The following is a 72,089-nucleotide window of genomic DNA, read 5'->3' as shown; positions in this document are numbered from 1 at the left end:
TATAAATGTTTATTATCCGAATTAAGGGCCTTATTTCGATGTCGGTCTGAAAGCCTCTGACCGCTGGCATATCGCTTTCCGCCTGACATTGTAGGCTTGAGCTCCAACCGCATTACAATGACAGCTGTCGGAGTCCAGAATACCGTCAACAAGTCGAAAGGCCCTCATAATCCTTAACAGGCTGTGTTTCCGCTGTCAAGATTATGATGACACTTTCTGACATCAGTTCCACGTCAATCAATCAATCAATCAATCAAACTTGTAAAGCGTGCTACTAACCCGCTAGGTTCTCAAGGCACTCGGAGGGGGGGGCGATGCTACTGCTCGAACAGCGAGGTCTTGAGTTGTTTCCTGAAGGAGAGATGGTCCTGGGTCAGCTATAGGTGGGTGGGGAGGGAGTTCCATGTCTTGGCCACCAGGTAGGAGAAGGATCTTCCTCCGATGGTGTATTTGCGAATTCGTGGGATGGTGGCGAGGGCGAGGCTGGCGGATCGGGGCTGGCGGGTGGGTGCGTAGAATGAGAGGCGGCTGTTGAGGTATTTGGGGCCCATGTCGTGGAGTGCCTTGTGTGCGTGGGTGAGGAGTCTGAATGTGATCCTCTTGCTGACGGGGAGCCAGTGCAGGTCTTTCAGATGGGCAGAGATGTGGCTGTGGCTGGGGATGTCCAGGATGAGTCGTGCCGAAGCGCTCTGGATGCGCTGGAGTCTTTTCTGGAGTTTGGCTGTGGTTCCAGCGTAGAGGGTGTTCCCGTAGTCCAGCCGGCTGGTGACTAGGGCCTGGGTGACTGTTTTCCTGGTTTTGGTGGGGATCCACCGGAAGATCTTTCGGAGCATGCGCAGGGTGTTGAAACAGGAAGACGAGACGGCGTTGACTTGCTTGGTCATAGTGAGGACAGAGTCCAGGATGAAGCCCAGGTTGGCCTTTCCGACATGGAACTGCTGTTGGAAAGTGTCTTTGGGGACCCCTAGCAGTCACCCTTCCCCCTGACCTTCCAGTTGTGACCCCTGAGTAGCCCCCTTGATAAGGAATTTACTTGCTCCCAGAGCTGTGACAAAGACTTCGGGTGTCGCAAGGGGTTTTGTTTTTCTGACAGGGTGACCATCTGGACTTGGCACAGGAACGTCTTTAACTGCAAGAGTCTCACCCTTTCACAGGAAAGTGTTAGCTGACACCTCTTTCCGTCCCCAGTTAAAAATGCTATCATCCCAATGGGAGAGCATCTGCCACCAAAACTGGTTTGAAGACACCACAGAGGAGTGGTTACCTATTTCTCAGGCCACACCTCTGGGGTGGGCACTCAGGCTCTGCGCAGATTGAGAAGGGGTTTGCCATGTTGGACTTAGATAGAAATGGAGACTCTGGGATTGTCTGCATAAAAGCAGACAAAAGGTGCTGCAAAATTGTGTAGGGTTGCCCCTGGGAACCTTTTCCCTATTGGTTAGGGAGGGGTCAGGAGTCATTCTCACACACAGGCTAGTGCCAGGCATAAAAGTGCCATTTCTGGGCACCTTCTTCCAAAACACAGCTGGATCCGTCCCGTGGAAGACAGATAAAGGACTGTACCGGCTTTTGAGACCTGTGAGTAGACCTGAAAAGCTGGGCCTGCTCCCCTTTGTACCCAGGATAAAGAAGTTGACTCCAAGGAATAGTTGGCTGACCGTCTGTTAAGCTGCAGGGACACAACTTGCTGCGAGAAGCCCTTTTCCTGAAAAGCCCAGTGCTGTTTTTGAGGTCTTGGAACCCTTGGCCGTGTCAAAGAATACTTCTCCTAACATCTTGAAAATCCTGAGAAATAAACCTTTTTGGGCTCCCCAGACCTCTGTAGGATCGGACTGTCAAATCAATGGGATGAAGGTGAATTGTCTTTGGGCCAAGGATTTATGTTGCTCCTGGTCGGAGCTCATCTGCTGCAGCAAATCTGTTTCAACGGGATGTCTCAGAGAGGTTATCCAGCCTCGTGGAGCCCAGTTCAGCTATACCTTGCAGACTTACCCTGCTATAGGAATCTGAGACCCAAAAAGTGAATAAGTCTGTATTTACAAATCTTCACTCGACAAAAATGCCAAAATATCCAGCTGGTGAAGGATCTTCCTTGTACACTAATTCTGAATTTTCCAGCTTTCCAACTCAACAACTTCTTCAAGGAGAAGATTGACAACATAAAAAACAGCATCCAAACCAACCACCCTGCAAACAAGTCAGACATCTGCAGAAATCCCAACACCCTACAAGACTTCCCCCCCATTGACCCACCCAAACTATTGGAACTTATGAACCGAGTAAAATCGGGCTCACCCAACGATTCCTGCCCTCCGCACATCCTGAAAGAGGTCTACACCATACTCCCTCAAAGTATACTCCCCATCCTGAACACCTCCCTATCACAAGGTACGGTACCCGACTCCTTTAAAAACGCCACCCTGGTCCCTCTCATAAAAAAAACAGGTGCCGACCCCTCCAACCTCGCTAACTATCGCCCCATCTCCCTCCTCCCCTACTGCGCAAGACTACTGGAAGCTTATGTAACCAGCCATTTATCCAACTTCATCGAGATATCTGACTATTTCGAACCCAACCAAGCTGGATTCCGCCAGGCACATTCCACCGAGGCGGTGATCCTTGCCGTGCAGAACACCCTAAGGACCAATGCCGACAACGGAATCCACCAGGCCCTCGTACTTCTCGACCTATCGGCCGCGTTCGACACGGAGGACCACACCATTCTATTACACCGTGTCGAACAAGCTGGCCTCAGTGGCACGGCCCTCTCTTGGGTTAAATCCTTTCTGACCGACAGATATCAGGCGGTAAAGCTGGAGAACTTCACAGCCCCCACTCTACCAACCACTTGCGGTGTCCCACAGGGCTCCTCACTGTCCCCCCTACTTTTTAATCTTTATCTTAAACCCCTCCTGCACTCCTTGAAAAACAGAAAAGTAATCATTTTTAACTTTGCTGACGATTTGCAGCTGATATTCCCCCTCAACTCCCCGGATTCCGTCGAGGAATTCCAAAAGACCATGCTGCATATCCAGAGCTGGATGGATCGGAACCACCTTAAGCTAAACCCAGGAAAGACTGAGTTAATACTCCCCTGTGACAGCACACTCAGCTGTGGACCCCACTTCTGGCCACCTTCCATGGGCACTCCCCCTTCACCATCCCAGACAGCGAAAAGACTTGGTGTCACTCTTAGCGCCGATCTCTCTCTGAAAACCCAGATCGGAACAGTGATCTCCTCCTGCTTCTTTCAACTGAGAAAAATAAAAAAAATCGCTCATCTGTTGTCTCACTCCGCCCTCATCCAGGCAGTACTCACGCTAGTCCTCTCGCGATTAGATTTCTCTAACTCGACCTACCTCGGCCTCCCCCTCACCATCTCTAAACGCCTGCAGATTGTGCAAAATCAAGCGGCCAGATTAATCTTCAGGAGCAACCGCAGGCAGTCAGCCAAACCTCTGTTAGCCTCCCTCCACTGGCTCCCCATCACCCATCGGATCATCTTTAAGACAGGCTGCATCATTTTCAAGGCTCTTCACGGAAAAAGCCCTAGATTCATCAACCAACTTATTATCAAACATATCCCGACCCGTGAGCTTCGGTCCGCCCACCTATCCCTTCTCAAGGCGCCGACCTTTAAAAAGAAAAGACTCGGCGGATCCAGCTTCGCACACCTCGCCCCAAAGACTTGGAACTCTCTGCCCTTGTCCATCAGGAGCTGCTCCAAGCTGATTGAGTTCAGACGTGCATTAAAGACCTGGCTATTTCAACAAGCGTACTGCTAGAACTCTACATCCTCCGAATCCTCTTCTCTGTTTCTCTAGCGCCATGAAACCCCTGGGTGTCCGCGCGCTTAACAAATTCCGCATAGAAAAAATAGAAATGGGGCTTTCCTGTCAAAATTCAATGGCTTCACTGGGATCTCATCCAATGGCTATTCGGTCTCATGGAGCCCTTCTCATCAAGGGCCTTTTGCCTTGCCCTGTTGAGGATATTTTACTTCACTTTCAGAGACTGAGTCAGAAGGTAAAACTTTTGTCTGGGACGAACCTGGTTTCTGTATCTTACCCGGGCTCTATTGTGGTTGGACTTAAATTAATTGCACCTTGGTACTGTGTTACATCCTGTCTTTCCCTTCACTATTAATTATTTATTTGTGCTTGTATGACATCACTCGGTTCTACTGATGTCTTCCCTGCATGTTATGTTATGATTCCAACCTCACCTGTATTCTAGAAGGTTTAAGTGCAATGAAGCAGTTGTACTTTGGATTTTGATCTGTGTACTTGCTGATGCTGTGCTGGACATTAAAACTACTAATTTTCTACAAATGCTTCCTGATTGATTTCAACATATTTTGGCGACGAGGGAAAAAACCATTCTACACTCCTGTCATCTCACCAGCACAGGTACGGAGTGTCAATTTAAAAAAAAAAAAAACTTTCTTCTAAATGTGCTCTGATTGCACCAGCGGCAGCTTCTAATTTACAAAATTTGTTTATATGTGCTTTAATAGCACCTGCGGCTGATTCTTTTATTATATATTTGGATTACCCTGGATTGTACCTATTTCTACTGTTCCTGTGTTTATCGTTTCTTCTTGAAGATAAAAAGGAAACAGCGTTTTTACTGCATCGTGCCTGTGTTAAACTGTACTCTTCGCTCTCCTTCAAACCGTATGTTCCTGTGACTCTTCCACCTCAAAATACTTAATTTCGTACCTTTTGTCCATTTTTCAAACGGACACCATCTTCTGCATCTTTTAATCGGCACACGAGATCGGCACACGAGCAACTCCTGCCATCGCTCGCTAGCAGCTCCTCTCCTCGAGCGTTGTTATTATTTTTTGCCAAGGATACGGCACGTCATTGCCTTGTATCCAGTTACCAAGACGCCTGCCTACGCGAGTGCTCTCATCGTTACGCATCTGCACAACAGCGCGTCATCACGCATTTGCGCACCACGTCATAACGTCGGCGGCCATTTTGAGTTGCCAAGACTACAAAAATCAACTTTTCACGGAGCTCCGACAACGGAACACATTTACTGCCTTTTCGATTTTTTGGACACAAATTTTCACACGGCAAGATGACTATTTGTTATTTCATTCATATTTAACGTATTTTGTTTATTATATAGGAACAGGATATTTTTTTTTATATATCGTTTTCTTACAGTATTTCTCCAATTGTTCATTTTAACTGATATTTTAACTTATATTATTTATTGAAGTTCTTAAGATTAGCTTTTATATAGTATTGTAGTATCTATTGTTACTATTAGTATGCAGTTCGACCCCCCAGCGAAATTTTTACAAACTAAGGGTGACCCTCCTATGCCATGGGTAAGATGGAAGGAGGAGTTCATTACATATATGAAGGCAATTGACGGGGAACGCATGGGAGCAGAAAGGAAGAAAAGTATTTTCCTTCACTGTTTGGGATCAGAGGGTCAAGTTATCTTTAGGTCCTTACCTCAAGTTACAGTACAAAATGATGGTAGTGGTGACAATCTAAATGTGTATAACGAAGCCTTATTACGTATAGAGAAAAGATTTAAACCTGTCACCAGTATCGCTCTTAATCGTTTTAAATTTTATACAAGAGAACAAAAGTCTGATGAAAATTTTGATGATTTCCTTACAGGCTTGAGATCATTATCAATACATTGCAATTTTGGAATGTTAACAGATGAAATGATCAGAGATCAAATCATAGTGCATGTTAAGAATACAAAAATACAGGAGAGATTGTGGGTGTTGGGTAATCCCACGTTAACTGAGGCCATTTCAGAAGCTAAAGCTTTAGAACAATCTGAAAAATGGATGGAGGTTGTTAAAGATAATGCTAATAAGAAGGCCACTGAAGAAGAAATATGTAATGTTAAACTCAAGAATGATAGTCATATGCAACAAACCTATCAACGTCCTCAATCTTCACGTTTTCAACAAAATTACAGAGGAGGTTTTAATAGAAATTTTCAGGGAACTTTTGGTAGTATGTCTGTGTGTTATAGATGTGGAAATAGATCACATTTGGCTTCCTTCCCTGGTTGCCCTGCTCTCAATAAGGTATGTAGAAATTGTGGTAGAATGGGACATTTTACCAGTGTTTGCAAAGATGTCAAACGAAACACCACATCCTCTAAAGGATCAGTTTCTGTTCTCACTTGTAATGAAACCACTCATGATAGCAATTCACAAGATTCATTACAAGTGACAGACATGATAGACAAGGGTTTTGTTGTCTCAATAATTGATATGGTTCCAGCGCACATAAAAAAATCACCAAATGCTGATTTCATTATATGTCAGGTTAAGTTATCCTTAATGGTAGACTCAGGTTCACCATGGACTATTATGACAGAACAGTATTTGTTTGAAAAGTTAAGTGACCATCTTAGTATTAGTAAGTTGGAACAACCAGACATCATGGCTGTTAGTTTTGAAGGACACCATATCGAAGTTGAAGGTTATTTTGAAGTATCCATACATTTTAAGCACAGATCTGCTGACATAAAACTTTACATTGCAAAAAAAGGTGTTAATGTCCTGGGTTGGCGTGACCAATATAAGCTAGGTATTATACTTAATCCGAGAGCTAAGGAACCAGTTATGTTATGTGATGATGCACTTTATAACGAAGTAGCCACACTGGAAGATAATTTTAAGGTTGATAGTGAAGAACAAAAACTTGTCAACTCTTTTAAAAATGTTTTTTGTGACAAATTGGGGAGGTTAAAGAGTTTCTCACACAAGATCGTCTTAAAAGACAATGCTATACCGGTGAAACAAAAAATAAGGGGTGTACCTATCAGTGTGAGACAAGAACTAAAAGACATGTTAAAAGAATTGTCAGATGAGGGAATAATTGAAACTATTGAGTCAGCGGAGTGGGTTTCCCCCATAGTTTTGGTCCGCAAGCCTGATCAAAAATTAAGAGTGTGTGTAGACCTCAGGGCTCTAAATGCTAATATTGTCATAGACTGTCACCCTTTACCCAATATCAACGAAGTTGTATCAATGTTTGAAGGTGCAAAAATATTTTCAACGTTGGATTTGCGTTCAGCGTACCATCAGATTGAACTTAAAGAGGAATCTAAGAAACTGACAGCATTTATTACACCATTTGGGTTATATCAGTACACTAGAATGCCTTTTGGGTTGGCGTCAGCTGCGTCAGTTTTCCAAAGAGTCATGTTTATGATTTTCAGAGATTTAGATGAATATGTTAAGTGCTTTCAGGACGATATTCTGATTTTTTCAAGGAATGAAAATGACCATGTAGGACATCTTTATGAAGTTTGCAAAAGGTTAGAAGATCATGGCCTTACCTTAAAAGCCCACAAATGTAAACTGTTCCAACGTTCAGTTGAATATTTAGGACATACTTTATCTGGAGATGGTATTATTCCCAAGAAAAATAATGTTGATGCTATACTCAAAGCACCTTCACCGGTCAATAGAGATCAATTATTGTCATTCACAGGAATGTGTGAATACTATAGCAAATTCGTGCAAGGTTTTGCTACCAAAATGGAACCGTTGCGAAGTTTGTTGAGACAAAATGTGACGTATGTCTGGTCTAAGGAACAACAGGAGGCTTTTGAGTCAATAAAAAGGGATATTGTCAATGCTCCCACATTGAAACCCTTCAGGATGAAGAAAGAATGTATTATAACTGTATATGCGAGTCTATATGGTCTTGGGGGTGTTCTGTCACAGAGAGAAGGAAAAGAGGAGTGGAACGTAGCCTTTGCTTCTCGGACACTAAATGACTATGAAAGGAGGTATGCAGTGATCGAGAGGGAACTTCTTGCATGTGTGTGGGCTGTTGAACATTTCCGTTTGTATGTCTGGGGCTGTAGATTTATTCTGCGAGCCGATCATAAGCCGTTAGTGAATATTCTATCTACTGGTGGTGGATGGAATTCCACTGCCAGAATTGCAAGATTGTCATCCAAGTTACAGGAGTATAATTTTAGTACAGAATATGTCCCAGGAAAAAGAAATGTCACAGCGGATTTTCTTTCTCGACTTCCATGTAAACAAAATGGTGTTGAGGTTATTAGAGAGTTTGATTTTTCTGTATCTATTACTGATGTGTTGGGTGATCAGTTTCAAGAAATTACTGAGGAGATGTGGAATAAGTGCATTAGTGAAGACGATAAATGGAGCACCCTCAAAAAATTTGTGATGGAGGGTTGGCCCAGGAAAAATATGATTATGGAGGAGTTATTGCCTTTCGCTAAGGTGGCAGATGAGTTGGAAATGGAGAATGATTTTTTGTTTAAAGCTGGCAAATGTGTTCCACCGCAGGGTATACATGACATGATTCTCAAATTGGCTCACAAGACACACCCAGGTATATCGTCCATGAAGAGATTGATAAGGACTTTTTTTTGGTGGCCAGGAATGGATGCGTTCATTGACAGAACTGTGAGGGAATGTAGTGAGTGTATATCTAGTGAAAAGATGCGTAGAACTAATGTTCCTCCTTTAAAGGTGACCAAATGGCCAGAGGTGCCTTGGAAAAAATTGGCCTTTGACATTGCGGGACCTTTCAAGAACTTACCAGAGAATTCACGTTTTGCATTGGTGTTAATTGATTTCCATTCTAAGTGGCCAGAGGTGAAGTTTGTTCCCTCTGCCACCACTAATGCTGTTATTTTGTTTTTCAAGGAGATTTTTGCTCGAGAAGGCTGCCCCTCTGTTCTTGTAACGGACAATGGTGTCCAGTTGAAATCATTAGAGATGGAAAACTTTCTGAAGGGACATGGTATTGTGCACAAATGTACATCTTTGTATGAACCACATGAAAATGGTCAAGTAGAAAGGTTCAATAGGGTGTTGAAATCTTATGTCACTGATGTCATTAACACACGTGGAGAATGGTTGAGTGAGTTGAGAGAGAGGTTGTGGGTTTATCGGATAACGCCCCATTCTACGACTGGAATTAGTCCTTTCAAATTATTGAAGGGTAGAGATCCAGCTTCCAAAATTTGTCCATGGTGGCTTATGGACAAATGTCAAGACAAATTATCAACTAGGGAATGTGTACATGATACGGCTAAAAGGGTCGAAGAGAAACAGAACAAGACCATGTGTTGGTACAACAAAAAATGGAATGTCAAAATGCATGATTTTGTTGTAGGGGATTGGGTGCGAATTAAGAAACCTGGTTTAATGACTAAGGGTTCCTCTAAGTTTGGTCGACCTATACAAGTAAAGAAAGTGTTCTCTAATTCTGTTATTACTCAGGATGGTAAGTTATGGAACACTAAAAGAATTGCAAAATGTAACCATCCTGCTCATGGTGACTATGCTAAGAATTTACCGTGTTCTGATTCTTCAGGGCAGGGTAATCAAGACACCATCGCCTCAAGGATCAAACGTGATGTGCGGGTTACCAACAGACCTTTGAGATATAGGGACTATGTTTAGTGTATCTTTGTTATGGAAAAGGGGGATGTGTTACATCCTGTCTTTCCCTTCACTATTAATTATTTATTTGTGCTTGTATGACATCACTTGGTTCTACTGATGTCTTCCCTGCATGTTATGTTATGATTCCAACCTCACCTGTATTCTAGAAGGTTTAAGTGCAATGAAGCAGTTGTACTTTGGATTTTGATCTGTGTACTTGCTGATGCTGTGCTGGACATTAAAACTACTCATTTTCTACAAATGCTTCCTGATTGATTTCAACATATTGCTCAAGCACAACCAGATTACCGCAGTTGGTGCTTAATGCTTTTTGTTGGTATTTTTATTCAAAACTTTATATCTTCTGTTCCCCATTTTTGGCATTTAGGTGTCATTCTGTTAATTGAACTATTCTCTATTTTTATAAATTAGAGTTGGATTTTATTGTGTTGTATTTTCAACTTTTCAACTGTTTTGCTACTTCTAAATGCTTCACACATTTTCTAAAGTTAAGTCTGTCTGCTCTGTGCCATAGCTACCAGGGGTTGAACTCAGGTTTAGACTACTGAATCCTTTACTGGACTTAACTAGAATAGTGACGTTATTACTTGTGGTGGACTAACATCCTCCTGAACTAATAATTCACTTTCTCACACTTTTGCAATGCTTGCACTGGCATACTATTGGTAACTGTTGATGTCTTGTAAGCATATTACTACTATTGTCTGAGGCTTCAATCTATACGATTAGTGTATAACCTGTCTGCATCTTTCATCCATTGAAACATTTTATCCTTACACTCTCTCATCCATCCTTCCATAGGTGGAGTTTCTAAACACTTCATCAATGCACACATCTCCATCTATCCATCCATGCACTTCCTCACCAGTTAATTATGCATTTGCTCAGACACTTGTCCATGTGTCCATCCAACCGTTCAGTAATTATCCTTTTCTCCCACTCGTCTACTATACAACAGATACAAGTTCGCCAGTCAGTTTGGGTTCTATTTCACTTACAAAATACCCAGACCTATTTGTTTTGTAAATGCTTATTTCTTTTCTTTTACGAGGCCACAGTGTCTGAACTCATGTCTGCTCAATTTAGAGGTACCTCAGTTATCCAGCAGATAACTTGCAGGCTTGATGAACGCTTAGATTGTACACTAGTTAACGCCTGTTTGTATCCATGTCTTTAGTCCACTGTGATGTTTTGTCCCATCCCAGAGGTGGTAGCTCAGGCTACCAGCAGTGGCATGTAAATATTTCGAACATAACTCACCAAATGATGCTTCACTCAGGCAGAGACAGCGTCTCGTTCCTAGCCAATCATACCTGGTTTGATTTGAGCTCATTGAGTGCAGGGGGGGGAGTTGCCAGAAACGTTTACAGCATCTGCTGCGGTGAGAGTCTGTAACACCTGGTTACCGACTGCTTTCCCGAAAATTCCAGAAGACAGAAAATATGATAGCTTTTAGGGCTGCCTGGGCACACCCAGCTGCCTCACAGCTGTTCCCAATAAAAACTAAATTAAACAACTGGTTTTCAAAGTGATCAGAGAACACCTTTCCGCCCATGAATCATACCTGATGCTTGCTCGGCGTTGGTTCATGTGGGTGCAGCCATCGCCCTTTCCCCAGCTGTTTATTTACACCTGTCCCCAGAGGCCATGCAATGGAAGGAGTACCTTACCTGGCTGTCAGTGCGCTTTAATTCTGCTTCAACCAGGCCTTCTCTGCTACCTCAATTTGTCATTCATCTTTTACATTTTATTGTCTGTGGTTGACAAACCAAACTTCTGTTTTGATTGTCGATTAGACTCATCTGCAATTTAGAACATGTATTGTGTCACAAAATACTTCCTTAAAGAAAGTGAATCTAGCCTTGTCAGCGCCTAGAGCAGGACATGGGGGCGCCTCAGAAGCACGGGCGTGGTAGCACATAAACCTGTAGAGTGTAAGATTTACGTGAGAACGCCAGTGCTTCTCCTCGCTTTAAAGTCTTGTCAAATTGAACTTCGTAGTTAATTACAAAATGAAAAGGCCATATATATTCATTTTCAGGCGCATTTTTTCTAGAAGCTTTTGCACTGTAACACTGGTATCGAAAAGGTGAAGCGGTAAAACACAAATGTTTACACATTGCTGGAATTTTGGAGGTTTATCAAACGTATCTCCAATGCTTTGAAAATGGTTGGATATATTTTTATTGTGAGAAGTCAAGAGCGGTGTTTTAAAGAAATCATTCACCTATATACGAATGAGTCTTTGGGGCATATTATCAAGGGGGGTTATCTCCGCTTTTTTGGCTTTAAAAGCCAAGAAAGCGGAGATAAAATTATCTCCCTATTACCTAGCTGTCGCTAACACCAGTTCTATTATTGATTTAATTATTTTATCAAATGCTTTGTTCTTATCAAATTAAAATGTACTTTATATGCTAAAACAGTTGTTAACTTTTTATTATTTCTGGTTGTTTTTGCCAATTAATGTGTGCCAATATTTCGTTTATCTGCCTGGGTGCGTTACTTTACAGACAATGTCCATTGTCATACAGTCTGCATGTAAACAAAAACAATGCGCCAACATACGTCAACACAATGTCAACATGCATCTCCCCTTCACATTGCAGAGTGACAAAATCACCTCTAGCAGAGCAGACCAGACAACTCATCAGTGATGCTGGAGAGGACCACCACACCTTCGACACCGACGCCCTACAAAAGCTCATGGACATCTAGGGGCATCCCACCCCCAGGAGCAGGGCAGCCAAGCTACATAGAGGAAACCCCAGCCCCTGAACATACCACACAGCAGGAAGCACCCGCCACCATGGCTGTCTCCCAAAACTTCACTGAGGCACACATCGCATTCCAATGCCAGGTGTCAGAATGCCAAAAGGAGGTGGCTGAACGGGTGGGGTCAGAGCTCATGGAAGCCAAACTACATCACATACGTGGGTGTCTACAGTCCCATCAGTGACCACCTACCCCCCACAAAGGAGATCCACACTGCAACAGAGACACATGCATTTGCACATTTCCTGTACTGAACCACGCCCAGAGCCCTGCAATTATCATTCACACACCCATGCTGGACCTGCATACGACAGCCCAGTCTACACCTCTTACGCATTGAGTGGGTGACGACAAAGCTACATATCCTTACCCGCTGAATGCAGTGACATGTTTGAGTCAGCTGTACACAGCACAATGTAATATTGTAGGGCCCGGGCCCTCAGGCATATATTATGACCACACGGACACATGCAGATAGTCTATTCAACTGGCAACGGGCACATGCAATCAGCCCTTTTATAGTCAGGGTCACATGTACAGTGACGCCTGTGCTTGATGTGTGTGGGGTGAGTGTAAGCCAGCCCTCACGGAGTGGTTGGTTCTGGCAACAACTTAAACAGTGAACACTATTGAAACAGAAACAGAAAACACAAGCATTACAGAGACAACTGAGAAGCATCATGGTGGTAGCCGGAGCAAGTACAGAGGTTACCCAACATGCAAGCCGAAGTGTACGTGAGTTGCAGTGCACTTAGGTTGGGGCACTAGAGCTGAACGTGCTCACGTGAACAAATTGTCTAGGATTGTGTTCCTTTGGGATATTCCTGATGCAGCTGCAGTGGGGTGTGTCACACCTGCATCATCTCCCTCATCATCGTCCCAGGTCTCCCGCACTGCTGGAGGTGACATTGCTGCGTGAGCGCACCACAGCACAAAACTCAATCAGACTTTGTCCATGAGTTGTGGTGCACTGAGTAAGTGGCACTTGGAGTACTGAGCAGGGGATCTGGCAGATGATGGCATCCACGACAGGTGTGAGCAACTCTGATAGTCTGCCAATACGACTGTTCTGACTCTGGCAGTTGGCGTTAGGAGGTGATCCTGGCAGTGGTGACGTGTGCCTCCTGCGGTGGTGCGACGACCGGGCTAGTCAGGACTCGATTTGATGTGTGAACCCTGGTGGACCGCAGTTGAGGCCGGTGGCAGCGGACAGCGCAGGGCCACAGAGACATGGTATTGAAGGGCACAAGGCCATCGTCTCAGAGGCCATCCAATATCTCAGCAGACTGAGTCTGTGACTTGAGCTGCACAGAGTTAGCGACCCAGGATGCACAGCGGCTGGTACACGCACACCGCCACGGGATGGTGACTTGCTTTGCACTTAGGTAGGGCCACGCAGACTGAGCGGGTCCTCTTCGATGTTGAAGGTGAATGTGGCAGAGGGTTGCAGGGGTCTGTGGAAGGTGTCCTACAGGGCATGATACAGAGGGCAGAAGCCGTCCGGAAGCAGCAAATGGAGGAGTGCAATTCTACAGCCTTGTTTTCACCACCAATTCGGTATCAGCCACATGGGGATGAAGACAACCCCCAGGCCATAGACTCAGACACCACCAAAGTTCAACCAGGGAGTATCCATGAATGTAGGGGAACAGACTTAGTGGCACCGGAGCTGAGAGGGGATGCAGTCTGTGATGAGGCCGGTACAATGATATGAACTCTGCCACGGTCCTGGGGGTGGGGCGGTGGGAGTTGTGGACCTGTTGGGGCTCTGAGATGCATGACCAGTGGTTCCATGGCATCTGTTGCCCTTCAGGTGTGGCTCTGGCCTGGGCTCCATTTTCTGGTGCAGGCTGTCATCTGACTTTACACCAGGTCAGAGCAGGTGTTAATTTCCTGCTGCTAATGCGCCTTTTAGCCTGTTATCGCAGAACGGGCTGGTCGTTGAGAATGTTGTGACATGGTGTTGTCACAACTTTTTGCACAGGAACGGCTACTCTGCATATCATTAGAGTTAGTTGCCGGGGTCATCTGTGGTGATGTTTTTTGCGGCTGCTATCGCAGGTAAACTGGTGCTATGGGCCTTTAGCACCAGCTTGTGAATGGGGCGTTAAATTTATCGCAACTTTGGCTGTGATAAAGTGCCATTACCTCAGCGAAACATCCTTGAGAATATGCCCCACTGTGTTATGTTTGTTAAGTTCTAATTTATGGGAAGCTTGGAGTGTGCCTAGAATGGAAGAAAGGCAGAATCAACACCATTCAGTGAAAAACTATCAATAGGGTTGCACCAAGATTGCAAATGGCTATTGTTGGCTAAGCCCGATCGACAATGTAGGATCCTGTAACAAAGATCACCTAACAAAATGGTTACTTTGTAGTGATTTGTCAATGAGAAGATTACGACCATAAAGATTGAAAAGCATTACCAAACACACAGACAACAGGAGCAATTTGCATCTTGCCCCACATCTAAGGGCCAGATGTATGACCATTTTTGCCTGTGCAAACGGGTTTGCGAACTCGTTTATGCATGCAAAAACAGCATGGGGAGCGTACAAACCCTATTTTGCGACTCGCAACATAGGGTTTTGCAACTCACTATTAGGAAGGGGCATTTCCTTCTTAATAGTGAGCGCAACCCTTTGTAAGAATGTTTTGTGTCCGCAATTGCAGCACAAAACACTTGCAAATTACCCTCCTCTTCAATAGAGCGGTAATGAGCTCACAAAAGGGTCCCCTTTGCAACTTCAGGGGAAATTATTTTATAAGGGCAGGCACTGGTATCAGGGACCACTGCCTAACCTTAAAAAATGAAACGAAAACGCTTAATTTGTTTCTTTTTTAAATGCATCCCGTTTTCCCTTAAGGAAAACGGGCTGCATTAAAAAAAAAATCTGCTTTATTTAAAAGCAGTCCCATACATGGTGGTCTGCTGAGCCCAGCATGCCGTCTTACCTGGGAGGGCCTACCACTCCCAATGAGGTCGCAAAGTGCAAGAGGCTCATTAATATTCATGAGCCTCTCCATTTGTGATCCCATTGGGAATCGCTAACAGTGTGTTACATACTGTGTACATCCTGAATAGTGCCTCGCATAATTCGAGTCGCAAAAAACTTGTAATTTGCAAGACGCTAGTCGTACATCTGGCCCATTGTTTGCAAGTTTGCAAGCAAATATGGATTAACAACAATCTCAAGCGGTCTATGGATATGACTACCTGGTTAGCCAATAGGGTATTGAATTATCACATTCGAACCAGGACAGTTTAGCAAACAAACATAACAAAAGTTGGCACAGTAGGGCGTGTGCTTTCAAGGTAGTCACCAATCATCTCAACTGCACATGTGCCACTCGAACTCTCAGGCAGTCGGCATCCCTCGACGGTAAGAGTTTGATGGGCATCAGTTGTGGTGAAAGACATTTCTTCAGCAGCCAATCTCTGGTCTCAAGGTGAGCGATAAAGTGGGCATGAAGACTCTGGCCCCCTGGTCTGGTCTTCTTGAGAAGGCTGAGGCAAGTGCCAGCATGGCAGGCAAGCCGAGTTTCAGCAGGATCTCAGGGTTTAGGGCCTGAAATGGCCTTAGGTGAATGGGATAGTCTGTTACAAACGTGATGGATATCCTGTCCGATGTATTACAAGGCCATTATATCCTAATGCACTTGCAATACTTCAGATGGGATACCTGTCATATATGTGATGAAAGATCAATCAATCAATCAATCAATCAATCAATCAGGGGGTTTATAGAGTGCGCTACTCACCCGTGAGAGTCTCAAGGCGCTGGGGGGGGGGGGGGGGGGGGGGGGGGGCAGCTCCTACTTCCATCCCATCCACCAAAATCTAAATCAGGCCCTAAGTCTTTGCCAACAAGATGTGGGGAGTCTGCAGGCCCATGCTATGGATACACCCACAGCAACAAGTTGAGACGATGACCAGTGATCTGCTAGGCACCTCCAGTACATTTTCCTCAAGCAAGGCAGCCCGACATGGGTGAGTCTTTCCTTCCCCAGAGAGCAGTCTAGCAAGGTTATCTTCTCAGAATGCAATATAAGGTCCTCTTTCCAGCTGCAAAGGCCAGAAACAACTTCAGGGCTGCTCTCGCAAAAAACTAAATGGATTCTCCACAGAGGGGCTAAAACAAAACGAAACAGAGAAGATGAAGGAGGGGGTTGGATTCTCTTTCGTCCGCAGCCCTCATCCTCTACCTTGCAAATGTCATCTTTACACAATCATAAATGTCTGTGATCCGTGTAATGCTAATGACAGGTGCACTAAGCATTTACTTGACACATTCTTTCTACATTTTATGAAGGGCACCTGTTTCAGTCTCATGTAAGGAAACAGTATTGTTGTCATCTTCTCTGAAACATTTCAATTGAGCAAATGTGCTATAGACTAGCGTAATTTTTGAGGTGCTAGGTGTGCATGTGTGTTGAGCCGCGCAGGACTAAACAGGTCTTGTTTGGATCTATTCTTTAGGCAGTGCACAGTGGTGGCTGCTACGGACCAGAGGTGTGGGGAGGCTAAAACACTTACCTGATTATGGCCGCAGCAGCTGCTCCGTCTTCTTCTCTTCCTGGCTCCCGGCAACACGCAGGCTCTTCTAAGCCAATCACGATGCTGCCATCACCAGCACGAAAGCAGCAATGTGATTGGTCCGAGCGGCCTTCTTGGCTGCTCAGACAGAGCCTGGGAGCCTTGAGACTATTCTCCACCCGGCTGTGAAACACAACCAGGTGGAGGAATTCAAAGTGCACATGACTGTTTAGGCGGCTGGCCAAACTGTCATGCTCACTTATGGTGCACAAACCACTCCTCCTCCCCATGACCCAGCCCTGACCGACTGTAAATAATGTGCCATGGATTTACAAGTCTGTGGTATGTCTAGGTGTGGAAGTGGCACCTTGTTTTCTGCTGGAAATGTAAGGTATATTGTATTTTGGAAGCTGTTGCTAAACTGCTAACACATGGTTAGAAAAAGATTCATGGGAGTAATATGAAGGCAGACAATGTATGATTTTGGGAAATCAGTTCACCTCATTGTGCCTAAATCTGTAAGTACGGGCAATGTAAATAATTATAAATGATATCTCTTCAGTGCACTGTCTAGTAATGAGTGCTGTTATAAAGTTAATGTAAAGCTGTCCCATAGTTATTCTGTAAAGTTAAATGTAATACCTACAGATATCTGGGTAGGAAGATATATGATGGATACACATAAATTCTGACCTGCTCTTCGGAGCTGACCATTTTGCTCCATTGGTTAAACTCAAAGGTAAGCAGAACTTCCAATGGGACAAAAATTGAGGTAATGGGTCAATTAGAGAAGTAGGAACCCCCAAAGAAAAGAACACTGTTTTGCATGTAGAGTCTATGGATTAAAGTTTCTGGACAATTTTAAAACTAGGTTTAGAAGAGAACTCTGAGGGACCATTAAACGCTCCACTCAAAGGACACTGTGGCTGCAGTAAACCTAAGTAGTGAATTGCAGGGGCAGTTATAGTTAGCTTAGGTAACTATAACTGATGAATTTCTATGGTTTTGTGTGTGTAAAATCTGAACATAATCATACCATCCTTATAGTTTTTTCAGTGAAATTTGAAGTTTTTTTAATGCTATTTCTTAACTATAATGTCCCTGTAAACGTTGTTTTTTCCAGTAAATTTTTAACTTTTTAATGTTATTTCCTAACTATAATGTCCCTGGTTCCTTTGCTTTTTTTAGTGAATTTCTAATGTTTTTTACATTTTATTTCCTAACTGTATACTTTGAGAGTGGGTGTGTGAGTTGCTGTATAGGTTGGTGAGTGGGTTTGTGAGTGGTTGTGTGGGTGGCTGTAGAATTATGAATTGGTATGTGAGTGGCTTTGTGGTTGTGTAAGTGACTGTATGGCTCGGTGAGTGGGTGTGAGTGGTTGTATGTGAGTTGCTGTGTAAGTGGCTGTGTGGGTCTGTGAGTGGGTGTGTCACTAGCTTTATGGGTCTGTAAGTGGGTTTGTGAGTGCCTGTATGGGTGTATAAGTGGGTGTGTGAGTAGTATTGAGGGTGTGTGAGTGGTTGTGTGAGTGGCTGTATAGGTCTGGGATTGGGTGTGTAAGTACCAGTGTAGGTGTGTGAATAGGTTTGTAAGTAGGCTGTGTGGGTCTGTGAGTGGGTGTGTGAGTGGTTATGCAGGTGTATGAGTGGATGTGTGAGTAACTGTGTGGGTGTGGGTATGGGTGCGAGAGTTTGTATGTGAGTGGATGCATGGGTCCATGAGTGGGTGTGTGAGTGGCTGTATGGGGCTGTGAATGGATGTCTAAGTGGCTGTATGGGTCTGTAAGTAAGTGTGTGAATGAATGGATGGGTCAGCGAGTGGGCGTTTGTATAGTTTGGAGGATATGTGTCAGTCAGTCAAAGAAATGTTTATTTAGACCGCTGGTCTTTAAATAACACAATTACATGTATAATCACCTTATATTAACATTTGTCAATTTACATAAAATTATAACATCATTAATAATTTCATCAACAATTTGTAGCTCAAACCAATACAGTTTAACAATACCAGGTTATAGAAATACCACTTCATTGCTCATTATTGTTAAAAATATAAAAATGTGTATAAAAATCTTATACTATCAAAAAGTCTTTGGCTAAAATCATACTAAGACCAAGACCAAGACCAATTAAAAAATATAAATCCTGGTTATCTTTATACCACTTTATTTCTCACTATTGCTTCTATTTATAGATTACCTGAGTACATAGTTCATCTTATTTCTCAAAGCAAAGCTTTTTTTACTACAATCATGAAAACTTCCAATAGCTAGTGCAATATCCAGGTACTGTATGCCTAGATGAAGTTCTACAGCTTGCGCACGATTCCTAATTCCATATTTAAAAAAAGTTGGACATAAGATGAGTTTCCACAAGGGCAACACTTTTAGGCAGTACACTAATATGTGCAAAATGTTGCATTTTGTGCTCAGCTCACATGTACAATTCCCACCAGGTTAGATAATTTCCATTCTCGTTATCTCATTTGTAAACCAGGGGTTAACGCCAATTCTTATTATTCGTAATTCACACCTAAACCAGCAATTTGATAGCATAACCAAATATGTAAATGTAAATGTGTGTGTCTTGTAAAGCGCACTGCTACCCGGAGGCGTCCTGGCGCTATAGACCGCTGGGGAACCCGTCCTGGCTCTCCCTGTGAGATGTTCCCTCCTGTGTATCTCCAAGGTGAAACCAGGCATCCCCGGCGTTTGTAGGGGGGCCGTTGTGGAGATGAGGCAAGCTAATGCCCAGAGTTGCCGAGTGTGATCCCTGATTAGAGTAGGCACTGAGGCGAGAATTATCGAGTCCGCTGACCCTGGTTCATGACCCTGCCGCGTCGGGAATTGAACCCTGGTCCCGGGCCGTCCTCTGCTTCCGGGTCTGCCGCCTCTAAACAGTGAGCCACACCACTCCAGAAACTAGACTTCCTTCTGCCAGGAATTTAACATAAATGGCACTGATTTTTTCCCACTCAGATACTGCCAGTGCTTTTCCCAAGACAAATTCTTCCCAAAAGTCCACAGCTTGCCCTTTTAGACTTCTACTTGAAATGTTTGTTGGCATAATCTCACCTACATAACCTCACATACAGATTCCAAATTCTTTCTGACTCCTGTGGCCCATTTTAGTTCACTTTGTTGGATCTCGTTTTTACACCATTGGGAGACTTTCTGTTCTTCTCCCGAACATAGTATTTTCCAAAATCTTATTAGTGCCACTTAGGCCAGTATTATTCAATGAGGTCATGCCCGTCTCCAATCTTATAGCCTGTGTCATGGATGAGCCTGGTGGGGACATTAAGGTCTCCATACATTTTCCTTCCTCTGTATCTCACTCGCTTTTACTGCTGATACAAAGTAACTCTGCTCTGTATTGTAGTTACAGGGGTATCCTGGCCATAAAGGCTTTCAAAACCGATCTATGCGACATCTCACCATAGTCATGGTAAAAAAAAGAAAAACACTCACAGATGTAAGGGCCTTAGCCTTTGGGGCCTCCATATGGGTATGCCAGATCAGGGACCTTTCAAACCAAACACCTAGATATTTATATTCAATTACTATTTCCAGTTTGTGGGTCCCAGGTACAAACTAAACGTATCTACTTTTTTTTACCAAAACACAACACGTTGGTTTTATCCATATTTACAATTAGATATTTGAGACTGCTATAATCTCTGAATGCATCAACATTCTCTGCAGTCCCATCTCTGTCTGATCTAGAATTACAAGATTGTCTGCATAAAAAAGACATGATATATGTTTGTTGTTCATTCTAGGGCTAGCACCCCTGGCCACCGCAAGGGCAGACTGTAGGTCAGCTACAAATATGGAACAGAGTAGTGGGGTCAAAAACCACCCCTGTATTAATCCATTATTCATTGCTATTTTCTGCGTCAATGTCCCCTCAGTACTTGTAATGACCTGGGCCTAAATATGCCTATTCAGCTCCTGTATTAGAGACAATAACCCCCTTGAGATGTTGTATTTTATCAGGGTTTCCCAAAGACAATTCCGGTCCACCAGATCGAAGGCTGCATGAAAAACTATGAAACAGCAAAACAACCTCTCTCTCTGCTTGACTGATTTCCGTACAAAGGACCAAAGGGCTAAACAGTGATAGATTGTGGAGTGGCCCTCCTTGAAACCACTTTGCTCTGCTGGCACAATTGATCTCTGTTCAACCCATTCCTTCAGCATTTCCAAGACTATTTTTGCGGATATTTTTTCTCCCACATCAGTTAGCCTATAATTTTTGGGGGCCTTTATATCTCCTCTCTTATGTATAGGTCATGTTATGGCATCTCTCACGGATGTGACCTGTATCTAATATCAGAGAGAACACTTGAGATAAAACATCTGTGGAACACTCAGACCGTGTCTTTATTATAATAGTATGGAGGTTATCGAGAACAGCTGCGCAAGTCAAGTTTAGATTCACTATAATACGTTTTATAATGCCTACTGTAAAGGGTTCTTTGATGTAATGATCCACCCCTTCCCAGGGGGTTATACCGCTATTTGAGGGCTCTATCCTCTTACCATATATTTCCTACAAATACTCCTCCCATGCGGCTTCCTCCACCACGCAATTCATTACCCCTCGCACCGTGCCTGAACCTTCCTGAATTAACTTTCAAACTTTCTTACATTTTTTTGTTTCTATTGCTTCCAGCAAATTTCCCCAACATTTCTGTTTAAATTCCCTTTTCTGATTTCGGATTAGCGTTTGATACACTTTCCACATTTTTACAAGATTAGTATAGCTTTCAGAATCACACCTCACTCTGAAGCTTCTCTCCCCTTTCCTTATCAGCCCCATTAGTTTCCTGCATTCCACACGGAACTAATCCATTCTCGTTCCATGTTTACCTCAGGTCTACATACCCCTGGATTCTTTATCTTTTAAATTAACCCTTGTATTTTCATACCATTCTAGATTTGGTATTCTGGCATTTTCCAGAGTTACGTTCTGCTGATAATTAGCAAGTTTTTTCAAGCATTCCTCTGCTAATCTGGTAAAAAGGCTCTTAGGGCAGTCAATCTTTAGGGGGATTATTGTATCTCACGAGCTCCTTTCACATCTAGTTAATTCTACTTTTAATTGTGGGTATGTGAGTGACGGTGTGAGTGGTTGTTTGGGTCTGTGAGTTGTCCGCGTGTGGGTGTGAGTGGTTATGTGGGTGTGTGAGTGACTGTATGGGTGTGTGAGTGGGTCCGTGAATGGATATGAGAGTGGCTGTATGGATATGTGAGTGGGTGTATTGAGTGGCTGCGTGGCTGTGTCAGTAGCTTTGTGAGTGACTGGACCAGAACAGAACCTCACCTACCCATTCACCCAACAACAGTCCATAGTCCAATATCTACCCAACTGGAGTACTTTCTACTGGTTAACTAATTAGTGGTATCTTTTTGGGTAAATGTCTAGTGCATATTCTATGCAATGGCTGCGTAATGACCATGAAGAAATGTCTCCTGTGACCTGGTGTGTGTTTAATTTTGGCAATGTGATAGTTCCCGGAGTGTCTTCTTTCAGTTCATGTGATAACATGAATTCCATATAGAGAAGACAACAAAACAACAAAGTCGTGACTATCCACCAAACAAGGTTACTTCCTCTTAACTGTATGAAGACAATGCTTCTTTGTTTGGTGAAGATGTCCTCATATTCCTCTGCATCGAGAATGCGTCACCAAAATCAGGGGGAAACGCACTCAGGGGGCCTTCAGGTAAACTGTCCATGTCACAAACCTGTACCTTCTAGTTCCCAGTCTTTACAGGAGGAGAATAATGCTAAATACCAAATGCCCCTCTCAAAATCCCTCCAATCTCAGTGAAGCACTAAATAGAGATTAAAAGGGTCTCAGGGGAGGAAAGGGGATGGTGAGATACAAGTAGACTGTCTCGTCTTTTTCTTGGGACTTCTATAAACCACCTTGCCTGGCTCCTTTCATGGCACTGTCTTTTGGTGTTGTATAAGATGTACAACAAGCAGGCTATCAATATACTTCTCAACCCTGTTATCTGAATCACAGTTAACTTTTTAAATAATGACATTTAGTTCTAATTTAAAGACTTGCATACCCCTTAGACCGAGATCTTTGCTTCTCTTCTATTCATTTGAAGGATAATTGGACATTTATGCATTTATATATATATATATTGCATTCAGACATTATGTTTAGCATAGACCTGTACAATTGCTTTATATCCGTATCCTTTGAAATAATGAGGTAGTTATATGAACTTATTATAACTAATATTTTATCTTTTCAGTTATTAGACATAAAAATTAGGCATATTAATGAGTCTCTTTATCTTTTTTTCTCCTCTAGGAATACTTGCATGACCGGTGCTGTGGTAAGAAGACTGGACGATCACAGCGAATTACTGGATTCGGATAAGTGTCTCTCTGCTTCCTTTTTTTGTCCTTGCTGTAGGTTTTCTCATAAAGACTTTCCTCTTGTATGATGAGGAGATTGTAGGAGGGAAGAGCTGAATTCTCACAAGAATGCTGGAGATAGATTTTATATAACCAACATATTTATTTTTTCTTTTAACTAAAAAAACAATGAACCGATGCCCTGAACTAGGTATGCCTAAACTAAACCACCGAACATGTGCAAAAGAAACTTGCCCTGAAATGCTACTCTAAAAACCTGAGTACGCATTGAGAAAAGCCACAACATTAGGAGAAATCTTCACTGAAGTGCGCTGCTAGAGAGGCTGCGTGTGCTCTTCATACTACACTGCAATCCTGGCGAAGCCTAAGCAGTACTAAACCGCTAGAGCGGTAACTTCTTAATTATTGCAGACCGCCATCTTGTGAGACCATTTTTGCCACAGTATCTCCAAGATAGTGTTTTTTCTCTTTTGAAAAGCTGATGAGCTTGTTCGATCTGTTTCTTTTGTACTTAACCCACAACATGGGGAGCGTAACCCGGATGTATGACGTTACAACGCAAACTTTTACAACGCAGACCGTTACAACGCAATTTTTACAACGCAGATACATTTACAACGCATACCTTTACAACGCAAGACATTACATAGCAGATGCTATTACAACGCATGCCATTACAACGTAAGTATAGGTAAGTATAATATTTTATTTAAAAATGTAATTTAATAAAATTTAATTAATTAAATCAAATAAATTATTTAAAAATAATTAATTTGTACTTATATATATATTTTTTAAAAAGTTTATTTTAAAAAGAACTATTATTATTAAAGAACTATAATTAATAAATACAATTAATCAAAATAATTTTTTTAATAATTTTAAAATATGTATTTAAAAACTGAACCCTAAAAATACCCCTGTACCCCAAAACCCAAACCCAACCCTGAACCCTAAAAATACCTCTGTACCCCAAAACCCAGCCCTGAACCCTAAAAATACCCCTGTACCCCAAAACCCAACCCCAACCCTGAACCCTAATTCCCCTATACCCCAAAATTCAAACATAGCCCTAAAACCTAAAAGTACCCCTGTACCCCAAAACCCAAACCCAGCCCTAAAACCTAAAAAAAACCCTGTACCCCTAAACCCAAACCCAGCCCTAAAACCTAAAAATACCCCTGTACCTCTAAACCCAAACCCATCCCTAAAACCTAAAAATACCCCTGTACCCCAAAACCCAAACCCAGCCCAAAAACCTAAAAATACCCCTGTACCCCAAAACCCAAACCCAGCCCTAAAACCTAAAAATACCCCTGTACCCCAAAACCCAAACCCAGCCCTAAAACCTAAAAAAACCCTGTACCCCAAAACCCAAACCCAGCCCTAAAACCTAAAAATACCCCTGTACCCCAAAACCCAAACCCAGCCCTAAAACCTAAAAAAACCCTGTACCCCAAAACCCAAACCCAGCCCTAAAACCTAAAAATACCCCTGTACCCCAAAACCCAAACCCAGCCCTAAAACCTAAAAAAAACCCTGTACCCCAAAACCCAAACCCAGCCCTAAAACCTAAAAATACCCCTGTACCCCAAAACCCAAGCCCAGTCCTAAAATCTAAAAATAGCTCTGTACCCCAAAACCCAAACCCAGCCCTAAAATCTAAAAATACCCCTGTACCCCAAAACCCAAACCCAGCCCTAAAATCTTAAAATACCCCTGTACCCCAAAACCCAAACCCAGCCCTGAACCCTAAAAATAATCCGTACCCCAAAAACCAAACTATATATATAAAATTACTTTAATTAAATTCTTTTATTAATTTTAAATATTTTAGTAATTAAAAAAAGGTAAAATAAAATAAATTACTTACCTATACTTATGTTGTAATGGCATGCGTTGTAATAGCATCTGCTATGTAATGTCATGCGTTGTAAAGCCATGCATTGTAAAGGAACCTGCGTTGTAATGGTGTGTGTTGTAACGTCGTGCGTTGTAAAAGTTGCGTTGTAACGGTGGTTTCCCGCGGAACCCTGATCAGCACTGCAATTCCTGACATTCCATCAACATGAGAAAGGGCAGGAAGATCTCTGCCTACTACTAATGTGGGCAGGGCCAAATGGGGGGAGTTTGCAAGTGATTTTGCGCATTTGCATACTCTTAGTAATTTAAAGGGAGAAACATGCACTCTGCTCGCACCAACAGATGACAAGAAAGAACCCACGCATCACAGTCACTACAGAAGAGATTGCGCTCCAACAGAACAATTATGCATTCACCTGCATCAAGGATTTCAGATAGTTTTTCAAGGTGGAATTGCAAAGAAAGCACACTTGTTTTGCCTTCACCAAGCAAAAGAAGTTACAGTAATTTGTTCTTTACAGAAGTGGAGCTTCAACAGGGACACCTGCAATGTTTATATTTGTAGGTGCTTCCCGTTGAGGTTTAATTTCTGTGAAATTTGCATCAGGGCCAGAATGGAACCTCACATGCTCATTTATTCAGCAAGAGTTTACAGTTTTGCACAAAATGTCTGCCCAACAGGAGAATTTTCTACTAGTTGATTAGTAAGTGCTACCTTGTTGGGTAAATGTTTAGGGCACATTCTGCATTACAACTCCATATTGGACCATGAGGAAATGTCTTCAGTGACCTTGTGTGTGTTTAATTTTGGCAATGTAATCGCTCCACGAGTGTCTTCTTCCACAAATCTGTGATGTTATGTTATGTTATGTTATAAAAGCTTTTATAAAGCGCTCTATTACTAGCAAGTATCCTGGCGCGAAAAGTGAGGTTGCACAGATAGCGAAGAGGAGCAGACAGTTATAGAATCATATTAAACAGATGAGTTTTCAGCCCTTTCTTAAAGGCAGTGATGGTCGGGGCAGCCCTAAGATGCAAAGGAAGAGCGTTCCAGGCCCTGGAGGCCCTGACAGCGATAGACTGGCCTCCTAGTCTGGAGTACTTAAATCTGGGCACAATCATTTGGCACTGATTAGCCGAGCGGAGGCAACGATTCGGAACATACAAGGCAAACCTTTTCCTCAAGTACACAGGTCCGAGCTGGTGGGTCGCCCGGAAAGAGAGAACCAGTGTTTTGAACATAATCCGGTGGGCAACCGGAAGCCACTGGAGGCTGCGTAGGTGAGGGCGGACGCTACATCTCCTGGGCAACTTGAACATGAATCTTCGTATAGACAAGATGACAAGACTACAAAGAGCCCTTGGAAGGAGCCCAAAGCCCTGTGGCCTCAGCCTGCTACACACCTCCAGCGGGAGCCAGTTTTGCTACCACACACAGGGAGCAGCAAAAATGCTGCTCCCTGCATGTGGGAACAGTTTTTTCATCTGTTTTCCTGCCCTCTTCACAATGGGCAGGGAAACAGATGGAAAGTCCGCTGACAGTGGTTTGGGAGCATTTTTCCTGCTCCAAAGTCCGCTCCCAGCAAAGGGGAGCATGTTTCAATGCTCTGGCCCGCAGGGAGCAGACTTAGAGGCTTATTACAATGTCGGGGACACAGTTGCAGATTGGGAACTACCCAAACTTAGGTTGGCTGTTCCGAGCACAGTACTTTGATGAGACCGCCCATAGGTCGGTCGGAAAAATTCATTTTTAAATGGTAGCTTGTGCGGCGGCAAAAAAGGCCAACAGCACAAGCTTTTATTGAAAAATGGATACTTTAAAAAATTCCTGTTCTGTGTAGGCAGCCCCCCAGGCCACAGAGCGGAGGCCCAGGAGGGGTGCCCAATGTTGCTTTCTGACATCCTTTCGATGTCATAAAGGCCTTAATGCAATGTTTGTCGGAAACCAACATCATAATGCTGACGGTGGAGGTGTCGTCATTAAGGAATAATGAAGGATTTCTGATGAACTGACATTGTAGTGTGTTGGTTGGACTGCAGCAGCAGACGGCAATCGGACGCAACCAACGAGCTGTCAGTTGCGGTCGGTCCGCAATCGTAATTGCCCCCTTAGGGCCTTATTACAAGTACGCCAGTCCACAGGGCCCAACCTGAATTAAACTCTAAATCTGACCAGCGGGCGCACACAGCCTTGGAAGCCTCCTATGGACAGACCAGTGAAGGTGCTGCAGGAGAACCGCCAAAGTCATAAGGCCCTTACTATTTGTTCTCACTTGGTGGGAGCTTCATATTGCTACTGCCAAGCGAGAGCAAAGAGAGGTTTCTCTGCCTGCACTAGTGCACGCAGGGAAACCACTATGTCTCACAGGTGAGCACCTCTGACATAGCAGGAGCCTGCCCTGAGAGGTAGCGGTCCCCAGGGCCATTAATGTGTCTTAGCAAATGGCAATCTGTGAGGCACAACTTGAAAAAATATCTCTGTGGCATAACTACTAAAATGTCAGTGTGCCAATAGGTGAAATGTCTAATTTATAGAAATTGCCACAAAGGTGGACTTTCTATCTCTACATCAAGATCGTGAAATATGTTTTTACGCTTACACCATAATTTGACAAAAATAGAAAGGTCGATTCAAACTATGTAGCAAATATCTTTTAGAATCATTTAAGAAGAGATACGCAAGCCATAAATGTGACATGTATACGTTCTACACATTATATACATAGGATCAAAGTACATTTTACACGTGACTTACTATTGTTAGAAGTAGACGTTCAGACATGCCAAAGAGGATAACTTTGACATGTGACTGCTGTAGCTTGGCTTGCAGATAGCCAGGTTGCAGCAGCAGACAAGATGCTGCTGATGCAGCTTATGTAAGTCTACACTCCACCCTCTGGGGCAATTTTAGTACCAATTTACTCTGGCCTCACTTGAGGCACATATGCGTTTTGGGCTTAGCCAATTGTCTGCTATATTTAATAGTCGGATCACATGATCAGACAGGTGTTGGGAGCCTCGCATTGCCTTGGGTCAAAACATGCCCAGCATTGCCTTGAAGGAAAAAGATGAACACGTTGCAGCAGATGGCCTCTTACCCCAACCCACAGGAAATAGATCATGTAATTACAGCACACAGTCTTCCAGCTCTGCTCAGGAGTGGGCTCACTACATTCCAGATGTAGCCAGATGGAAGACAGAGCACCCTGCTGATGGCAGGTGGCATGCGAACAAAATGATGAAATGATTGATATCTTCTGAGGAACGTGAATATCTGCAGTGTTTTTACACAGAAATAAGCATCTGTTAGGGCCGTGAATAAACGCATGCTGACGCTTCACATGATAAATGGCTCTTGAACTTGACCTTGTTGATTTGTACCTGCGATCATTAAATCAAGTAGAAGGTTGTGCAAAAATAAACAGACAAACTGCTACTTAAAAGTGTGGAACAAAAAGTATGGAAATACCAGTTGAACCAATCATCATTAAATAATAAAAAAGTAGATGGTTGGAAAGTACGAACATGTCACTGAGGAAATCAATCTTCCTCGGAGATTAAACATTTACGGACTCATTTATGAAGGCCTTGCACTGCCGTTGTGTCACTTTCTGTGACACTGTGGTGGCCTAATCAATGTGCCACACTGCGCCCTATGTACAAAGTGATGCATCCAGGCAGATGTGTCACCTTGTAAAGGCCTACGTTACATTGTACCTGCGTTAAGTATAATGTAAGCAGGGTGGGCATTCGCCCATAGAAAACCCTTTTAGAAGTGGCGCAGTGAAATTTAAAAGATTGCGCTGCACCACCTGTATGACTTAACTCTGTCACAATCCCTACGCATGCTTCAAGCAGGAGTGACGCAGGGCTTTTCACATGGGACTCAAGACACATTGCTGGAATTGTGCCAGTTATCCGACACACTCCAGCAATTAATCATTATTGCACCACTACATACATCAGGATTCATGACGTATCTATTAAAGCCTTGCGCCATGGAGCTCCGATGTGTAAATACGGTGCATCCATGGTGTCACAAGGATGGCGCTATGAAAAGTATTGCATCGCTGTTTTTGCCCAGCAATGCATCACTTTTCATAAATGAGGCCCTTGAGCCCACAACTCATTGCAGGTGGCTATATGGACTCAATACCATTCTTTAGGGCCATGCATAAGCCCATTCTGCCAGCCATGCAGGCACAAACTAGACAATGTTACACATTAGAAGTAGACATTTGCCAGCATTTTGTTATACAAATGTCAAGCATCAATAACAATTGTTAATGTTTGCCAGTGTCTGCATAAAGAGTATAGAATGAAATCGTGGAGGAATCCTTCCAAAAAGATACTTGGCATAAATGACACAACCAGAAGTGGTAAAGCCGAATCTGTGATTCATATTTGACTAGACTCCTGTTAATGAAAACCACTTCGTGCTTGTAAGAAATTGGGTTATTGGTTAAGAAGGGAGGGAGTCCCATTCAAGCAACAACCATAATCCTTGTCAGAGTGAACCACAGAAGTCACTAGATTAACCTGTGTTTAACCCCCTGGTAGCTTGGCCCAAATGCAGTCAGGTTTAAATTAGAGGTAAAGAGTAAAATATGTATGCCGCACACACGCGGCAATACAGTAAAAACACATAAAAATCACTTTTGAAAAATAAGAGTACATTTTAATCAATAAAATGATATCAGATTGACACACACCCAATCAGAACTGGAGATATGCAAATATAAAGTTTAAGGAAAATGTAGTGCCTAAAAGCACAAATCGATATTCAAGGCTATCTGGTTGTGCTAGACCGGGGGAAAGCCATACATTTAGGCTGATTGCAATGGAGAACAGGTCGGATGCAGGAACCATGTTAGTCCTGCTAAAAAGTTACCTTCCCAAAGTTCAGCACAAAGAGTTCTGTTTGCAATGAAGGAGGTTGTTAGGAGCAGAGAGAGTGTAATGGATGGTCGTCCCTGTAGCACGAAGAGCACGCTGGGTGGCATGGGCTGTCATTACTGTTGTGTGAAGAGCCAGTTGGGAATGTTTGTTGCTGCAGCTTCACATTGGCGGTTACCATGGGGTGTCATTGTTTTAGGGTTCCTTGCTGGTCATCATTGATGTTAGCTGTAGATGATGAGTCCGTCTTCATCGGAGCATCACAATGGTGGTAGTCATGGGTGACAGAGTCTTGTCCCACAGGGGCTCATTCTGGGTCACAAAGAGGCAAACCTTCACGATTTTACCTTTTCTTCTCGGGAGGAGTTCAGACTGATTCCAGCAAAGGGTCCAGAACCTGTGGAGGCAACTCTTGGGATCAGGAACTCACTCCAGCAGAGGCAAGCAGGGCTCAGGTAGCTCTGCTTGCAGGTTCAGGCAGGTCCAGTGCAGTAGGTCACCTGATCAGTTGTAGAGAGGCCTTTGGAGCTTTTGACACTGTAGCTCAGACAGGAGGTCAGCCAACTAATCCCTGGAGTGACTCACACTAGTCTGGGAGGAAAGTAAGCAGGTCTAGTCTTCTTTCTCGGACAGCAAGGCAGTCCTCAGCTGCACTGCAGTACTCTGGCAGCAGGACAGTCCTTTTTCTGTAATGTCCAGACGTCAAGGACTGTTCTGATGAGTGGCGCCATTGGTCCAGTATTTATACCTGTACCCGTTTGGGAGGAATACACAAACCCCAACAGTAGAGCCTTTTGCAGTCATGTGACCCAGGATATTGACAGAAAGCACAAATGGTTAGGACAAGAAAATGCCAACTTTCTAAAAGTAAACGATATGCAGCTGTATTGCACTCAAAAATCTAATTTAAACAAAACAACCAATTCAATAAATTTCAAACCATCAGATTTTTCAATTATGTGTGCACCAAGTTAGGGGCCCTGCAAGCCGTCTGGTTCAAAATCAGATACATTTTTCCCAGATCTCTATCTGGGGATACCCAGTGCACTACAGGGGTGTCACTAGCGAGTGTCCACAAAATTTACAAACAATGTAACAAAATATCTGAAAACAGCATTTAACATTTTTTCAACAGTTCTCCATATTCTTTTCAGTGAGTCAAAAAAGTGTGATTGTCCAATCTTCAAATCAAGAGTTGCTGTGAATCATTTATTCTTGATGGTTGCAGAAGCAATTCACAAAATCATAGTGGGTATGCTTTACAACAGCATTAACAGTAGTTTAAAAATCCCAATGCATTTCGGGCTGCAAAGAGAAGCCCTTCCTCACGCGAAATCTGCAAAGTATTGATACATGGTATAAGTGTACAATATATCTACAAAATGTGTGGCTTAATCAAAAGTAGGGAAGGACGAACATTCAGTGTTATCATGCCACTTAGTCTAAAGTCAAACCATTAAGAAGTTATGGTGTGGAAAAAAACGGGAATGTGATGAAGGTGCGAAAAAAATCGAGGTGCAGGATGAAGTGATAAATGTGCACGTGAGTACCCTGATGATCGTCACCCAAAACAGTGCCAATCAACTGGGAAATGAACAGCAGAAAACTGTAACACGTACCTACAGCGTTATGAGTAATCACCACAAAAACAAATGAGCCAAACAACTTCAAAATGAATGTCTAAAAATGAAATATCAAATGATGTTCGCGTGAAAGTCTGGGACCTTAGAACCCTGAAAAACATCTACAATGAACCACGCTTACCTAAATCAATGACCTTCATCCATACGTTTAAAAGAAGTGATACGGCTGAATGACCTGTGAAACAATGACTCTGATGAGGTCAAGAGTTCAATAAAAATACAGTCAGGAGATATGGTGCACAAGTATATAGTGAACACTCACCAAAAATGACACGCGATGTTGCTCAATAATCACTGATGAGCAACGCTGGTTGCAGTAAAGGAGCAGGGGCTCAACCATATACGAAAAACAAAGCATGACAGAGATATGTAATATTTGTGAAACAGATGGTAAATAGTCATATATTAATCATCTTCATGTCTTAAAGGAGAACAAATAAAATGACAATAATACATAGTGTTGGTAAACCTGCTTAAGTTCAAAAGAACAATCAAACCAATGACTAAGTTAATAAACATATATCATCTGCATATCAAACAAGCATTGGAAATGCAATAGGTCTCGCATTAGAAAAGTTGGAGCTATTGGTCTTGTAAATGACAAATATTTTATTTATTTGTTGGTTTTTAAAATAGCTAAATTGATAGCTTTGTCATTTACAATGCCAATAGTTATAACTTTTGCGAATGTGACACCTATAGCATTTGGAATGCAACATTGCTAGCCATAAGTGAAGGACTCTAAAGGAGATCAATGTGCTACCATAGCCTCTGCATCTAGCTTTATATTCGCATAACCGCCCATGGGTCCAAAGACGTATACTGTGTATCTCTAATGCTCTCCATATATCTATATACGTGCATATTGTCTTGCACAGGTATACTGGTGAAGTCGGTTAACCACTCATTTTGGATTACATAACCCTTCAGCCAGGCTCCCTGGCCTTTCTGCATAGACACATGGCGGGTGTATATTTTCATGCTGCCAGGGATTGGTCCCTTAGCCTCCTGAGATCCCCCAGTCCCCTTATGTGCTACATGAAGTTGCCGATGGCGACCTGTCAGTGAATTAAAAAAATGACTCGGCAACCCCATATTGTGTTTTTTTGCATAAGCGGGCATCCTGTGTGGCTCCCCTGACAGGGAAGCTCGCCCAGACCTGGCTTTCCTCCTGTTCTCGTGAACGCATGCTTGAAGCCAGGCCAGTCTATGCGGATAAGGTGCTGCGAGATGGTGGGCCACGTTTACGATCTAGCCCTGATATGCATGCTAATGCGGCCTGCCCCTTAGCACCTCGTTCCCTCCACCCTGTCCCTCCTGACAATCCCCCGCCACTTGCAACAGCCCGGCTGCATCTAGCGCCGGAAAGATGTTGGGCCTGATCAATGGCTGCCTTGCAGATTCGCGGACTCCGAGCTGGACTCTGGTGTTGCTAAGAAACTCCTCTGTGTGTGGGAGAGGGGGTGGGACGCAGAGGCTGAATGAGCCGCGGATCCGGAGCATAGAGCACTGTGTGAAATTCCCTCTTCAGCACATTGAATCTTGCATGGATTGGGAAGGTGGGTGAATGGGGCGTCACCCTTCCTCCACGATGAGCACCAAAGACCGTACCATGCCCCCTCCCTCTCTTCCGCAAGCCGCTCGCGGTCACATGGAAGCAAATGACCAATGGGCGCGCGGCAGAAAGTGTCGGCCATTTTGGGTTGGGAGTGTAATGAAACAATATATGGAAAGACCAGAGGTGCATGCAGAGCGTCTGCGGCGACACTCTTGAGGGAACTGGAGCCAAGGGGTCCACAATATGGATTGAGGGCATACGAGGTCCAGTCTTTGGTACAATTCAGGCCAGTGTGCAGGGGGCGGAGCGGGGAGAGGTGCGACACGGCAGGCAGAGTAGGAGGAGGAGGGGGGAGGAGAGTAGGGGAGGCATGGCCTAGCGGCCGTGCAATCAAGAAGTGAGGGGGCGGAGCTGGGGAGGAGAAATGCGGCGTGCGGATGAGGGAACTGATGTGCACGCGCTTTTAAGCTCAATGCGCATGCGCATTGAGCTTAAAAGTCACGGGCACTGCAAGGAATCGCCACGATTCCTTGCAAGTTGGTTCAAGAGTGGGTAAGCCCCCATAGTCTCGCAAGCTCGATGCACATGCGCATCGACAGGCGAGACCTAAAAATGAAAGAATACACTTAGCGAGCAAATAAAATGACAAAGATACAGTCACTATAAGAAGCAAGAGAGTTTAAATTTGTCATTCAACCCAGACAGTGTTTGCATATACCAAATCCAATATGCTTCACGTTGCGATAAAAGTTTCGACATGTCTCTATCTGGTCGATTTTCCATCATCTCAAGAACCCTGAATCTAAACTGTGCAATAGTATGTTTTTTAGCATGCCAATGTTGTGCTATCGGAGAGCTGGTTGTCTTAGTCCTAATGCGACTCTTGTGCTCAGTAATGCGAGTGAAGAGAATTCTCTCCGTCTTCCCAACATAGTGCAAATCGCACGGGCATTTAAATAAATAAATGCCATGGTGACTATTACAATTGGCACTGAAATATAAAGAAATCTTTTTGCCTGATCGGGGATGTGAAAGCAAGCATTTTACCAGTGATGACATTGTTATAATGTGAACAGTTCATGCATGTAGACATCCCCTTAAAAGGAACTTCATGTTTATTCAGAATTTCTTTTAAATTGCATGAGCTTTTGTAGGCAAACAACAGAGAATCTGGGAACATCCCTTTAAAATCGGGCTCAGATTGAAGTAAAACCCATCTATCTAGTATGCTAGATTTCAATAGATTGGAGTGGGTTGAGTATGTAGAGACAAATACCTCTCTAGAAGAACCCGGTTGATTAAATTTATTTTTCAACAGTTCTTCGCCGCATAATGCCAATGACCTAGTGGCAGCCGGGTCAACAACCGATGGAGGGTAACCTCTGCCTAGGAACTTCTCTTTAGATTCTTTAATCGTCTGTAGGCCAACCTCTTAATTAGAAGTGATGCGCTTAATTCTCAAGAATAGAGAGAAAGCTTTGGTATAAAAGAGCATTGTTGCGATCAGTGTTTTTTTTTTTAAATGGTGGTTTCAATAGGGTTATGAGATAAGGTGAGCGAAACATCCAAAAATGCTATACTGCGTGGTTCAATCTGGTTAGTAAATTGAATCCTGGGGTTAAAGTTATTCAACCCATGCACCAAAGTCTCTAGGTCACTGCGTGACCTGTGCCAGATAATCAGTATATCGTCGATATAACGACGGTATGCAATGAGGTTAGTGGTTCATAGTGGGTTGGATAGAATATGCTCAGTTTCAAATTTCAGCATGTAGATGTTAGCATAGCTGGGGGCTCCCGAAAAGCCCATTGATGTACCATTGGCTTGCCGAAAAAAGTGTCTCTTCCATGAAAAATAACTGTTAAATGAACACATATTGAGAATTTCCATAAGAAACACTTTGTTGGCCCTGATTGTATCTTGTCTGAGCAAAGCCCATTCAATCGGTTCAATGCCTTCAAGATGAGGAATGGAAGTGTACAACAACACTACATCAATGGTACATAACCAAATTTCTCTGCTCTCAGGAATAAGTGTGTCTCGGAGAATATTCAACAGATGCGTTGTGTCTTGTACGTATGATGGACTGGATTGCACAATAGGTTGGAGAAAAGTATCTAAGTAATGCCCTAATGGATCATGAATGGATCCACATCCAGAAACAATGGGTCTCAATGGGGGATCTGTCAGACATTTATGAATTATGGGAAACATATACAACCCTGGTCTACTAGGAAAACGAGTGAACAGAAATTCCTTGGTTTTGGGGTTAATCCATTTAATTTCAAGTGCATGTGACAGAATCATTTCCAATAACGCAGAAAATTCTTCAGTAGTATCCTGAGGTAAAGGCAAGTATGTAGAAGAATCCTGCAGCATGATGTAAATTTTATCCTTATACTTTTTTACGATCCATAAAGACTAAGGCCCCACCCTTGTCTGCTTTTATGAAATGTAAAGTGGCTTTCGATTGTAAAGATTTCAATGCAAGTCTTTCTCTTCTGGATAAAATAGAAGAAGCAGTGGATGATGAAGGTAACTTAGCTATGTCTTGTTTTACCAGAGTCTCAAAAAGATCAATGGTGAAACAAAGGTGCTCTTTGGTTTGAATTTTAGATACTCATCATCATTGTGAGATACAGGTTCAATGGTAGGGAAAAATGTCTCAGCCTTAGATTTCTAGTAAATCTGAACAGTGCGATCTGAGAATCTAGACTGTTAGGTTGATTAGTAGGTACAAAGGAACATCCTTTGTTAAGTACTGCAATTTGGTTGTTGGTTAAATTCTTGGAGGAAATGTTAACAACTAGTGTTTCTTTGTGAGACGGGGTTTTCCTGAATCGATGGCCTCTGCGGGTTTGGCTGACTCTGCTACTACCTGTAAGGGAGGTTGATTTGCAGCCGGGCTGGTCGCCAAAAAAGAAACCTTGGTGGTACTTGAGCTGCTTGTCGCTTCATCTCTAGTGGGTAGTGAAGTTGTAGAGGGCACATGAGGGTTAGGCATTTGAGTGTCAGTCACAGATGCTAGACTTTCTTCGGATGAAGTGGTACCCTGCTTTTGCCAACTGCGTATTTGAGTGTAAACCTCGGCCCAAGAGTAAACTTCATCTATTGTGTTGTTACAAAATTTCCTGACCTTGCGCTCATGGATGTCCTTTGCATATGAATCAAGTCTAGTGTTGATGTAATTTAAAGTGGAAGTCCAAGAGTCGGCTTCCATGCGTTGCACTAGGTTAGCCTGGAGATCTTTAATTTCAGATTCTAGACCCACCAGTACTTGCGCTAGTTCTTCCACAAATAAAAGAATGAGATCTAAAGAGCATTTGTTTAAAATCGCAAACCATTTTTGTGGAAATTAGCAAAATTAATGTACCTAAGCGGCGTTCATTTGCCCTCTCCCGTCCCCCTCCCTGTAGGCACCACGTATACCTTGAAATGTTGACCGCATCAATCTGCCAATGAAAGCCCGTGCCCATATGTACATGACAGCCATTTTAGGCCATGGCCTCTCTGTCCGTTTTTATAAAATCCCCGGCTTCCCTCCTGCGCGCATTTGAACACCCCCCTCTCTCTCACATGCATAAACCATGAAACCCTCTCCCTCTGCGCGACCCTGCCCTGAAAGGCAGCCCTTCTGCTTGACCCACGCAAACCCCCCCATTCCCTCTTGAAGAAGCATCCTTCGCCTCAGCTGACATAGCCCCCCAGCTGTATCTGACTGCCCCTGTTCTCTCATGTACGGGTCATAAGACCCCTCTCTCTCTGTGCGACTCTGACCCTGCGCGCGCCCTGACCCCCTCCCTCTCCCTCACATAGACAAGGCATAAACCTTCCTCCTCTGCAAAACCCTGTCCTTGGGAGTCACGGCCGCGCCTGACCAGCACCTCCTCTCCTTTTATGAATAACCCCTCTGTCAGTAAACCCTCTCTCAGCGATGGACTGTCCACACATGTCCGAGGCCATCGCCTAAGCCGGAAGATACTGTTTATTGCCCTTTATTGTATGAAGTCACTCCTCTTCAAAGGATCTTCTATTGATCCTGGCCACCCCACCCCCTGGGCTATGATCAGGCGCACCCATCCTAAACAGTTGACGGAACACTCAGCTGCGTGATTGCCCTCCCCTCTTATCAGCAGGTCAAGGGTCCCTATTGTGAACACATGTGGGGTAGGATTGACACGAGGATTATGGGGATGTCTTTTTCTTGTTCCACAATATCGTGATTGTAATACCAAGTGATTTGTAAAGTATAAAAGACCGAGTCTCAGCTCACTTGTTAGAGCACCTCCTGAAAGACACCGTGTTTCGTGTCCGAAATGACAGGCTCTCCTCATGAGAAATAAACTCTGTTCTTGATTCCTGCTTCCAGCGCCCGTCTCTTTTATTTTGGTAATTATTCAGAATGGGAACTAAGAGGCGTCTTGCGCCAGCAGCCCGGGCATCGATACTAGTATGGGCTCCTTTTTCACAATTGGCGTCCCAACGCGGGGTCCATCAGTGACATAAGGTCCGGTAAGGGAGATCCAGACGAAGAAGTGAACATCTAAATGATCGGAGTATACCTGCCTTGAGAGGGCCCTCGCCCGGCTGCCGATTGAAAGAACTTCGCCAATTCTGAACGGACCTCTCTCGAGTGACCTATTGTCCTGACTGGAATCCCACAGGAATGCTACATGGAGTAAGAGAACGATCGGGCGCTGGAGGAGGAAGATGAAGAACTGTCCGTATGGTCCGGTCCGGGTAAGATTACGTAGGGCGTTTTGCGCCTGATTGGTAGGATGGTTTTATCCATCTGATTGATTGATTGATTGTATTGGAATCGGTATTTGTATACTGATATTGTTGGTATTGGTTCATTTAGCTTTGGATGCTACTTGAAATATTGGTTCTCTTCTTGAGAACGAGACATTCTCTGTTTGCAAACAGCGGCGAATAGGAACGTCGTCCCTCTTTGCAGATAGAGAAGGGTAGGTAATGCAGACTTTTGTCCCCGTTGTAATCCGTCATGCCTACTTTTCTCCCCACTGATTGTTTGAAATCGATTAATAATCGATTATTGCTCTTTGAGATCTTCCCTGTCTACAAACTGAGACGAGTAGAAATATTCTGTCTTCCTTTTTGGATAGCGAAGGGCAGGTAATGCAGACATTTGTCCCCGTTGTAATCCGTCATGCCTGTTTTTCTCCCCACTGATTGATTGGCTGCCTGGACATTGTTGTTCCAGGAATTGTTTTCGTTTGAGGTATTTTCTGCCTGCAAACAACGTGGAGTAGAAATATTCTATCTAGTCTTTGCAAGTAGTAAAGGGTAGGTTATGCCCCTTTGTGAATTCGTCAGTCCTACCCACTCCCCACTGATTGGTTATTTGGGGGGTAGCTCGCATGGTCCGCCCAGGAGACTACCCTTATGGAGGACATATGCTCCCCACTCATGGGCCATTTGGTGGAAGTAGACCATCTGGTCCGTCCAGGAGGCTACCCTAGTAAGTGGAAGTACATCGCTTGGTCTGTCCAGGATGATACCCTAATGAAGGAATATATGTCCCCCTTTTGATCGATAATCTCGTTCCACCCCGGACCATTTATTGGAGGGAACTCGTCTGGTCCGTCCAGAAGTACCCCCTAGTGAAAAGGACACATAAAAATATGAAGTGATCACCGTTCCCTACTAACAGAAAGCTTTAGCTCGAAACACGCTAAGGAAGAGAAGGAAAAATAAAAAGAAATCAGGCTAAGTCAGTAACCCCCTGATGAGCTCTTGACTTCACTAAAAACAAGAAACATTAGAAAAAGTTCGTAATAAGAAATATAAAATGGCGAAGATTTGACAGCAAGACAGCCACGAGGTAGCTAGGTTACGCTGCCTACTCCTGCTCCAAACATGTCTGCCTCATTGCCCACCACGCCCAAATAACGGTCACATGAAATAGATACAAATCAATAGGTACCTACCCCCATTCCAGAAGCTCCCGAAGTGCAACAGGTCCGCGGTTACGCCCATCCGGAAGGCGAGGCCTCGAGGCATGCGGGGCTCGCCTGTCCGCGGTCAGAAGGAGATGCTGTTGGGCAGACGGCCCAAAGAATCATAAGGACCTCTCCTTCTCTCCTCTTCTGCTGCCCTGCAGGCCACGGGGGGGGCTGTCTTGCCTCAGCCTCCGACCACCCCCCCCCTCTTCCTCTCGCCTGATCCGGCCCGCAAAGAAGGCCGAAGCCGAAGCAAGGACAGCGGCGCTTACAGGTAGTCCCGCCACATTTCAAATGCCTGGACAATTATAGGTAGTCCCGCCACATGTCAATACATGGACAATTGTAGGTAGTCCCGCCACATGTCAGTGCCTGAACAATTGCAAGTAGTCCCGCCACATGTCAGAAAAGGGGGGGGGGAATGTCTTGCCTCAGCCACCGACCCCCCCCCCCCCATCTTCAATGGCCGGCACGGCCAATACCGAAACGGTGGAGCCGAGGAAACCGCGCGGGGTCGCTGGAAGGGGGAGGTGACGCGAACGAGCCTCCCCCACCTCCCTCCAGGTGGAGGCTTCCAGCGACGCCCCAACGCTCTTTGCTTAAAGAGGGTCCACATCGAAAAGCGGTCTTTTGCCCGGGACGGGCACGCGCCCCGTGCCTTCTCTCCTCAACCTTGAAGATTCTATGAGAGCCGGGGGGCACCCGATCCCTCCGCATGGGCGCCCCCGCCCCCCTCACTGGAACCGCGACATCGGCGCACTCCTGCCGGCACCAGCCTCAGTTTGGAAATGGCAAAAACACCGCCAAGGTACAGACTTGTTCAGTTCCGGTGGAACACCAGAGTGACCCGGTAGGAAAATTGTTGCCGCCCTCCCCGCTCTTTGACTAATGGTCCATATTGTTAGACTGTTACCACATTGCACAAAAACTTTTCGAACTGCCAACGGAAGGTTCTGGTCTAACCATGAATCATTGGAGGCATTCTGACTGTGCTGGAACTCGCCCGACCCCACCCAAAATGGCGCCGACACAAAATGAGACTTTTTAAATAAACCTTGTTGCACCCTGATTGCGCAGCTTTTTGTCCCGAGATATGTATGCAGTTTTTGGATAATGAAAGTGGATATGAAGGATATTGAGTATGTGCTTGGACAATGAACTGACTTAGGGTGGGTACTGATTATGATTTGGAAAATGAATTGGTGTAATTTAGATAATGAATGAGCATTGGATAATGAATTTATGAATTAGTTGAAAATGAATTACTGACATGCATCATGCTTGCTCTGTAGGGAAGTTTGATACGATTTTTATTGCACTGCTGCACTTTATGCAATGAACTGCCACCAACTTTGTTCTTCCTATGTACAGTTCCAATCTGCTCCGTGGCCGGTCCACTGGGTTGTAGGCCTGTATTTATACATCAACACTTTTTATTAAAAATATTTTGAAAAAGAAAGCATAGTTGTAGCGGTTGCATTAATGAGTTTTGGATGTTTTGCTACTGTGAGTGAAGAATAAGTATGATGAAAACTGAAGGATAAAAAGAACCCGATATTTAGCAGCTACACTATGCGTCACAAACAGCCGGAAAAGTGTTTTAGACGCTTTAAAGCGACACCACAGAAATGCCACCTGATCGCCACCCTTGCCCCCAACAAAAGGGGTCGCGACCAAGTAACTCATGTAGATACGCAGATCGTCAATGATTATCTATCTGACCTTACTGGTACCTCTGGGCTTAAACGCCGAGATGGTAAAGAAATGCACTACGTGGAGATAGACCGAGTATGTGGTAGGTAAAAACATTTTCGGATTTATGCGCGCTGATGCGTTTTGAATGCTGCACCCCCCCCCTTTCTTCTCCTCCCTTCTGCAGGTCCCGTCGGAACGTCGGCTGAAGTATGGAAAAGCGACGATCGAGCGACCGACAAAAGGAGAAAAAGGGGATCTGAGCATAGTACTTGTGCTAACAAACTTTGACAGACATAGACGTAGATATGACTGTTCCGCCGTTAGAGCCAACGACTGGGAGGATGGACTGACATAGAAACTTGACGGGTACTGTATGACGGCAATTGACTCGAAATTAGCACGCTAGATAACGCGATTATGACGTTTAATTAGATGGGGAAAGGACTAGGGAAAGTCCTGAGGTAAGGGTACCCAGGCACCACCCGTCTGGGAAGTTAGAAATGTTGCTGATGTTCAAAATGCACTGCCCCCTTTTTCACACTCTTATAGATATAGCCAAGCTGTCCGACTGTTCTCCCGATCGAAACTTGCCGTTTCCTCAGCCTGGAGAACTTCCCACCAAAGGAAGAAACTGAAAAATGGTTTGAGATCCAACCATGGGTAAATAGCGCGACCAGGTTAATTTCTGATCGACTAACCGAGGTGTAAGTATTGGCAATTGAGAACGCTCGCAGAGATAACAAGCGAGAAGGAAAAGGAGGGAAGGGTAGAAAGAGCTAAGCATGTAGATAAATAGGATAGTAAAGATATGTAGGATATAATATGGATTTTGTTGGCCAACTATTGTTTCCTGTTTTGTCGTGAATGTCTTATATATGTAATACATGTACTGTCTTCCTCTGTCTGAGTTCGTGTATATGTGCTGTAGGGGTTTATGTTCTCCCTTTGTTTGCGTCTCTCCGTTACCTGAACCCCTGCTGTTCTGTGTCGTGAACGCACTAAATGACCTATTTTTATACACATCTCTCTGTCTCTCTCTATCTCTATCCCACCTTTTTCCTCTCTATATCTCTCTCCCTTTCTCTCTCTCTCTCTCTCTCTCTCTCTCTCTCTCTCTCTCTCTCTACATGTCGTATGTGTACCAAATGGCTCATTTAGATTGCGGACGACTCTCACTCTCTGAGAGTCTCCCTATTTCCTCTTCCTTTTTATGGTAAAACCGTGCCTCGCTGGCACCAGTCTGATTGGATACTTATTGAACGCGAAGGTGTTCAGCGAAATTGACCAAAACTCAAGTGATTGTATCTCGCCATATTACTACCTCTCCTTTCTGAAAAATGAATGAACTCGAATTGGCTGAGAAGGAAAGGACAGGTAAGACGACTAAGGTCCCCCAATCTGGCCATTTATAGGGGAACTGTATGTCAATGGCACCTTATTTTTCTGTTCATCAGAGACGAACGCCAACGTCTAGATTGACCCCCAATGCCCAGATCACCCCACCCCCTTTTGCACCCAAGCGCGAGCGCCCGAAGCATCCCCGCCCCATTTGATAGACCCCAGCTGCTGTCCCGGATATAAACATGATGACCATGAGTAACTGTCGTCCCTCGAGAAAAACCTGTTTTTACCCTGACTATCAATGATAGCGCCCCCGCCCTGTTTGAAAAGGTTAGCCAGCCTTAAAGGGAAATGTTCCGAAATATTGAATATGATGAAATGCACAGTTGATGGGAATCTTATTTATCATCACTTGAGTTATAAATAGGACGATGAATAAACTTGGCATGAACTCAGTAGGAATGCCGACACATGCACTGCTTGGTAATAGACGTCTGACTGTGACCGACGAGCGTATCTCCCAAATGCGTAGGATTAAGGGAGGAATTCACATGCATAGATGTCTTCGTCTACCAGTTCTCTAAAAACTTGTTTTGTACCTATTCAAAGATTCACGATCACCGAAGCAGAAGGGTCGGACGTGACGTACAGCCTGGCTGCAGATCTTGAGACACATGTGACCTCGACCAAAGGTGGAGCTGCAGAGCAACAAGATACGGGACGAGACAGCAATTTCAACGTGGAAAATGAAACTTGACGGGCTGCCCTGAAGCCCTCCGCCTGCTAACCCACGTGTGCCTGGAGTCTCCGTCCCCCTTCTTTGGGCCCGATTGATGGGCCTGCCTGCTTGTTATGCTTTGCTCCCTTGGTCCCTTTTGTGTGTCCCAGGAACTCTGACCCAACTCCACTCTCTCTCCTATCGACTATTTGAACCACACACACCCTCTTTTCCACGTGACTTTTTGCCAAAAGGAAGAACTGCATTCAAATGGGAATAGGGTGTTGCCACGGAAATATAGGTGCCGAGCATAAGGCGCCGCTTAATGGATTGTTTAGGAAACAGGACTGTGGTCTAACAGCAGAGGACTGGCCGCACCCTGCAACGCGTAAGGATAGGCCCGAGCTGGACCTATAGCTCCACCGCCGGTGCTCAACAGCGCCAACGAAAGGACACGGACTAGAGCCTACCAGTGATGGCTCACTGCTAAAAGACACTGTGACGAAGAGATCTTGTGTATTGAACTGAATTCCGCCCTCAACTACTTGAACAAACTGTTCATTGGTCGCATTTTCAAGTCAGAAACATTTTATGCTATGTAGTGCTTTTTGAAATAATAGGAACTCGACAAATGCAATTTCCTATGTGCTGCCTTCTGCCCATCACATCAACTGTTCATGATTTTTGTGCAATATGTTAGTATTGACAAATGCTATTTCATCAACCACATGTTTATATGTACGCCCATCAACTAGGAAGGATAGGAAAATGAACTCGCTTATGTTAAAAGCGGCGACTGTGGAAATTAGCAAAATTAATGTACCTAAGCGGCGTTCATTTGCCCTCTCCCGTCCCCCTCCCTGTAGGCACCACGTATACCTTGAAATGTTGACCGCATCAATCTGCCAATGAAAGCCCGTGCCCATATGTACATGACAGCCATTTTAGGCCATGGCCTCTCTGTCCGTTTTTATAAAATCCCCGGCTTCCCTCCTGCGCGCATTTGAACACCCCCCTCTCTCTCACATGCATAAACCATGAAACCCTCTCCCTCTGCGCGACCCTGCCCTGAAAGGCAGCCCTTCTGCTTGACCCACGCAAACCCCCCCATTCCCTCTTGAAGAAGCATCCTTCGCCTCAGCTGACATAGCCCCCCAGCTGTATCTGACTGCCCCTGTTCTCTCATGTACGGGTCATAAGACCCCTCTCTCTCTGTGCGACTCTGACCCTGCGCGCGCCCTGACCCCCTCCCTCTCCCTCACATAGACAAGTCATAAACCTTCCTCCTCTGCAAAACCCTGTCCTTGGGAGTCACAGCCGCGCCTGACCAGCACCTCCTCTCCTTTTATGAATAACCCCTCTGTCAGTAAACCCTCTCTCAGCGATGGACTGTCCACACATGTCCGAGGCCATCGCCTAAGCCGGAAGACACTGTTTATTGCCCTTTATTGTATGAAGTCACTCCTCTTCAAAGGATCTTCTATTGATCCTGGCCACCCCACCCCCTGGGCTATGATCAGGCGCACCCATCCTAAACAGTTGACGGAACACTCAGCTGCGTGATTGCCCTCCCCTCTTATCAGCAGGTCAAGGGTCCCTATTGTGAACACATGTGGGGTAGGATTGACACGAGGATTATGGGGATGTCTTTTTCTTGTTCCACAATATCGTGATTGTAATACCAAGTGATTTGTAAAGTATAAAAGACCGAGTCTCAGCTCACTTGTTAGAGCACCTCCTGAAAGACACCGTGTTTCGTGTCCGAAATGACAGGCTCTCCTCATGAGAAATAAACTCTGTTCTTGATTCCTGCTTCCAGCGCCCGTCTCTTTTATTTTGGTAATTATTCAGAATGGGAACTAAGAGGCGTCTTGCGCCAGCAGCCCGGGCATCGATACTAGTATGGGCTCCTTTTTCACATTTTTCCATGAATTTTTTATTCATTTTAAACAACATTGGTTTGATTGCGAGGCGCAACCCCCTCGGTATGCGACTGGCTTTATGATATTGAATGAGGGTGATAGCATGCAGACATTGAATTATCTCTCTGTGCACAAGGTATTCTAGATGGCAACTTTGTTGCTGGATAGGACCTGAAGTGGTGTCGAACGTCCTAACCTTTTTGATAAGCCCATAAATATCAGTCGCCTCGGCGGCTGAATAGACTTTAGTCTGAGCTTTGTTTTCAGTGAGATGCAATATATCATCAAAAGAAAATATGATTGAAGTATAACACTTCAACAAGTGGTGAAAAATGTAGCTGCTGAGCAGAAAATTGATTAAACAGTAAAAGGTATGCAGCTGTATTGCACTCAAGAATTTAATTTAAACAAAATAAACAATTCAATACATTTCAAACCATGAGCTTTTTCAATTATGTGTGCACCAGGTTAGGGGCCCTGCAAGCCGTCTGGTTCAAAATGAGAGAAAGGTTTCCCAGATCTCTATCTGGGGATACCCAGTGCACTACACCACCTTATCTCATAAAACTATTTAAACCACCATTTATAAAAAAAACATTGATCGCAACAATGCTCTTTTATACCAAAGCTTTCACCCTTGGTCATTGAAACGCCACCTGCCTTTAACTCAATTCTTGAGAACTAAGCGCATCACTTCTAATTCAGAGGTTGGCCTGCAGACAAGGGAAGAATCCAAAGAGAAGTTCCTACGCAGAGGTTACACTCCATCGGTTGTTGACCAGACAGCCACTGGGTCATTGGCCTTATGCCGCGAAGAACTGTTGAAAAAGAAATTTAAACAACCGGGCTCTACTAGAGAGGTATTTATCTCTACATACTCAACCCACTCCAATCTATTGAAATCTAGCATACTAGATGGGTTTTACTTCAACCTGAGCCCGATTTTAAAGAGATGTTCGCAGATCCCCCGTTGTTAGCCTACAAAAGGTCATGCAATTTAAAAGAAATTCTGAATAAACCGAAAAATAAACATGAAGTTCCTTTGAAGGGAATGTCTAAATGGATGAACTGCTCACATCATAACAATGTCATCACTGGTAAAACGCTTTCACATCCCGATCAGGAAAAAAGATTTCTTTATATTTCATTGCCAATTGTAATAGTCACCATGTCATTTATTTAATTAAATGCCCATGCGATTTGCACTATGTTGGGAAGACGGAGAGAATTCTCTGCACTCGCATTACTTAGCACAAGAGTCGCATTAGGACTAAAACAACCAGCTCTCTGATAGCACAACACTGGCATGCTGAAAAACACACCATTGCACAGTTAAGATTCGGGGTTCTTGAGATGATGGAAAATCGACCAGATAGAGACATGTCAAAACTTTTATCGCAACGTGAAGCATATTGGATTTGGTATATGCAAACACTGTCTTCTACTGGGTTGAATGACAAATTTGAACTCTCTTGCTTCTTATAATGACTGTATCTTTGTCATTTTATTTGCTAGCTAAGTGTATTCTTTCATTTTTTGATATGCTGATGATATACGTTTATTAACTCAGTCATCGGTTTGATTGTTCTTTTGAACTTAAGCAGGTTTACCAACACTATGTATTATTGCCATTTTATTTGTTCTCTTTTAGCCGCATCGCTGCGGCGGCTTTTCCGGCTGTGTGCGGCAATTTAAAAAAAGCTGCGTTACATGACGAGCTCAGCTCGTCATCAGCACACGACCGCCGTAGCAGCGAAGCGGTTAAGACATGCAGATAATGAATGTATGACTATTTACCATCTGTTTCACAAATATCACATATCACTGTCATGTTTTGTTTTTCGTATATGGTTGAACCCATTATGTGAGTTATGGTTGTTACACATAGTCACTATCAATCACCAAGTCACCATTTCATTATAGCTTAAATCCCTCCTCGTCGGTTGTTATCACTATGACACTTTTTATGTTCGTTCAACCTCTTGGTCGGTTTTTTCACTATTCGTCTCCATGCTTCGATTCACTTGTTTGTACACTCTATAATGGCCGCCACTTTTCTGTCTTAGCTTAGTCCCATTTTCATTTCCATCATTCCATCCCGAGTTGGCTCTTAGCGCTAGAACACGCCACTGCACCTTTGCTGTAACCGGCGTTCCTCGTCAGTGATTATTGAGCAACATTGCGTGTAATTTTTGGTAAGGGTTAACTATATACTCGTGCACCATATCTCCTGACAGTATTTTCATTGAACTCTTGACCTCATCAGAGTCATTGTTTCACAGGTCATTCAACCGCATCACGTCTTTTCACGTATGGATGACAGTCATTGATTTAGGTAAGCTCGGTTCATTTTAGATGTTTTTCATGGTTCTAAGGTCTCAGACTTTCACGTGAACATCATTTGATATTTCATTTTTAGACATTCATTTTGAATTCGGTTGGCTCATTCGGTGTTCGAGGTGATTACTCATATCGCTGTATGTACGTGTTACAGTTTTCTACTGTTCGTTTCCTAGTTTATTGGCACTGTTTTGGGTGACGGTCATCAGGGCACTCACATGCACATTTATCACTTCATCCGGCACCTCGATTTTTTTTCGCACCTTCATCACATTCACGTTTTTTTCCACAAAATAACTTCTTAATGGTTTGCCTTTAGACTAAGTGGCATGATAACACTGAATCGTCTTCCTTCCCTACTTTTGATTGAGCCACACATTTTGTAGATAGATTGTACACTTATACCATGTATCAATACTTTGCAGATTCCCCTGATGAAGGGCTTTCCTTTACAGTCCGAAGTGCCTTGGGATTTTCAAACTACTGTTAATGCTGATGTAAAGCATACCCAGTATGATTTTGTGAATTGCTTTTGCAACCATCAAGAATAAATGATTCACAGCAACCCTTGACTTAAAGATTGGACAATCACACTTTTTTGATTCACTGAAAAGAATATAGAGAACTGTTGAAATTTTTTTATATGCTGTTATCAGATATTTTGTCACATTGTTTGTAAATTTTGTGGACACTCGCTAGTGACACCCCTGTAGTGCACTGGGTATCCCCAGATAGAGGTCTGGGAAACTTTCCTCTAACTTTCTAAAAGAGACATTTTCAGAATTCTAACCTAAAGTCCTGCATTCTACATTAAATAGGGCTTTAAATTACAATTTATTTGAGTCTCATCAGCATATATCTATCTGCCAATTCATCCTGCCGAAAGTTTTTTTTGCCAGAATGAAATGGCAGTTTAAAACTGTACTGCATGTTTTAGTGAAAGCCCTGAAGCACATTCTAAAAGGCTACTTTAATGGGTGGCAAAGTGAGTGCTGCAGACCTACTGTTAGCATTTAACTTTTAGGTGGCCCTTAGTACATTTAATATTATTTACTAGTGGCCTGCAGGTAAATTTAATGTATCAATCTGATGTATGGCCAAGTTTACAATGTTTGAGGGAGAGAACGAAGGAGCTTGATTCACAAAGATAAACTTAGACCTGAAGTCTAAGTTACACCTGAAATGTAAGGGCCCAATTCACAAAGGTAAACTTAGATCTGAGAAAATATATTAAAAAAGCAAGCCAACAAACCATTAGATCCACTTCCCCAATTGTTTTTGTTTTTTCAAAGCAGTCAGTCCTACAAACACAATTCAGAAGTATGTTTCAGCCAGGATGATTTGAATAAATTGTTTTTTCGTCATTTCGTCATATACAAGCAGCCATACGAGCAGCCAACGTGTTTCACTCACACTGAAGCTTCATCAGGGCTCATGGTAAATGTCACTGTTGGTATCACGACAAACTGCATCCTCAAAAACTCGACTTCAAAAATGGACGTGTCCTCATGCTCATCTATAACAGCGACTGCTAAGTTGCTAAGTGATGAGTGAATGAGTCGCCGCACACGGCCCCTGAGTCTGCAATTGAACATGCAGAAATGCCTGGTTGTCAAATAATGTTTTAGAGGATAATGCGTTCTATGATGCCTCAGCAGTTGTTATTATAGATGAGCACAACGTTTCCATATTAAAAATTGGAACATGTTTGGTAGCCACTATTAGGAATATATTGCAAAGCATTAATTCATATTTCATAGCCTACTCATTATCAGCAGAGTAAAGTTAAACCATCTTGGGCGCCATCGAATAATGAAGAAAGGAGATGGTGATAAGGGTTGGTGAAAACTTGAAAAAGAACAGATGTTCAAAAGAAACTGAAATTGATGATTCTATCTGACTATTACTCTTCCATAACTATATTTGTCTGACTATAACTATTCCTTGTTAAAGTAAAACCAAAGATTACCCATTTATTTGTTATCATTTCTTAGGTAGCTCAAGTTCCTAGAGATATAGGGTATGTCCCTGCTCTTCTTTTCATTTCCATCAGATATAAAATCACTCTTGATTTACACCCATTGAGAAACCTTCTGCAAATGCTAGTAATGCTTCAAAACGTTTTATCCCATCAACAATTACAACATTTCCACTTATCAACTACTAATTGAACATCTTTCCAGTGAATATATTTATGTCTAATTTTCATCTGTTGGTATTTGGTGTGCTTTGACTAATGCAAGGTATCCATAACAAACTGTGAACTGTTAAAATCATGCCAAATCATTATATCCTGATAAAAGACAATTATATGCTAACATGCTCCCTCGTTCAAGCCCTGTATGAAACTTACCAACAAAAAGCATTAGGAAACAGACTATAAATCAGACTTCTGGTATGAATGAAATATTGAAACACTCACAAATATTGGTTGAGGTGTACCACATTATAGTTGAGGCGGGATCTTCGTATTTTTTAAACTCTTTGCATTTGCTGCAGTTAATCACCAAAATCTAATTCAGACATTGGGACTTTGCATTGGCTTCTGCAAGTCCTGTGCTTAGTCTCCTATTCTCTGACTAATTGTCATTAGTTGGTGATTACTGGAATACACATCACTGGAAAAGCTGTCTTTGTGTGACAATATTCTGGGTTCTATTCTAGCCCCCAACATATTCAGCATTATTTTGTTTTATAAGAGTTCATGAGCTTCAATCCAGCAATATGCAGATAACCTAGAACTCAAAAGTATCTTAACCATTTGCATCTGCCTAAGAAAATTCCAAATCTGGATGTCCGACACCTTAATAATGGTCAGCCCATAGGGAATTAAGTTCCTCCTTCTTACTCTAAAAACACAAAAATATATTTGACCTATTACTACGGGGTAAGCATAAGTCAAAAGGCTTTCTGCCATTTCGAGCCCCTACAGTGAAATCTGTGGGTTTTCCACACAACCCTCGCTGTCCCCTCATATTAACCAGATTGTTAAATGTGCCAAACTGTACATTGGGTTTTTAAAAAGACAAAAACACCTACTTCCAACAGCACAAATGAGAACAGCAGTTCATGCTTTAGTATTGCCTTGTTTGGATTTTAGTAATGCCATAATGGTATGTGTCTGATAATCCTAATTTCCTCTGCTATAAATCACTAACTCTATGCAGCCTTTATCGTCCTCCAGTTGACGCCCTATTGTGCATATAAAGTCACTCACCAAAATAAAACCTCTACTTGTCCATCTTACCGTATTAGGAGACTTAGGACTTGAGATGCAAAAAAGGGGGGTTGCTGCACTGTTCCTGTAGAGAGATAAGGAAGTAAGGGAAGTTTTACCTGGCGTGACCAAGGGTGTTCCAATGATACCCTGGGGCATCCATTATGTTGGATGTAGTTGCCTCACACACCCAGAAGGGTGTCATGCTTCATCATTGGCGGTTGCTCCTCGTCGGGGAGGCGGTGCAACCCCCGACGGGCTCACCTCAAAGAGGGGCTCTTTGGCGGAGATCTTTTTTCCAACAGCCTTATGGTGAGGTGGGGGTATGTGGGCAGGATGGTATACTCCTATGGTAAGATAATTAAAATGTAGCAAGGGGTACCGGAATTGACTTTATTCTGGGGGTCCCCTGGCTGCAATTAAAAGGTGGGGCTAGCTTGCTAGGTGTCAACTGGTTTAGGTTGTGTGACCCTAGAAGAGGCTAGAAGTGAATGTGGTCGACATGTTTCTCGCTAAGGGTTGATTACCCGCGATTCTTCAGGACCTTAAAAAAGTGAAAAGAAAGGAAAACAACAACATGCTAGTCTCATATGTGTTGTGTTTGTTACCTCAGTGGATCCTCCTATGCCTATACATAGAGAAGGGATAAGGAAACAACAGTTATTATATTCAGTACAGATATGCAAGTCACAACATTGCCAGGGAAAGTAAAAATACTGACATGCTGGTGGTACTGGGAGTGATTTTACACAACCACCGCATGCCATGTGTATTGAGCGTGCAATGTACAAGGTGAAGAGCACACGCAATAACTGCATCTGTGACAGGGACTGTGATAGGTGAAGGTGATGGCTAAAAACATTGGTTTTAAAATTTGTTAAAAATGCAGCAGTCTTAAAGTGATCGCCTGCCTGTAGTGTGTCAAGTAATAGGCAGGTCTCTTGTGCAGACACCAGATGGAACAGTTGCTAAATGCGGTACCAAACTCACACTGTGACCTGTAATACGTTTATAGAAACACACATATAGTTCCCTACTTACCTACTGGTCATATACTAATGGCCACATGAGGGATCGGCGGGACAGTACATCAGAGCTGAGCCCATAGGGTGTGGCTAGAGTAGGGGTAGAAGTAGAAAAAGCGCGCCCCTGAATTATTACAAGTAGGCTAAACGAGACCAAGTAATTGGTATGGGATGAGGGTCTATATGCCCACCCTCTACTTAGCACTAACGCACTCACCTCCAGTCTTCTGTGTCCGTGTGTTGTGACCTACCCATTACCGCCGAGCTCGAGTAGATGTGTGCGCTCGGCGGCAAGGGTTATTTAAACAACACCGGAAGACCGGCGCATCGAGTCTCGTCCCCGCCCCCTGCCTCAGGTCACATGTGAGAGGCCGATTGCATGGCGGCCATCTTAAGATGGTGTAAAAATAGCGGAGTTGCTAGTGCCCTGGGTTAATCACCGCTGGTTTCGCTTGGCGAAGTCTCAATTGGAGGGACCTTTATAGAGCCAGAATACGGCGGGAGGTAATGGAATAAGGGGGTGGGGGTTATTGTGACTATCAATTATCTGTGCATCTATCGTCGGTGCAGACCGGGCCGGTTCGTGTAGACATATGGCGGCCATGATGTGAGGGGCCCAAAGACTAACATGTCTAAACACAGAGCTCCTGATGACTGAATGAGATCCCTATGTATAGTTGGACCAAGGTGCACATGTGGTAGGGGACCAATGGCAGTGAGTGGGTCAAGGTCAACAGTGGCACTGATAAGGGTGAGAGTGACCACGAGTTGGATAGGCTTGTAGTAAGTGCCTATGTCAGATGTCTTATCACGGGAATGTGGCTGGTCACGGTAACTCATGGTGGGACTCCAAAGGTTATAATGAGTGCCAGGGAATGTCTTCATTGAGACCCTGTGTATCAGAAGACAATTGATGCACCCATCTCTGTTCCTTGTTGAAGAGGGCTTTTGTCGGGCAGTTAGGACTGGATTCCAAAACTACCCACTTCATAGAGTTCTCATCGTGGTTGGACTCCACATAATGTTTACACATTTTTGTGTGGGTCTTTTTGCAGTGAAAATTGCTGCAGTGTTCTATGATGCGAGTCTTGATGGGACGGGTTGTCATCCCTATGTACTGTAAGCCACAAGGGCACATGAGCAAATATATACAGTGTGATGTGTTGCAATTTGTGTGTTGTCTGAGCTCCCATTTGAAGGTCTCGGAGAGTTGTATGGTCTTAAGTGTTAAGGTGTATCTGCAGACCCCACACATGCCACAAGGGTAATGGCCCGTCACGGGGGGTAGATGCCATAAGGTTAATTGGGTTTCTTTCCTCGCATGCTTTGGCCTGGTGCTGATTAAGATGTCTTTCAGATTTTGTGATCTCTTAAAGGCGAACCTGGGTTCCTCTAGGGTCATGTCTCCTGTGTTGAGTATGCCCCAGTGATGTTTGATCGTGTTCCTGATTTTATTGGACAAAGGGGTAAATGTGGTTACAACGGTGATCGGTTGGTTCTCAACTGGGACTCTCTCCTGCCGTTCAAGAAGAGCTTCTCGGTTATTATTTCTGGCCCGTTTCCTAGCTTTGAGAACATCACTCTTGGGATAACCCCTGTCAAGTAGGTTCCTTGAGAGAATTGCGGATTCCTTCTTGTAATCAGACACAGCGCTACAATTACGCCTAATTCGTAAGAATTGGCCAAAGGGCATGTTGGTACGTAAGGCCCTCGGATGGTGACTCTTGTAGTGTAGTAGGCTGTTACGGTCTGTAGGTTTACGGTACATGGTGGTGCTTATGGATCCTGCTTCTAGTCTGATAGTTAGATCAAGGAAAGCAATTTCATGGGGTGAGGAGGCCATTGTGAAATGTAGGTGAGGGTTTAATGTGTTGACCCATGCCAGAAAACCTTCGTGTGAGGTCGGTGGACCGCTCCACAGGATCAGGATGTCGTCAATGAAGCGTTTCCACATTTTGATGTTATCCAGGAAGGGATTTGACTCATGGTGTATATGTGTACCTTCAAATTTAGCCATATACAGACAGGCCACCGAGGGGGCAAAAGTACTGCCCATAGAGGTACCCTGGGTCTGGTGGTAAAACTTGCTTCTGTATTCAAAATAGTTTTACGTCAAGGCTAGAGTGGCGCACTCCATGATGAAGGTTTGGGGAGTGTTAGAGTTCCAAGGCTCTTGACCCAGTCTTTCCTCAATTACCTCTAGAGTGGCCCTCTGGGGGATGTTCGTATAGAGGGCTTCAACATCTAGGGTAATCAACAGGTCAATCTCTCCTGTGTCCTGGACTGTATCCAGTATTCGTAGAACATCCGTGGTGTCCTGAATGTATGAGGAAATGCTTTTCACAAGGGGTTGAAGGAAATGGTCACAAAATTGTGATAGGGGCTCCAATACAGAGTCTATCCCTGAGACTATTGGTCTCCCTGGTACCGGCCTAGTGGCTTTATGGATCTTGGGCAGGATATAGAAATATGGTACCCTAGGGTCCTTTTTCATGAGAAATTCTGCCTGCTTTCTGGTGATCCATTGATCACATTCAGCGCTAGTAACCAGGCTTGTGATCTTGGTCTGTAGTCGTGTGGTCGGGTCATTAGTGATTGGAGTATAGTATCTCTGGTCGCTGAGTTGTCTGGTGCATTCCAACTCATAATCCCCAGTATTCATTAGAACTGTGGCTCCCCCTTTGTCTGCCTGTTTGATTGTGATTAAGGGGTCATCTGCCAGTGATTTGAGTACAGCCAACTCATTCTTAGAGATGTTGGAGTGTGGTATCTGCCGGTTAAGTTTATTGATGTCTCTCAATACTGCTTGTTCGAACGTCAAAGAGAGGAAGAAGTCCTGCAAAAAGGTTTGGGCTTTGTCCCAACACCCAGGATCGATCCATTCCAACAAACCAGGGAACTTAAAGCCTTTTTCAGAAAAATAAGGTTGAAAACCTTCTTTGAAGAGAAACCCAGTGAACCTACGGAAGATTCCGGACTCCACAATCCCTCAACCTTTACACCTCATAATGGAATGGTCCCTAATGAAGTGTTGACGTTCGAACAAGCAGTATTGAGAGACATCAATAAACTTAACCGGCAGATACCACACTCCAACATCTCTAAGAATGAGTTGGCTGTACTCAAATCACTGGCAGATGACCCCTTAATCACAATCAAACAGGCAGACAAAGGGGGAGCCACAGTTCTAATGAATACTGGGGATTATGAGTTGGAATGCACCAGACAACTCAGCGACCAGAGATACTATACTCCAATCACTAATGACCCGACCACACGACTACAGACCAAGATCACAAGCCTGGTTACTAGCGCTGAATGTGATCAATGGATCACCAGAAAGGAGGCAGAATTTCTCATGAAAAAGGACCCTAGGGTACCATATTTCTATATCCTGCCCAAGATCCATAAAGCCACTAGGCCGGTACCAGGGAGACCAATAGTCTCAGGGATAGACTCTGTATTGGAGCCCCTATCACAATTTTGTGACCATTTCCTTCAACCCCTTGTGAAAAGCATTCCCTCATACATTCAGGACACCACGGATGTTCTACGAATACTGGATACAGTCCAGGACACAGGAGAGATTGACCTGTTGATTACCCTAGATGTTGAAGCCCTCTATACGAACATCCCCCAGAGGGCCACTCTAGAGGTAATTGAGGAAAGACTGGGTCAAGAGCCTTGGAACTCTAACACTCCCCAAACCTTCATCATGGAGTGCGCCACTCTAGCCTTGACGGAAAACTATTTTGAATACAGAGGCAAGTTTTACCACCAGACCCAGGGTACCTCTATGGGCAGTACTTTTGCCCCCTCGGTGGCCTGTCTGTATATGGCTAAATTTGAAGGTACACATATACACCATGAGTCAAATCCCTTCCTGGATAACATCAAAATGTGGAAACGCTTCATTGATGACATCCTGATCCTGTGGAGCGGTCCACCGACCTCACACAAAGGTTTTCTGGCATGGGTCAACACATTAAACCCTCACCTACATTTCACAATGGCCTCCTCACCCCATGAAATTGCTTTCCTTGATCTAACTATCAGACTAGAAGCAGGATCCATAAGCACCACCATGTACCGTAAACCTACAGACCGTAACAGCCTACTACACTACAAGAGTCACCATCCGAGGGCCTTACGTACCAACCTGCCCTTTGGCCAATTCTTACGAATTAGGCGTAATTGTAGCGCTGTGTCTGATTACAAGAAGGAATCCGCAATTCTCTCAAGGAACCTACTTGACAGGGGTTATCCCAAGAGTGATGTTCTCAAAGCTAGGAAACGGGCCAGAAATAATAACCGAGAAGCTCTTCTTGAACGGCAGGAGAGAGTCCCAGTTGAGAACCAACCGATCACCGTTGTAACCACATTTACCCCTTTGTCCAATAAAATCAGGAACACGATCAAACATCACTGGGGCATACTCAACACAGGAGACATGACCCTAGAGGAACCCAGGTTCGCCTTTAAGAGATCACAAAATCTGAAAGACATCTTAATCAGCACCAGGCCAAAGCATGCGAGGAAAGAAACCCAATTAACCTTATGGCATCTACCCCCCGTGACGGGCCATTACCCTTGTGGCATGTGTGGGGTCTGCAGATACACCTTAACACTTAAGACCATACAACTCTCCGAGACCTTCAAATGGCAGCTCAGACAACACACAAATTGCAACACATCACACTGTATATATTTGCTCATGTGCCCTTGTGGCTTACAGTACATAGGGATGACAACCCGTCCCATCAAGACTCGCATCATAGAACACCGCAGCAATTTTCGCTGCAAAAAGACCCACACAAAAATGTGTAAACATTATGTGGAGTCCAACCACGATGAGAACTCTATGAAGTGGGTAGTTTTGGAATCCAGTCCTAACTGCCCGACAAAAGCCCTCTTGAACAAGGAACAGAGATGGGTGCATCGATTGTCTTCTGATACACAGGGTCTCAATGAAGACATTCCCTGGCACTCATTATAACCTTTGGAGTCCCACCATGAGTTACCGTGACCAGCCACATTCCCGTGATAAGACATCTGACATAGGCACTTACTACAAGCCTATCCAACTCGTGGTCACTCTCACCCTTATCAGTGCCACTGTTGACCTTGACCCTCTCACTGCCATTGGTCCCCTACCACATGTGCACCTTGGTCCAACTATACATAGGGATCTCATTCAGTCATCAGGAGCTCTGTGTTTAGACATGTTAGTCTTTGGGCCCCTCACATCATGGCCGCCATATGTCTACACGAACCGGCCCGGTCTGCACCGACGATAGATGCACAGATAATTGATAGTCACAATAACCCCCACCCCCTTATTCCATTACCTCCCGCCGTGTTCTGGCTCTATAAAGGTCCCTCCAATTGAGACTTCGCCAAGCGAAACCAGCGGTGATTAACCCAGGGCACTAGCAACTCCGCTATTTTTACACCATCTTAAGATGGCCGCCATGCAATCGGCCTCTCACATGTGACCTGAGGCAGGGGGCGGGGACGAGACTCGATGCGCCGGTCTTCCGGTGTTGTTTAAATAACCCTTGCCGCCGAGCGCACACATCTACTCGAGCTCGGCGGTAATGGGTAGGTCACAACACACGGACACAGAAGACTGGAGGTGAGTGCGTTAGTGCTAAGTAGAGGGTGGGCATATAGACCCTCATCCCATACCAATTACTTGGTCTCGTTTAGCCTACTTGTAATAATTCAGGGGCGCGCTTTTTCTACTTCTACCCCTACTCTAGCCACACCCTATGGGCTCAGCTCTGATGTACTGTCCCGCCGATCCCTCATGTGGCCATTAGTATATGACCAGTAGGTGAGTAGGGAACTATATGTGTGTTTCTATAAACGTATTACAGGTCACAGTGTGAGTTTGGTACCGCATTTAGCAACTGTTCCATCTGGTGTCTGCACAAGAGACCTGCCTATTACTTGACACACTACAGGCAGGCGATCACTTTAAGACTGCTGCATTTTTAACAAATTTTAAAACCAATGTTTTTAGCCATCACCTTCACCTATCACAGTCCCTGTCACAGATGCAGTTATTGCGTGTGCTCTTCACCTTGTACATTGCACGCTCAATACACATGGCATGCGGTGGTTGTGTAAAATCACTCCCAGTACCACCAGCATGTCAGTATTTTTACTTTCCCTGGCAATGTTGTGACTTGCATATCTGTACTGAATATAATAACTGTTGTTTCCTTATCCCTTCTCTATGTATAGGCATAGGAGGATCCACTGAGGTAACAAACACAACACATATGAGACTAGCATGTTGTTGTTTTCCTTTCTTTTCACTTTTTTAAGGTCCTGAAGAATCCCGGGTAATCAACCCTTAGCGAGAAACATGTCGACCACATTCACTTCTAACCTCTTCTAGGGTCACACAACCTAAACCAGTTGACACCTAGCAAGCTAGCCCCACCTTTTAATTGCAGCCAGGGGACCCCCAGAATAAAGTCAATTCCGGTACCCCTTGCTACATTTTAATTATCTTACCATAGGAGTATACCATCCTGCCCACATACCCCCACCTCACCATAAGGCTGTTGGAAAAAAGATCTCCGCCAAAGAGCCCCTCTTTGAGGTGAGCCCGTCGGGGGTTGCACCGCCTCCCCGACGAGGAGCAACCGCCAATGATGAAGCATGACACCCTTCTGGGTGTGTGAGGCAACTACATCCAACATTCTGGATGCCCCAGGGTATCATTGGAACACCCTTGGTCACGCCAGGTAAAACTTCCCTTACTTCCTTATCTCTCTACAGGAACAGTGCAGCAACCCCCCTTTTTTGCATCTCCAGTACTCTGTACGGACACTAAGCTGCTACTGGACCTTCCACCATCCTGAGTGGTAAATAGTGTCCTCTCGCCTCCCTTCTTTTGAAATCTACTCGAGACTTAGGACTTGCCAAGATGAAAACCATTTTTTCAAAACTGCCCTGTCGAACTTTTTTTTTACCTGTGAAACTTAGAAGTCAAGCTACTTTGCTTACATTCTGCAAGTATTTGAAAACTTTGGGGCATATTACCAACAAGTAGCAATATTTATCGCTAATTAGGCTTAGCGACGATTCTTTTATTGTTGGATATGTTAGCGGAGAAAACATGCTATTGGCAACGTTTTTCTCCATTGTGCTAAAATATCCAGCGATAGCGGCGAAATGTGTGAATATCGCTGAGAATACAGCGATATTCACGCATTAGCAACAAAATGCTCTTAGCCATGTTATCCACCTACCATTGGATAACATGGCTAAGAACTGGTCTGGGCAGGTGTTAGTATTTGGAGATATTTGCACTTAGCGTGAATATTTCCAATGCTACGCCTGCCTTGCTAATAGGCGATAGCGACCTTAGCGACTGCTTTCAGTCGCTAACTGGTTGGGTACGCCCACTTTGCATGTCCTTAGCGATAAACATCGCTGACATGCAAAGCGGGCTCAAAACCGGTAGCTATCGCCTAAAAGCTGTTGCTAACATCAGTTAGCGACAGCTTGCTAATAGGGCGATAGAATTATCGCCGCTTAGCGGCCGAAAACGGTTGGTAAATCGGCGATAATTGCCTATCGCCCCCCTTGGTAATATGCCCCTCTAATCTTTTCTTTCTAAAACGACCCTTGGTTATCTGATGTACCAAACTCTACACCGTCTGACCTTTCTTTAATGATGCAATATTAGCTCTTTTTTACTAGTATACACACAGATTTATGTAGAGCTTCATAATACCCATGTAGCACCAGAACACGATTTATAATGTCCAATAAATAAATATTTTAAAAAATAGATTGAATCAACTGTTCTCAATTTATCTAGAACTGCCTCCTCTATGAGGGAAGCAAACTCCTTGGTAGGTTGATATTCATCAAAAGGCCTTTTTTATCCCATGTGCAATTATTCCAAACCACTTTCAAAACTACATGTGAAGCAGTAGTGAAGAAGAGGAGTCGGAAATTCTAATAACCAATGTGGAAGAAATTCGCCCAAACGAATTAGCAAAAGAATAATGAATTTAAAAAAAATGAGAATGCTGTAAACAAGTCATTAATAAAAAAAAAAGTTTCTAAATTTAAGTAATTGCTTTCACAATCACATGACATACATGAGCTAGCTACTCCTATAAAAACATAGTGGGGACATTTATTTAATTTGAAAAAGTGAAGGATTCTGATTTAAAGATTTATTTTGTAGAGAACTGGTAGACAATGTCGCCTATGTTCCACTCTAAAATGCTTGGACTGTAAAAATCACTCTATTTTTAGTTAAAATCTGCAAATTATGGATCAGATAAATTATGTGGCAAGAGTGGCAATTTAATAATTATAAGGAAAACGCTGCAACCAGGAAACAGCGTAATACCAGGGTCCCTGACTATATTCCTCACTTATTGCCTTTCTGCCTAAAATGAAATCTAAACACAGTAACCAACACCCAGTGTACTCAAGAAAGTCTCCTTCATGGCAACTTTTAAAAGAGGATGTGCAGTGGTAATACCTGTTCAGAACGTATTCATTTACTTAAACAAGTTAAGAAAAAAATTGAGAACCATCAAATATTGTGATAAATTAGGAAAGTGACAGTTCATGCAAATAGAAGCAGGTGTATGAAAGGTTTATGCAGTTTCTATCTCAAAATGTGCGTTATTTGACTGTGGTGTCCCCCAGGGCTGGACTGACTAAACTGCCTGCTGAGAAAGCCGGATGTTCCATGACTCCAAGACACGCACCGTCGAGCAGCTAAATGTTCCTGTTAGCCTGTCTCTCACCTCAGATCTCAGAGAGCTACCTTGAGGGATTTCAATTCATCAATTGTGACAGGCTGGCCTTTTCTTTCTTTCCAAGAAGACGTCTAGTTTCTTTCTTATTTTTTAACAAAGTTTAATATAATCAAAGACAATCAACATAAAAAAGGATGAAGGAGGACGTTATCCCCCTTTACGAAGGTGATTTGCTGCTATGTTTAGAGGGGGGTTGGGTGCAGTTCTCGATACCGGGGCTCTTGAAATCATTGATACCTTTGGCAGGTACTCGGGAATCCGGCACAAGTCAATGGCATTCCTGTTGTCCAATTGGGTTCCGGGGGTGGGCTGGTCATGCCCCCTGCTGTGATCGCCTGAGGGATATTTTGGTACCTTGGGGTCCACATCACATGGAAAGAAGGGGAATTGGAGAGGTGTACCCTGGGATTAGTGCTGGAGCAACGCATGTGGGACTTTGGTCAGTCGAGGGTGCTCCCACAATCTTTGCTGGGAAGGGCTACATTGTTTAAAATGATCACACTTCCGATATTCGTATACCTGCTACAAAATGGGGAACATCCTTTACCGCGAAACGTTTACAACGCGGTACCATTACCACGCAGGTTTTACATCGAAAGTCGTTACAACGACTTTCGCTGGAGGGCGCTCTAGGATAGGGAATAGTTTAATTTACTATCAAACACCTTCCCTACTATCCACGGGGACTGGGGTTGGAAAGTAAATTTAACTATTCACTATCCAGCGCCCCCCAACGCAAGTCGTTGTAACGACTTGCGTTGTAAAACCTGCGTCGTAACGGTACACGTTGTAAAAGCACGCGTTGTACCGTCATACATCCCTACAAAATACCCCTGAAGAATTTTTTAGGACACTGGACATTGTGACACAATGCAATTTTGGGAGGGGGGCGTTCTGCACAACGCCTTGCACGAGATCACCACAACCCAAAAGAGGCACATCTACTGAAGGTGAATGAATGGACCTTTGCATCCCCACAGGAGTCAAATCTACAGGCACGTGATACATCCTGTTGAGTATCTGCAGTGGTTATTTGGCAGAAGCAGAATGGCCATCACTCGCAACAGAATTGGTCATAGAGCATCGAAACACATATATGGAAAGCTATACTAACACTGGAAACAGCATTCTGAGAGGTTGACATATTGGCAGAATTGAGAGGCTGGGTGTGCCCGTGGCAGTGGGATGTGATTGAGAATTCCAGGGTTGGGCATATGGAGCCCACAGGGACTGGTATCATTCAAGGGACTCTGTGAACTTCAATAGGCAATGCCCCGGGTAACCTACTGCATGCAGAACTAACCTCATACCCTCTACCCTTTGGTCTGACTTTGAGCTACTGAGCCAAACCTCCCATCTATTCCTCTTCTGGGAAACCGCCTCCCACAGCACCTCTTCCTGGCCCCTGCCTCTCAAAAGTACTGAAACCCGGAAAAGCACCAGAAAACATCCAAGACAGAAGTACCGAATACAAGAAACACTCCGATTCCTCATGGTGCACCAGCTGCAGCTGCCCCAAGACTCTACACAATCACAAGTTATCAGTCTCCTCATCGGCTCCCTACTCCCCATTTCTCCAGCCCACCCTTCCAGCATCCTGCAGCCCACCTCACCCCCTGAAGGAGCATAACCACACACTAGTTTGCCCATGAAAGCCACGTCTGCCAGTTTGACTGTAATTGTAACCCGAGTCAGACCATTTTGTATAAGCTCCAAAATAAACTGAATCACATCCTCTGCCCACAACAAACCCTTCTCCCTGCGCTGCACCCCAAGAACCATAGGCTCACCTTGTGGACACTGCGAGAGACCCTACCACCAGTTAAACCATCCTGTCTTACCTACCAACCATAACTGCTCTGGCATGGGCATCTGGTTTCTGTCAGCGCCCTTGGTCAACTAATGGAATCTCACTCACTGTGAATGAGACAAAGCACCTCAATATCATTATCCACACTTGGCATATGTTGCACTCTGAAAGAAATATCATGAGGCAAACAACCCAAAACAAATACCCACAGCAATTTAAGAACCTGTGCATCCCTGGCTGACTGCCTGTTCACCACCTCTGCTTCAGACATGTTATCCACTTTGAGACCTTCTTGTGTGCCAACTCTGCACCTCACAAAGTCACCACTATCATTAAAGGGAAAAGCTCCAAAAGACAATGCTTCTGCCCACATTAACCTACTGATCGGGCCATGGCTTTTCACACCACCTTCCATGCCAAAAAGGCCAACACCCACTTACCCGACTGGGTCTAAGAATATCAGTACATTACAGTTCAGGTCATCCTGCCTCACTAGTGGAATCCCATTGCAAAAGTGAAAGAAAAAATAACTCATCCGCCAATCATCTTTTGCTCCTGTGGAGAGCCATACACGATGATAAGGTAATGAAATACCTGAAAGGGCAAAACTCAACCTTCTGCAAAAGATCCTACCTGTCCTTACCACCCTCCAAGTGAAGTTCAGGTTGCCTAACAGTACTTGTACCTCTCGCACTTTCACCTTCTCTCATGCGAGTATGCATTCCAAAAGACTTAACATCTTTACTTTTTTCTCCCGTGGCAATCACACCTCCATGCGTACAGAGGCAATTTTAATTCAGAGAAAGGAGAGCACTGTTCGTGGACCCCAAGTTTTCTCTGGGTCTAAAGGCTCCCCCAAGTCACCCTTCTGCTCCTGGAACCTTGCCAGCAATAACTGGCAGTCCACCAAGAGGGGTGCCCTCGTAAAAAAGAAATTGTCCAAGTAGTGGGCACTAACAGGCCCGTCTGCCATGTAAACAACCACTGCATGAAAGAGCTGAAATATTCAAAAAGTGAGCATGATATGGAGCAACCCATTGATAACATCCTATCTAGGTACCAGCATCCTTCAAATTATACCCCCAAGAGCTGAAAGTTCTCAGGATGCACTGGTAGCAGCCGTAAAGCTTGCCTTCACCCCACATTTTGCCATTAGGGGTCCTAGGGCCGCCACTTCAATCAGTGACATGGCCAAATCCATGAAAGAATATGACACTGCGACCACTTCCTCATCAATAAAATCGTTGAGCCAACCCCCCCCCCCCCCCCCCCCACCCCCTTTTCCGGCCATGATTAGTGCTGAATCAGAAATGGCTCCTGCTCCTTTTTGGGCCCCACCCCTATAGGAGAAGCAATCAAATCCTCCATAGGCCAATGTAAAATGGGCCCGCCATCCTACCCTCTGAATTTATTTTCTCCAATTTGTCTTGAGCCATATGCTTGTGCTCTTTTGCTGACTTCAAGTTATCCGCCCGCAGGCGCACCCACATACCCTTGTAACCCAAACAAAAATCCAATCTAAACCCTTCTCCCAGAATCTCCTCTTCCTCCTGACGCCCATAGAATCCTAGCCAGTACTACAACCTGTCCAGCTTAACCAGAACATGAGTCTTTTGGACAAGATCCCTGGGCCCCACTCCCCCCACCCCCAGTTGCTGGAAAAGTGCTGCTGCTGGTGTGGCCCCTGTTGCCATTGGCTGGATCCCTGTTTCTGCTGAACCCCTACTGCCCTGAAATAGCTAACAGGGGGGTTGCCTACCCATAGTCTTGGAGCACTCGTGGAGAAATTGGCAGTATTACTGAGTGGGCATCCCTTCATTAAAGTTCCAGCAGGTCCCGTCTGCATCTGGGTTTTGGCAGTGTAACCCACCCCCTGATACCTAAACAGTCCACTCAGCTTCAGGGAGAAACACTAGAGACAATGCACGTGTACTGGATTGGCCCCATATGTCAGATGCATTCCCCAGCATAGGCGACTTAGAAGACACCACCAACTTCCCAAGTCGCCCTTTTGCCGAGGCCCCATACACCTGAGTAATGGGTGGAGTGGCAGCTGCCTCATTTTATGTATGGATTTTATTATCCCGCCCCACCCCTGATGCTGCTGTCGAATTCACGGACAAAGGCCATACTCCTCAGCGCCCCACGAGGGGTCGCTCTCCTGAAACCTACCCCCACCATGGACACCGTCTCAGCCCTCCATTTTCGTGGCCCCGAACACACCACCACCACACAAGCCGATGCCTGCCATGCTGGGCGGGCCGCCAACATCCCGCCTCACCTCTGACCATGCCTGCTTTCATTTACTCTTGATGCCAGACATTTTGTTTCTCATTGAGTACCAGTGGTTAACTAATGGTAAAGCTGATTACCTATGTAAAATAAACAAAACATGAAAAATGCCTAACTGCTCCCTGTCACCAGCCACCAGGTAATCTGCACCTAAAAAAGCGACAAGGAGCCCAACATGGCCATACTTATACTTTGGGCTGCATTGTTCTATAAAAGTAGCCAAACACAAATTGGCAGCTCAAGGGTGCACCACCCTCCCAATCTGCACCGGGGGCAGAAGTCCCAGTGGTCGGATGCCCCCAAATCCCCCATTTGGTACCTCTACTGGCAGGAAATTCCACTAATCGAGAACAGAGATGCAGCTCTGTATGCAAACCTCTGGACAACTGCACTGATTACACTTTTGGTGTACACATAGCTTTATTGGCTGGGGATCTTTCTGTCTTTCCAACAGACCTTGAAAAGTATAAAGTGTGCTTCCACGAAAGTAAGCCTGTTCCCTGTGAGATAAGTAAAGGAAGTGTCAGCACATTATCCTCTTAGGGCCTAAACTATGACCACAATTGTAGAATGATGCAATTGTATAATGTAAGAATTTAGGCACACATCAAAAAATAAAGCCATATATGAAATGTCTGAATCTATGAAGACCCACAAGTATGTATTACCCATTTGTCTTTGTGAAAACAAATTTGGAATACTTAAGAAAAGGTTATCAATTTGAAGAAACAATTATTAAAAATAATCTTTAAGGAGGAGGAGCTTCGCGGGCGACCAAGATGGCCGCGTAAGCTCGGAGCTCCGTGGACCGTCCGATCCACCGCAACTATCCTGCCTGAAATCCTGGTCCACGTTGGTGGCACTGTAATGCTGACGGCCTGCTGAGGCGGGGACTGCAATCGGTTCCCAAATCGGTGACTCCTGAGCGAAGTTACGTCGAGCTGAACTCCGCTCCGTAACGGTGCTGTTGTCCATCCGGACTTCGTCACTTCGCCACTTCGCTCGACCGGACTACACGGGCCCTGCCTGCCATCTCCTTGGTGAAGACGCTGTGCTCTAGCCTTGCCCTCGTCGACCTGATTGTTGCTTTCTGTTCCGACTGCCTCCTGGCTGTGGACCCTGACCTGCGGCCATCGGTCCTTTGTTCTCGAGGACCCAACATGGCGGGCAGAGGCGATCCGGAGAGGGCATCAAATAAAGGTGGTCGGGGCAAACCGCAGACGCAGAACAACCGCATGGAGCGGTATGTGAATCTTAAGTCGCCACCTACGTCGGGAGCTGTCTCCAAGGGAACCCCAGTGACTGGCCCGCCGGATGGCTCGGATCCTACCCTTGTGGACATTATGGGTGCCATTACCAGCCTCCGTGCCGACGTACAACAGCAGCACGAGACTCTGTCCCATAAAGTGGACTCCATGGCCATCGATATTTCCCTAATCAGAACCGACTTGGGCAAGACGAACGACCGTGTGAGAGCGCTTGACATTAAGACCACTAGTCTGACCTCGGATGTCTCTGAACTACAAACTGAGGTCCGGAACCTGCGATCGACTGCCGATCTGTTCTCAAAGCGGCTGGAGGACTTTGAGGGGCGAGCCAGGCGGCAGAACGTCCGCATAGTGGGGGTTCCGGAAGGATCCGAGGATGGCGCAGCAGATCTCTTTGTGGAAGAACTGGTTAAGACACATCTGGCGCCCTCTGGACTGAGTAATTTCTTTTCGGTGGAACGTGCCCACCGTGTGCCAGGGGGTCCACCTAAAACGGGGGCGACGCCGCGACCTATTGTGGCGCGCCTTCTCAACTTCAGAGATCGAGATGCGATCCTCCAAGCGTCCAGATCGCACGGGCCACTACAATATCAAAACGCGGAGGTGCATTTTTACCCGGATTTCACCAGGCTGGTGCAACGCCAACGGCTGAGCTACGCGGGAGTCAAGAGACGCCTCAGAGACATGGGTCTCAAATACTCTATGCAATTTCCTGCGAAGCTCCGTGTGGAATTCAAGGGCCGTGCCTATTTTTTTGACTATCCGGAGAATGTGAGCGAGTGGCTGGACACTGTAACACCAGAGCGGGATGAGCGTGAGGAAGATGTTGGAGGCGCCTCGGGCGGAGCGGAGCGGCAAGAATGAACTGGGAGCCGGGGCTACCCCTGCCTCGAATGACCGCCGGACTGCTGTTTTTGGTGTGATTAATCTCTCCTTTATTTTTATGGTGGGTGGCGGGACGATTCCACGGGGATTCCTTCCTCCTCTGGGTCTTCTGTAGAGTAGTTAATGGGGCGACAGGCACACTGCTGGTTGGGAGGGCTTTTTAGTCTAATGCAGGGGTGCAGGGTGGGGGGTTCGTTGGGTACAGTTTTGTTTTGTTTTGTGTTTCTCTTTTCTTCTCTTTTGTGGCACTCGGACAATGACGATCCTGGACTTTTTTTGATGCAAGTGTCTTTGGGTGATGGGTGGGGCGGGCGGTGGAGGGATGAGGGGTAGGGTGTTGAAAATTCTCAGTTGGAATGTTAACGGGTTGGGTGATCGCATCAAGAGAGGGGTGGTTATTCAACTGGTTAAACGGCATATGCCGGATGTTGTACTTCTTCAGGAGACGCACTTGGTGGGCAATGCCTGTAAAGCCCTGAATCGCAAAGGTTATAAAATGGTGGCGCATTCGGGGTTCTCTTCCGGCTCCAGGGGGGCGGGAATTCTTGTGCGTGCATCCCTTCCCCTAGAGATAGAGACCACCTTGATTGATGATAGGGGGAGGTACGCCGCCGTAGCCGGGAGATGGGAAGGGCGTTCCCTCACGTTGTTGTCTGTGTACGTCCCCCCAGGGCTCCAGTCTAGTACTTTTCATGACCTTGGTGGTGCCATCTTGTCTATGCCGGCTGGTCGTTTGATTGTGGGGGGTGACCTTAATTCGGTTTGCTCTGGTCTCCTCGATCGTCAACCGCCTCGCGACCTACGTGGACCACAGATGTGGCTGCCGTCCTTCCTTGAGTCTACTGGGCTGGTGGACGCGTGGCGGCTCTTGCACCCCACGCTCCGCCAATTTTCTTTCCTGTCGGGCGCGCACGGGAGTCTCTCGCGTATCGACTATGTCCTTACGCTGGCTTCGGACGCACTTGCCGTGTCTGAGGCCCGCTTCCTTGCTCGGGGCATTTCCGACCATTCCCCGCTATGGGTCTCCTTCGACTTTGGAGTGACTCTGTCGGAGCGCCCGGCAGCGGTCAATCCTTGGTATTTTCATGATTTCAAGACCCGCTCCCTTCTGGCCAAATCTATTGATCTCTATTTCTCCGAAAATGTGGGCTCGGTGGGGTCGGCCGTTACACTGTGGGAAGCTTTTAAGACGGTGCTCCGTGGCGAGGCCCAGGCACTCATCGCTGCCACCCGCTGTGACAGGGATTCGGATATGCTGGCCATTGAGCAGGAGGTGTTGCGCCTCGAGGCCCAGTTGCGTTCCGATCCGGACCCCCTGGCCCTCCACAATCTCTCGCTGAAACAAGCGGAGTACCACGCCCTGGCCACTAATGCCGCTCTTGTTCTCGCCAAGGAACAGCAAGGCCGCATCTATGATGTGGGCGATAAGGCCGGGAAGCTGTTGGCTTGGCTCGACAAAAGAGAGATGGCCAGCCAAATGGTGCCGGAGCTTCTTGGAGACGACGGTACGATCCTTACGGATCCCAGCGCCATTGTGGACTCTTTCGCAGACTACTTCCGGGGAGTCTATGAGTCTGCCTCGGAGTTCTCGGAGGCGGACTCAACGACCTTCCTCTCTGATATCGACCTGCCCAGTCTTTCCGAGGAAGAAAGGGAGGACCTGGATAGGGACATCACCGCGGACGAGGTTGACCTTGCGATCCGTTCACTTAATTCCGGCAAGGCCTCTGGGCCTAACGGTATACCAGTGGAACTATATAAAATCCGATCGGACGCAGTCTCCCCGCATCTCCGTAAGATGTTCCTGGAATCCTTTGAGAGAGGCTCCCTCCCCCTGGACCAACGATTGGCTACCATCGTGGTCATCCACAAGGAAGGCAAACCACGGGACGTTTGTCGTTCTTACCGTCCTATTTCCCTCCTTAATGTGGAGCCTAAGGTCCTTGCCAAACTCTTGGCTAATCGTTTGATTGGAGTTATTGGCGATCTCGTGCACCCCGATCAATCTGGATTCATCCCCCACCGTAACACTGCCCTGAACTTGCGCCGCCTTCATGGGGTTATGGCCCGGGCCCACACTCTTAAAGACCCAGCCGTGTTGGCGTCCCTGGATGCCACTATGGCCTTTGATTCGCTAGAATGGCCTTATTTGTGGGCGGTTCTGGCCAAACTCGGGTTCGGACCGGTCTTCGTTAGTTGGGTGAAACTCCTGTATGCGGACCCAATGGCCAATGTTGCAGTCAATGGTCGCCTGTCGGCGCCATTCCCCCTGCGCCGTGGTACCAGACAGGGTTGCCCCTTGTCCCCCCTGTTGTTTGCCTTGGCTCTCGAACCCCTTGCGGCGCAGCTGCGTTCGCATCCCGACTTGAGAGGCATCGAGAGGGCTCCTGGCTTTGAGGACAGGGTCTCCTTATACGCTGATGACATACTGCTGTACATGTCTTCACCGGGTAGATCCCTTATTGTGGCCTGCGACGTCGTCAAACTCTTTGGGCGGTACTCTGGCCTGGTCATCAACTGGGCCAAGTCGTCTCTCTATGTCCTCAAAGGGGATACCCCGCGCCTCCCTAGGGGCTGCGGTATCCAGATTGCTTCGCGCGGTTTTAAATACCTGGGTATATACATATCCGGTAATGCCAAGCTCCGGTATGACAACAATCTGCTCCCTCCTCTTCAGCGGCTGCGACGCGACGTCGACAGCTGGCGCCACCTGCCACTCTCCCTCCTGGGCCGCGCCGCCCTTTTTAAGATGATGGCTCTGCCCAGATTCCTGTATGCACTACAAAACACGCAAGACCCTGTCCCGGCTCGCTATTTCCGCGACATCGAAGGCCTTCTTCTCAATTTCCTCTGGGAGGGTCGCCCCCGTGTCGCCCTCCACAAACTCACGCTCCCTTGGTATGATGGGGGCATTGCCCTCCCCGATGTGCGCCGGTATTATTGGTCGTCGCAGCTAGCTGCCCTGAACCATGGGTTTTACGGCCCAGTGGTGGACCCTGGATACGCCATGGATAGATGGCTGATGGGCGGCGGAAATTACTACCGTGCCTTATACTCCAAATCCTTTGACCGCAAATTGACGGGCCCCACTCGTACGGCAGTTCGCATTTGGAAAGCGGTTACCAAGGCGCAGGGATGGCAGGGCAGGCTCACGAGGTTCACTCCCCTCTTTGACTCCGACATCCTGGGTAGGCTGTGGCACACCAAAGGTTTTGATAAGTGGGACCTCATTGGCATTAGCAGGGTTGAGGACATGCTCTCTAGGGGTTTGATTAAGACCTTCCCCCAGTTACAGGCTGAGTACCAGCTGGGCGCGACGGAGTTCTTCCGTTATGCGCAGCTGAGACATGCGCTGCTTTCGGCCTCCCCGCCGGACGGCGCCATTCCTGAAAGTTCCCCGCTGGAGGATAGGATCCTGGATGGGCATATGCCAGACAGTGCAATTTCCCTTTCGTACAAGAAGTTGATAAATGCACGCACAGACCTCCTCCTTGGCTTGAGAGATCAATGGGTGGCGGATGGCCTTGAATTGGACGACGAGGATTGGCAGAGTGCGGTTTCCTCTCCTAAGGAGGTTGCCATTTCTTCCCGTCTTCGCCTTGTACAGTTTAAGGTCCTGCACCGGGTGTACATGACTGGGCCCCGATTGATGCGCATGGGTTTCTCCCCTGACGGTCTTTGCCGCAGGGGTTGTGGGGCTCCTGCCACTTTCCTACATATCCTCTGGGATTGCCCGGTGATCGCCTCCTACTGGAGGAGGGTCCACCGCGTGATGGCGGAGGTTACTGGCGTGGCTTCCCTGGCGGAGGCCCGTCGATGCCTCTTGAATGTCTGGGAACCCCCCGACCATAATGTCGCGCAAACTAGGTGGGTCACCCTTGGGGACATGGTGGCGAAGAGGGACATAGCCCAGCGATGGGGGGCGACTGAGGCCCCTCTATTGGTGCAGTGGAAGGCCAACATGGACTGGTGTATGCTTAGGGAAAAGACAGTCTATGTGGCCAGGGGGAAACCGCGGACTTGGACGAAAATTTGGGGAGCATGGAACGACTATAGGGGGGGCGTGTGCCAACCACCTGAACCAACTGACCGGCACGATACTGTTTCTCCCTGACCTGTGACGCCAACTGAGCTTCACTGTGATTCTTTCTCCTGATACCCTCCCCCACCCCCCTCCTTCCCATCCTGCAATCTGCCTTTCTTGATAGTTTTCCTGCCTTATTCCCTACCCATCCCCGACACCCAGCGTCACATTTTACTTAATGCCACTTTCGCGCCCACGGGCGCCTGTTGTTGTTTTTCTATCATAAAATTTAACCTTTGATGATTATGTCTCCAGTGTTGGACACTATTGGCCTCCTTTATTCCTGCTGCCTTGCCTCCGGGATGTTAGGCTGAATAGCTGTGTGTTCTGATCTCAATAAAGGTTTTCAAAAATTTAAAAAAAAAAAATAATAATAATCTTTAAAGTTTCAGTGTGTCAAGCATGCAGATTTTCCATGGTGCAGTGAGGAAACATGAGCATATGTCAGGAAAGTTTCACAAATCATACAGTTACTGACATTCAGGGACTTACGGGCAGATTCATGAAAGACCCGTTTTGCGAGTCTGAAATAGCGATTCATAAGGAATCGCTATTACAGACTCGTAAACCGGGATTCATGTAGGAATCGCAAAATGAAATGCGATTCCTACAGATTCCTTATTTGCGATTAGCAAATTGCTAATCGCAAATAAGGAATAACTCCCCATTCATTCCTATGGCCCATAGAAATTAAAGGCCCATAGGAATGAATGGGGAGTATTCCTTATTTGCGATTAGCAATTTGCTAATCGCAAATAAGATAGCGATTTGAAGGGTGCAAGGGGTGTCCAAAGGACACCCTGTAGCACCCCTTAAATGCACATTTCAACAGGTGTTGCGCACACACATGTCCTAAGGACATGTGTGTGTGTAACACGCAACTTAGAAAAATGCTTTTAAAGTTTTCGCTATTTACCACGAGGTTTGACCTCGCGGTAAATAGCGATTTTAAAATGTGCTATTCCTCGCAAATTTGCGAGTTTCTAAATAGCGATTTTTGTATTTGGGATGATGCATCCCAAATGCAAAAATCGCACTCGCAAAGTGCCAGATTCTGAGAATCTGGCCCTTTGCGAGCGCATATCAGCTTGATGAATCAGGCTGTTAATGAGTAAATTAGGTCATTTGTGTTAAATGTATGCATAGTCGAGTTCTAAGTGTAAGCATCCAGAGGCTTTTTACTGTTAGGAATCTGATGCACAGTCTTCAGGGATATGGAGTAGCACAAATATGAGACTTAAATATTCATTTGATTTTTAATCTTTTGTCCAGAATTAGTGAGCAGAAATCTGAGTAAGCAACCAAATGATTATTTCCAGCCTTCATCTGTTAGCATAGTATGTGCAGTATGCCTTCCAGGTCCCCCTCTGTTTGCCTTGTTACTATTGTTCATTTAAGCAAGTCTTATTTGAAAGAATTTGGGGGCATATTAACAACATTTAGCAGAATTTATCGCTAACGATGCTTAGCAACAAATTTTTTAACGCTAAGCATCGCCGGAAATTATCGCAGAGATAACTTGCTATTAGCAAGGTTTATCTCAGAAGTGATAAAAATCCTCGTGCTAACTGCCAATTGAGAGATTATCGCTGGACAGCCAACGA

The sequence above is a fragment of the Lissotriton vulgaris genome, chromosome 4_1 (assembly GCF_964263255.1).
Source record: "Lissotriton vulgaris chromosome 4_1, aLisVul1.2, whole genome shotgun sequence".
Classification (NCBI taxonomy): Eukaryota; Metazoa; Chordata; class Amphibia; order Caudata; family Salamandridae; genus Lissotriton; species Lissotriton vulgaris.
This window is presented reverse-complemented; position numbering follows the sequence as displayed.